At 32.2% G+C, this 72,089-nt stretch overlaps 2 protein-coding genes and 1 pseudogene across 2 annotated transcripts; all 3 read left to right on the forward strand.

Annotated features, from left to right (window-relative positions):
• The first annotated feature begins 17,130 nt into the window (after positions 1–17,130).
• Positions 17,131–19,930, forward strand: LOC149555744 (uncharacterized). The gene has a single exon (XM_089829896.1). It carries the CDS (start codon positions 17,193–17,195, stop codon positions 19,698–19,700), a length of 2,508 nt encoding a protein of 835 aa, XP_089686022.1. The 5' UTR covers positions 17,131–17,192; the 3' UTR covers positions 19,701–19,930.
• Positions 19,931–22,013: 2,083 nt separating this feature from the next.
• On the forward strand, positions 22,014–24,237 carry LOC149555745 (uncharacterized; annotated as a pseudogene).
• A 12,983-nt stretch (positions 24,238–37,220) lies between these two features.
• Positions 37,221–39,773, forward strand: LOC149555746 (receptor-like protein EIX1). The gene is made up of 2 exons (XM_089829897.1): positions 37,221–37,815; positions 39,298–39,773. The coding sequence occupies exons 1-2, from the start codon at positions 37,308–37,310 to the stop codon at positions 39,600–39,602; spliced, it is 813 nt and encodes a 270-aa protein (XP_089686023.1). The 5' UTR covers positions 37,221–37,307; the 3' UTR covers positions 39,603–39,773.
• Positions 39,774–72,089: the final 32,316 nt, after the last annotated feature.

The following is a 72,089-nucleotide window of genomic DNA, read 5'->3' on the forward strand; positions in this document are numbered from 1 at the left end:
TAAAAATAAGTGAAATGCATAACTTAAAAGCTTAAAAGTGAACATTTTATGTGCATATGCATGTAAACAACTATGAAAAACAGAAACTTTTCATGCTAATGCATATAAAAATTCACTTTGTGGATACTTTTCATGCCATTACATTAAAAGCTTGTAAAAGTGGACCTTTTTGATGCAATGATATGAAAAGTTGAGTTTTCATGTTTGTGCATGAAAAAGGTGAGATACATTTATAAAATATGTAAGTGACTCCAAAAAGTGAGAGTTTGGAGACTTGCACATTTTAAAATATGTAATGGGCTTCAAAAAATACATGCAATTGCATCAAAAAGGTCATATTTTGCCTTCCTACATGTTTTAAAATATGCAATGAACATAAAAATGTCCTATTATGTGAAAAAAACATGTTCTTGGGCCAAAAACTTCCTATTTTGATCATAACTTTTGATTTTTTCCATGGATTTGAATGAAATCAGTTGCATTCATCATGTTTTAGAGAGGTGATCATTTTGCCCTCATCAAAAATCAAGTTATTGCACCCAAAAATGTGTTTGAAACTCCCAAGCTAGGGCACATTTTTTGCATAAAACTCCATAAATCTTCAAGGTTTGATCACATTTTTGTATGGAATCAAATCGTTTTGGACCTGTTTGCTAATTAGATCACATAGTGATCACCATTTTTGTGTTTAAACATCAAATCATTTTGTTTGGAAGATCACGTTTTTTGTTTGGAGAAACACGTTTTTGCTTAAATTGCTCGGAAAATTAGGGTTTTAATCCATTGTTTTGCATTTTGAAGCCACTTTTTTGCACTTTGATCCATGTATATGCATTTGGAGAAGTCATTTTTGCATTCACAAGTCAAAAATGACTTTAAAACATGCATTTTTTAGTCACGTTTTTGCAAAAACGGCCCAAATTTTTAAATAAAAAAGTCTTTTTTTTGTTCAAAAAACTCAAAAAATGCATTTCTAGCCCATACCTTTGATCAAGAGGGATTTTTTTTAAGTTTTAAATGCATGATATTGTCTTTAGAGACTATTTATTTGGCACTTTCATGTCAAATCTGACCAATGAATGTCAATTACATACAAGTGCGAAAAAAGTCAAAAGATTGTTTGAAAATCTGGATTTAAGGGAGAATTTGTCTTAAGTCTACAAAACTTGCTATTTTGGCTCTTTCTCCTTCATTTTTGGCATTTAGTCTTCATACAAGTGGACTCTTTCTTTCTTGCTATTTAATTTGTGCTAATCTTGCTATTTCCATGCATATTTTAGTTTGAAATTGCCCATTTGTCCATATATATGCCATGAAAAGTGCATTTTGCCTCTAAAAAGGATGAAAACTCTCATTTTCACACTTTTGGAATTTTTCCAAACTCCAAATTCGAATTTGCATATTGAAGTGGTTTTCTTGTTGACATGTTTGAGTATTTTGCCAAAAGCATGTGTTTATTTTGGGTTTGTTTTTATGTTTTGCTTATTTGCATTTCGATTTTTTCTCCATTTGGAAGAAATTGCAAGTTCTTTCCCAAGAACTTGAGTACGTTTCACTTCACTCCACTTTCCATTTCCATGTCACAACACTTCATCTCTCACTCAATGAAATGTGATTACATGTTTTTCATCCCATTCGCCATCCGCATATGCATATAATCCTATTTTTCGTTTCCATTTTCATCCATCTCATTTTTCACTTCCATTTGCAAGACACGATTACACGAAATGTGTTACGTGTAATTGCATCCAAAAGGTCCAATTTTGACTAAAAGTCACTTTTTGAAAAGTCAAAAAGATGTCATTTTCTCCTCTCTATATGCATTCGTACCTCCATGAGAAAATACATGTTTATGTATCTTTCCATGCTTTTCATCTTAGCCTTCATCTGCATATGCATGTAAAGCGTATCTTTCACTCACACTTGCATCTCATTTCACTTTCCACCTTCTGTTACATGTTGCATTTACATGTAATCCATTTTCTATGCAGTGACATCTTGAAAGCCCAAGTCACTTTTTGAAAATTGACAATCTCCATTTACACGCATTCTCATGTGCCAACCACTTTACTTCAAAACAAAAACCAACGGTAGTTAAAAGTGCTGATGGAAAGTTGTTTCAAGTGTACATCTGAACATCATCAAAAAGGTTTCCAAAGTGTCAAAGACTCTAGTTTGTGCTGATCTACAAAGGAGAATTCACGACAACTTGAGCGAGAAAAGATCGATCACATCAAGTTTTCACATGATAATGGACAATTCATCAAAGAAAGCTAGAGGTTTTCAAAAGATGCAACACTATGGCTATCAACGTGAATGCAACAGTACAAGGCACAGGAACTCCCAATCCTGTTATCATCTAGGATTGCATCATCAAGTACAAGACCTTTCAAAATTGTTCTTTTCTCTTCTGTCTTCTTTCATCTTCATTCATGTTTGTAGTTGGAGAAGATGCATTACATAAAAAAGTGTAATTACATGTAATGCGAATTACATGTGTATTTAAACAATATCATGCGAGTTGCACGTGCAGTTGCATGTAATCTTTTAGTTTCTGTAGTTAGACTTGGTCAAAATTGGTTGAGTTGCTCCCACTTTTTCCTCTCCTTTTTTCTCAACTTCTTTGCCTATATAAAGGAGTGCCCCCTCATTGTAAAAATTATCTTTTTTTGTATGCAAGAAAGCTCTACCACATTTGTGCAAGCCTAACTTTGATTGTGTAGTACGAATTTGGGAGAAAAGTGAATAAAAGAAGCAATTGGATTTGAAGCTTTGACTAGAAGCAATAGTGATAGAACAAATTAGAAGCTTTGCCTATAATTTGTGCCTATTGTCTTGATTCATGTTATTATTGTGTGTTCAATAAAAGAGCATAGAGAGTTAAGAAACAATTGAAGCTCGAGCTTTGACCAGGAACAATTGTGAAAATCCATAATTAGAAGCTTTGTCTGTGGCTTGTATTTTCATCTTAATTCGCAAAATAGTTAGATTGTTCTTACTTTTAGGAGTCTTTGTGTCCTAATTGTAAAACTTTTACCATATAGAAGTACGATCGAACTTAGAGCCAAACCGGTATGTTTTAGCTAGCCTTTGAGTTAGTCAAGATTTATCAGTATCACTATTTTTAGCTCTTGATAGAAGTGTAGTTAGAGATTTACCTTTCCCATTATTCGTTCTACGAGTAAGTGGATCCTTTCTTGAAAATTAAGAAGAAAGGATATTAGTAACACCCTGTTTAAGATCTCTTGACTTCTTGCTTACCTTGAGTTGATCCAAGGAACGGTGAGAAGGGGGAGCCTTCCTTTTAAGGTAGGAGAGACTCTATCTCACACGTTGTGGCTGGTCATCCTATTTTGCGACTGAATTTTTACCCAAAACTGTTGGTTGCAAAATATCCACCCAACAATTTTTTGACAACTCTACTAGGGATACAACGCGCATTTGAGAGCCTCATGCTTTCATTTGAAGCATACCTGTGTCCTTTTTCATTGTAAATATTATTCATTGAAATTATTTCATGCATTTACCAAGGACATGTAAATGGCCCAAGGTCCTTGGGGAAATGCTTTTGGACCATTGAATCTAGCTCCACCTCTACATGATCTTCCTGATGGCTCACGAAAGAAATTTTCCAAATTCTTTGGTGATGATGAACAACATTCTGATGAGCATATTGCTTCTTTCTACATTGCATGTGGTGTTCATACTATTGAATATGAGGATGTGTCTGTTAGGTTGTTCGTAGAAACTCTACAAGGTGTGGCTGCTGATTGGTTTTACCATTTACCACCATGTACTATCACAAATTGGGCTACCCTTATAGCCATGTTTGAAGAAAGGTTCAAGCCTCCTGAAGATGCCTATGCATTATTGGCTCAACTTGCTTAGTTGAAGAAGTCATCTCACATGCCTATGCGCAAATTTGTTGCTCATTTCAACAAATTGACATGAAGAATTCCAGTTGCTGCTCAACCTACAATTGCCAATTTGAAGTGTTTCTTTATCAATGCTCAAATTCTTGAAGTCGGTTTTCTATTAAGGAGAGAGGCCTTGACTACTCTTGCAGCTGCACAGACATTGGCAATTGAAATTGAAGATGATCTTATTCTTGCTGCGAAGATAAGAATTGTAGCAAGTGGGTTTGAAGAAAGTTATTATTCTTACAATTCAGCTTCTTCTAGCACAAGAATAGATCCTACAGTGCAGATATTAGCAAATGAGATTCTTGCCCTAAAAAAGAAAATAGCTCAAAGCATGTTCTTTGTTCCTCATGAAGATGTACCAAGGAGGCCTCTTCAAACTTTTTTACAAAGTTCTCTTGTTGGGAATCAACAAAAGTTAGATTCACCATCCAAGAAGCTTGCAATTGAAGCACCATTAGCAAAGACAATAGTGAAGCATCCTAAATTTGAAGCTAGTGATCTTGCTATTCTCTTCCAAGAAAAGGAAGAAGACATAGTTGGCGACTCTCATAGCTAGTGTATGTAGTCTCAGAAGGCCTATGATGATGAAAAGATGAGGAAGGAAAAAATTTCTTCCAAGATTCAAGATGGTTATGTCATTAAAGTTGGCATGCAAGCAAGTTTGAATCAAGCTGAAAATGATATATTTGTGTCTCAAGGTCATGAACTTGGAAACACTTTGCAAAAATGTTCTACTCCGAAGCTTGAGAAAGAATTTTCTCATAAACAATAAAGACTTTCTCAAGTCAAAAAAATTTGAGCAGCATGTTGAGACAGGCAGTATAGGCATGTCATCACTGAAATCACATGAGCAAGGTTTTCTTGATCATCCAGAGGTGTTGGTGATTAATGAACCAATCAAGAAAATTGCGGTTGGCAAGAAAAATTTAGAATTTGTTCGATCAAGAGGATGTCCAATCCGACATCTTGCTTGGTTGGAGGCTAATAGAAAGCTAGAGATTCCACATGTACATGAACATGAAAATACTATCAAAGAAGATGTCAAAGAAGAATTTTCAGTTATGCAGGAGCAATTTCAACTCATGAAACTTTTTTGGAGCAGCAGTACATATGATTCATCTCAAAAGGGTGAATTCTTCCATCTCTTCCAGGAGGTGTTACATCAGTCTTTGACATCATTGCTTCAGTTGTTCATGTTCCATCTCTATGAAGTTGCATATGAACATGCAAGGTGCTGCAAGGTACTGAAAAAAGGTAGCTATTTTGTTGAACCTGTAAATGGTTTCATTTGAAATTTGCATTTTTTGCTAGTTTTAATTAGCTAGGTTTTCCTTTGTTTTCAATAAGTGCACTTGCACATTTTTATTTTATTAGATTTGTTGTGTTTTAGTCACTTTAGATTTCTTTTTATTTTTGGTCGCCTGACTCTATAGCCCAATGGAGTGGATAAAGACACTTAGAGAACTGGATTCTATGTCACTCTTTATTTCCAAGAATAAATGAGTAACATTCTCCAGACAGAGCCAGCTGTTGTCCTGCATTTTGACACCACAAAATGTAGGTAACAGTACAAAAAAATTTCAAATTAGTTTTGCATTTCTCTGAGTTTATTTCATTATTTAATTGGTTAGTATTGATCAACCAATCGGTACCAATTGATACAATGGATCTTTTTATTGAAGGCTTTCATCAAGTCATTTTCGTTTTGCTTTCTGTCAAGCCTTTGTTTGATTTTTGAAGCCTTCAGAGTCCGTTCTTTGCTTTTGAATTTGTGTTTTCTTATTTTTGATTCTTTGAATTCACTCATCTTATGCCTTTCATTTTCTCCTTCGATTTGGTCTAACCTAGAGGTCAATTGGAGTTGTCAGTCAAAAGATATGGTCATTTTAGTGCCTCAAAAGTGGACATTTTAGGTGCAACAGCATGAATTAAAAAAATGATGTTATATTTTCATTTTGACATTCACTTTTTGAAAATATAACATTTTACTCACTTTTTGTTATGTTTTGAAGTTACTTTTCATTTAAATTTATGACTTAAAGTGACTATAGTGCACTTTATGTTATAATTTTAAGTTGAGTTACTTTTTAATTTTTCACTTAAAGTGATTATAGAACTATATAGATACTTTTTAAACTTTTTATTTTTAAATCAAATACTTATATAAATGTCACTTTAACTTAATGTTTATGTATTATATTGATTAATATGATGCATAAATGTTATTTTTGACCCATATTGTTGACATTTTTATAAAAATAAGTGAAATGCATAACTTAAAAGCCTAAAAGTGGACATTTTATGTGCATATGCATGTAAAAAACTGTGAAAAGTAGAAACTTTTAATGCTAATGCATATAAAAATTCACTCTGTGGATACTTTTCATGTCATTACATCAAAAGCTTGTAAAAGTGGACCTTTTTGATGCAATGATATGAAAAGTTGAGTTTTCATGCTTATGCATGAAAAAAATGAGATACATTTATAAAATATGTAAGTGACTCCAAAAAGTGAGATTTTGGAGACTTGCACATTTTTAAATATGTAATGGGCTTCAAAAAGTGAGATTATATCTCAAGACATATTTTAAAATATGCAATTGCATCAAAAAGGTCATATTTTGCCTTTCTACATGTTTTAAAATATGCAATGAACATAAAAATGTCCTATTATGTGAAGAAAACATGTTCTTGCTCCAAAAATGTCCTATTTTGATCATAACTTTTAATTTTTTTCATGGATTTGAATGAAATTAGTTGCATTCATCATGTTTTAGAGAGGTGATCATTTTGCCCTCACCAAAAATCAAGTTATTGCACCCAAAAATGTGTTTGAAACTCCCAAGCTAGGGCACTTTTTTGCACAAAACTCCATAAATCTTCAAGGTTCGATCACATTTTTGTATGGAATCAAATCGTTTTGGCCCTATTTGTTGATTACATCACATAGTGATCACTATTTTTGTGTTTAAACATCAAATCGTTTTGTTTGGAAGATCACATTTTTTGTTTAGAGAAACACGTTTTTGCTTAAATTGCTCGAAAAATTGGGGTTTTAATCCACTATTTTGCATTTTGAAGCCATTTTTTTGCATTTTGATCCATGTATATGCATTTGGGGAAGTCATTTTTGCATTCACAAGTCAAAAATGACTTTAAAACATGCATTTTTTAGTCACGTTTTTGCAAAAACGGCCCAAATTTTTGAATTAAAAAGTCATTTTTTTGTTCAAAAAATTCAAAAAATGCATTTTTAGACCATACCTTTGATCAAGAGGGATTGCTTTTTAGTTTTAAATGCATGATATTGTCTTTAGAGACTATTTATTTGGCACTTTCATGTCAAATCCGACCATTAAATGTCCATTACATAGAAGTGCAGAAAAAGTCAAAAGATTGTTTAAAAATTTGGATTTAAGGGAGAATTTGTCTTAAGTCTACAAAACTTGCTATTTTGGCTCTTTCTCCTTCATTTTTGGCATTTAATCTTCATACAAGTGGACTCTTTCTTTCTTGCTATTTAATTTGTGCTAATCTTGCTATTTTCATGGATATTTTAGCTTGAAATTGCCCATTTGTCCATATATATGCCATGAAAACTGCATTTTACCTTTAAAAAGGATGAAAACTCGCATTTTCACACTTTTGAAATTTCTCCAAACTCCAAATTCGAATTTGCATATTGAAGTGGTTTCCTTGTTGACATGTTTGAGTATTTTGCCAAAAGCATGTGTTTATTTTGTGTTTGTTTTTATGTTTTGCTTGTTTGCATTTCCGTTTTTTCTCCATTTGGAAGAAATTGCAAGTTCTTTCCCAAGAACTTGAGTACGTTTCACTTCACTCCACTTTTCATTTCCATGTCACAACATTTCATCTCTCACTCAATGAAATGTGATTACATGTTTTTCATCCCATTCGCCATCCGCATATGCATATAATCCTATTTTTCGTTTTCATTTTCATCCATCTCATTTTTCACTTCCATTTGCAAGACACAATTACACGAAATGTCTTATGTGTAATTACATCCAAAAGGTCCAATTTTAACTAAAAGTCACTTTTTGAAAAGTCAAAAAGATGTCATTTTCTCCTCTCTATATGCATTCGCACCTCCATGAGCAAATACATGTTTATGTATCTTTCCATGCTTTTCATCTTAGCCTTCATCCGCATATGCATGTAAAGCGTATCTTTCACTCACACTTGCATCTCATTTCACTTTCCACCTTCCGTTACATGTTGCATTTACATGTAATTCATCTTCTGTGCAGTGACATCTTGAAAGCCCAAGTCACTTTTTGAAAATCGGTAATCTCCATTTACATGCATTCCCATGCGCCAAGCACTTTACTTCAAAAAAAAAAATAATGGGAGTTAAAAGTGTTGATGGAAAGTTGTTTCGAGTGTACATCTAAACATCGTCAAGAAGGTTTCCAAAGTATCAAAGACTCCAGTTTGTGCTGATCTACAAATCCCGACAACTTCAGTGAGAAAAGATGGATCACATCAAGTTTCCACATGATAATGGACAATTCATCAAAGAGAGCTAGAGGTTGTCAAAAGACGCAACACTATGGTTATCAATGTGAATGCAAGAGTACAAGGCACAAGAACTCCCAATCCTGTTATCATCTAGGATTGCATCGTCAAGTACAAGACCTTTCAGAATTATTCTTTTCTCTTTTGTCTTCTTTCTTCTTCTTTCATATTTGTAGTTGGAGAAGATGCATTACATAAAAAAGTGTAATTACATGTAATGCGAATTACATGTGTATTTAAACAATATCATGCGAGGTGCACGTGTAGTTGCATGTAATCTTTTAGTTTCTGTAGTTAGACTTGGTCAAAGTTGGTTGAGTTGCTCCCACTTTTTCCTCCCCTTTTTTCTCAACTTCTTTGCCTATATAAAGGAGTGCCCCCTCATTGTAAAAATTATCTTTTTTTGTATGCAAGAAAGCTCTGCCACATTTGTGCAAGAATAACTTTGATTGTGTAGTACGAATTTGGGAGAAAAGTGAATAAAAGAAGCAACTGGATTTGAAGCTTTGACTGGAAGCAATTGTGATAGAACAAATTAGAAGCTTTGACTATAACTTGTGCCTATTGTCTTGATTCATGTTATTATTGTGTGTTCAGTAAAAGAGCATAGAGAGTTAAGAAACAATTGAAGCCCGAGCTTTGACCAAGAACAATTGTGAAAATCCATAGTTAGAAGCTTTGTTTGTGGCTTGTATTTTCATCTTAATTCGCAAAATAGTTAGATTGTTCTTACTTTTAGGAGTCTTTGTGCCCTAATTGTAAAACTTTTACCATATAGAAGTACGACTGGACTTAGAGCCAAACCAGTATGTTTTAGCTAGCCTTTGAGTTAGTGAAGATTTATCAGTATCACTGTTTCCAGCTCTTGATAGAAGTGTAGTTAGAGATTTACCTTGCCCATTATTCGTTCTACGAGTAAGTGGATCCTTTCTTGAAAGTTAAGAAGAAAGGATATTAGTAACACCCTGTTTAAGATCTCTCGACTTCTTGCTTACCTTGAGTTGATCCAAGGAATGGTGAGAAGGGGGAGCCTTCCCTTTAAGGTAGGAGAGACTCTGTCTCACACGCTGTGGTTGGTCATCCTATTTTGCAACTAAATTTTTACCCAAAACTGTCGGTTGCAAAATATCCACCCAACATAATCTTCTTTCTTATCGACTGAATCTGGATTACTTTGCAAATTCATTTCATAAGTCTTTCAGACTCACCACATTTTTTACAAAACACATTTCATTATCTGATATGTGGTAACAAAATACAAACACATCTAGAAAATTAATATTGATAATCTTGAAATGATATTGAGCCACTTTTATTAATGTTGTTCGCACGGATCTATCATGCATTCATTTGAACCCATGTTGCTTTGGTTCTGTCAAACAACATATGCTAACCATCAAAGTCAACCCATCAACTGTCCCAAGATTTTAGCTACTAAAATTAGCTTAGCGCAAGTCTATATTAGAGGAAGTTTCCCTGCTTTTATTTCAACTCCATATGACACTAAATATTTAGATTTCTCAAAACAACTTTCTTAGGGGAGATATTTCAAATTGGCTTTGGGATATCTAGAGTCTTTATTATATAGATCTGTTCAATAATTTATTTGACAATCAATCTTTGAGTACATGTAATTGGCGTGGTAGGATTTCCCAATGTTCAAACTGCTTTTTCTTGTTAACATTAAATCTATAGAAGAATAATTTAAAAGGGATAATACCAAATATATGTCACACAATGAATAATCTTGAGGTATTGAGATTAGGAGAAAATGCACTTGAAGGGAAGGTTCCATCATCACTTGGAGTAAACAATTGTTTGAGAGGGAACACTTCTAATTGGGTTGAAAGATTGTATAATCTCTAGATCTTGATATTATAAAATATTTAAGGGTAAAATTCCATTGCAATTGACAAAATTACAAAATCTTTAAATTTTGGACATGTCAAGCAATATGTTTTTAGGAGTTATTCCAATTGGATTATGAAGTTGATTGCAATGGATAATCAAACATAAAACACAAAAACCCTTGAACAAGCATTTAGTAGTCCAATCTCTTTTAATCAAGACCCAGTTTATATTGATGTAAGTGATGATTAAGAATAAAGGACAAGATATGAAGTTTATGACCTTTTTGAGACTAGTAAAATGTCTTGACCTCTCCAGCAATAAGTTATCAGGTAACATTCCTTGGAATATTGGAAGTCTCAAAGGTTTGGTTATCCTCAATATTTCAAGAAATCATTTTAGTTGTGAGATTCCAAAATCCATTGGAGGTATGACATTGTTGGAATCACTTGATCTATCATTGAATAAACTATGAGGGACTATTCCTACTGAGTTGCAACTTCTCACATTCTTAAGTTACTTTGATGTGTCCTATAATAACCTATCAGGGATGATGCCACAAGGAGGACAATTGATGACATTCGATTCTACACACTTCTCCAACAATTTAGGCTTATGTGGCCTACAAATATACATGTCATGCATAAGTAGTTCTCCTCAGTCCTCAAAGGAACTTGATGCAAATAAAGAAGATTTAAAAGGTAATATGTGGTGGGATATTGGAATGACAATAGGGTGTGTAATTGGCTTATCTATTCTTGAAAACATTGATATAGTAGTTTTATTCTTGAAAATAGGACCATTTGTGTTCCACTTTATATTAACCTACACATGGAACATGTATTATGATATTTTCATGATGTAAATTTTCAATCCATGGAGTGAACATTATTTGTGTTGTAGAAGACAACAACATCTATTACCAAATTATGTGTCAAATTTTAGAAATCTTAATTTGAAGTTGTTCAAATATTTAATTCTTTTAACCAAAGATTTGTTAATATTTTTCCACCAAGACTAACTTGACATATGTCATCATCATGTATCATTTGTAGTATTGTCATTATTTTATAACTATACTAAATATTAAAAAGAAATAAATTAATAAATATTTATTTATGATGATTGTATATTAAGTAAAATTTTATTTGATTTTAGTACTTTCTCATTATTAATAATTAATAATAATGTTGAATGATTTCATATAAAAAATTTGATTAATCTATTGTTGGCAAATGATATTATTAGATGTCTAATTATACAAGAGAATGAGTTTTAGTAATATTTTAAGTATGTCAAAATGAAATCAATGACATACTTGAAGTATAAAGGTAATTGTTTTTGCTATGAAATCACTAGCTTGAACTATGAAGGATTCTCCTACCTTTGACTTATGAAGGACAATCTTGAACATTTTTATCCACATTTATGTTGAAACTAATCCTACTACATTGTTTAGTATATATGTCTACAGTAATCGTCTGCAATAACTTACCACAATCGAACACAACATATCTAATCTGCTCATTGTTTTCATTGAATCTTCAAAGTTTTATCGCTTACATCTGACATATGGTCTTGAAAAATACCAATTCTATTGGTGGGCTTAGTATGTCTCCATCAAAGGTTTCTATGCAGCAGTTATGCACTGTCATGATAGATGCTCGGTTAAGAGAGACATGTTTTTGAGGTACGTACTTTGGCATAGTCAACTAGGCAAATAAAACTATAGAAAGTATGAAGAAAACTACAGGTTGTGTGAGTGGTAATGGTGGTCGCCAAGTTTTGCCTGAAGGCTGATTGATCGTCATCGTTTGTCAAATTCGGGGATGCGACTGAGAGGAGAAACAAATTTGGTATTCCTCTCATATCACTTCTCACAAGGAAGAAACAAGTTGTTTCTTCTGATCAAGGTCTTCACTATCATTTTCTTATAAATGATTGATAGTACATTGCAAGGAATCACACCGAATAGATGTTTATACCCATCACAGTTGAGAATGCATAATAAATTTTCAATGGTGAATCCTTAAAGTGAGCTAAAGGACTAGAGAAAGAGAGTTTCATATATACTTGTTCAGAAGGAGTCTTGGTTGGGAAGAACAAGTGTTGATTGCTTTCAAAATATCCAAATTAAATAGGATTTGTGCCAGTGTTTATGAAGACATTATAGAGAAAGAGTCGAGAATGAACTAGAGGAGTATTGGGCACATTAAGAAAGTTCATCAACAAAAATGATAAATTGATATTTCATAGTTCAAAGGTAAATCTCATTTCTATACAATAACACATACTTTTGAATTTAAGGAAAATCGTTGCAAATGAGAATGTAGTTATCTAAATGCAGACTTTGTGTTTGAGCTTGTCATATAAAAAATGTAGTTATCTAAATGTAGACTTTGTGTTTGAGCTTGTCATATCAAGGTTAAGTATTGTTCATACGTTTATCTTGGTGTTCAAGTGTTTTACATGCTAGAGTGGTTTGATTATTCATAATGTATATCAGCAATACATTTCTTGATTGGTTTTGCTAAGACTTTATCTTGCTCTTCATCTTGTTCTAAAATGCGTAGTGAATGTAATTGATACATGAATTGAGGAGTAGAGTGACATCAAAATTTTTCTCCTTTATGGACGTGATAAATCGATTGCTTGACAATGATAGAGATTTGTTGCATCTCAAAGGAAACATTGTTGAATAATTCAAGACAATGTGATTTAAGAACAAGCTCAAAGCTACACTATTTTGAGGGACACAAGACAATTTGATGGAGCCTTGGTTGGTTCAAGTTTGTCTACTTCAAGAGAACATTTTCTCAAAACAAGTGTTCAAATTATGTAATTCTTAAATTTTCTTATGTAAACCTTAAAAGGTGGTCCCTATGAAAAAACATCATTGATGGTAGTGATATTGCTATTAAGATTTAACCATGTAGGTTTTTTTTTGAGTCAAACTTACTGACTCATGTTTCATGAGTAGTGATTTACACAAAAATCCATCTCTCATGAGAATAAATGGAGCACTTAGCACTCATTGGATCTAGGTAATGCCCACAAAGGTGTAGCATCGAGACTTCCTAGGAGGTCACCCATCCTAGTACTACTCTAGCTCATCCGCACTTAATTATGAAACTTCCTCCATAGTTAAACTCACTTTTCTTGCAACCCCATTTGCAAAATCTTCACCAAGTGTTGTGCCTTATGAACCATTCATTAGAAAGCCCCTTAAGCTCACCAAGTGATAAGTAGGAGATATTTCCACAGCAAGACAAATAGTAATATTGCTATCATGATTTAACTACATATAGTTTTTTTTTTTTTTAGTTAAACTCATTGACTCATGTTTCATGAGTAGTGATTCACATAGAAATCCATCTCTCATGAGAATAAATGGAACACTTAGCATTCATTGGATCTAGGTGATTCTGATAGAGGTGAAGCATTAGGACTTTCCAGGAGGTCACACATCCTAGTACTACTCCAACTCAAGCATGCTTAACTACAGAGTTTCCTCTATGGTTAAACCCACTCTTCTTGCAACCCCATTTGTAAAACCTTCACCAAGTTGTGTGCCTTATGTACCATTCATTAGAAAGCCCCTTAAGCTCATCAAGTGATAAGTAGGAGATATTTCCAGAACAAGTCAAATAGTGATATTACTATCAAGATTTAACTTTGTAGTTTTATTCTCGAGTCAAATTTATTGACTCATGTTTCATGAGTAGTGATTCATGTAGAGATCCATCTCTCATGAGAATAAATGTAACACTTAGCACTCATTGGATCTAGGTGATGCTCATAGAGGTGAAGCATTAAGACTTTCCAAGAGGTCACCCATCCCAATACAACTCCATCTCAAGCGTGCTTAAGTATGAAGTTTCCTCCATGGTTAAAACCACTCTACTTGCAAATGAGTGTTGTTCCTTATGAACTAGTCAATAAAAAGCCCCTTAAGCTCATCAAGTGATAAGTAGGAGATATTTCCACAACAAGTCAAATAGTGATATTGCACTATTAGGATTTAACTATGTTGTTTTTTATTTTTTGAGTCAAACTCATTGACTCATGTTTCATGAGTAGCAATTCACACATAAATCCATCTCTCATGAGAATAAATGGAACACTTAGCACTCGTTGGATCTAGGTGATGCTCACAGAGGTGAAGCATTGGAACTTCTTGGGAGGTCACCCATCCCAATACTACTATGTGTTTCATTAGTAGTGATTCACATAGAAATCCATTTCTCATGAGAATAAATGGAACACTTAGCACTAATTGGATCTAGGTGATGCTCACAAAGGTGAAGCATCAAGACTTACTAGAAGGCTTTATATTATAATTTGCTAATTTGAAATCTTATTAGACAAATTTAAAGTTAGAACTAGAATCCATTCAATATATTGAATTTTTTTTTTTTTATTATTCCTAGGTTGATTGTGCGTATAAGAAAGATACTTGGGGTATATCAAAAGAGAAATAGAGAAATATATATATATAAAGAGAGAGAGAGAGAGAGAGAGATAATAAGAGAGGTCTCAAATATGATAGAGATAGGGAGGGAGAAATGACTATATGTGTGTATAAGGAAGATACAAAGGAAATGATAAGAAGATAGATAAAGAGACTGTGTGGACTAAGAGATACATATGAATATAAAAATAAAGAGATGTCAAAATATGGAGTAATATTCAGAAAAAGAGATAAAGACAATTTTACATTATTGATTTCAATTATCTAGGTTGTCCATTGATGGGTGGAGTAACAAGATAAGGAGGTGAATTATGTTTTACTATGTAGAAGATAAAGATAAGTTATAAATGCAAAGTAGCAACATACAAGTGATGAAAGAATTAAATTTTTTTTTACCACAACAATGTAAAAGTGATAAAAAATATATATATCCTTTGAAAGTAGAAAGATTGGACAAAATTGGTAAATGTGTCTTCACACATGGATACGATTGGTCAATGTAAATGTATAAAATGATGGTCTCACGCAAATATTTGGTTAATTTTGAATGATATCTTACAAAAAAATAAATTACAATTTTAATTGATGAATAAAATTCAATTATTTTATTAATAATTAGTTATAATTTATTATAGCATGATATAATTAAATCAATTTTTAATAGAATTGGATGCATTTCAAATAAGAATAATGTATTATAAATTTATATATAAACTTTGATATAATCATATTATTCAATTATAAAATGTAATAGATACATGGGTATAATATTATTGATGATTGAATTATCCTTTTTAATACATATTAATTAGATTATCATCTATCTTATTTTGGATTTGAATTTGTTCATAAATTTGCAACTTGAAATATAATAAAATAATTTCCATCTTTGGTATTGGAACAATGCATTAAATACAATAGAATTGGCACAACGTTCTCTGAAAGAAAGAAAGAAAATCTTAAAAGGATCAATCTTGTATTATAGAGATGTGAGATGATACAGAGGGTATTTGCACTGTTAAGCATTTGATATCTATCAAAATTTAAAGTTATCAAATTGTCACACTAGCACACCTATCCTATATCCTACTATACATTTTAATTTAATGAATTAAAGAACATTTGTTAGAAAACATGAATCATAGTTATGACATTAGAATAGAAGTGAACAAATAAATGATAGTAAGGTAGATTTATTTAAAATAAAAGAATCTTCAAATTCAACTTATCAATTTGCTATGTGATCATAACTATCTTAGATTATATGCTTTTAGTTTTAATAATAATTTTATAAGAAGATGTTGAAAGTTTTGTTGTCACATAGCAATTTTATAGGGTTGGATTTAGATTTTTTAATTTTAAAGAATTCCCCCCTACTATCATTGATTTGTTCACAGTGATTAACAACTTACAATCATCACATTGGCTATGTCCGTACACAAATCCCATGAGATTATGTTACAACAAGAAATAGTAGATATGGGTAGAGGTGAGAATGTTTATAACTATGTCTATAATAAAATCAATAGATGAGCTTCATCTTTGACTTTCTTTCACTTTTGATAGACAATTTAAAATAAAAAGTATTACATAAATAGCTTGAAGGGAAATTGACCTAATTCATTTTACACTTCAAATAAAATATAATTATTCTAACAGTGTATTGAAGCTAAAGTTAAAATATTTAATTAATTTTTTAACTGAAATTACAAAATTTAATTTTTTTTATTGAAACCAAGCAAGTTTATAAAGAATAACAGCTACACGAAGTAGTTGGAAGAGAGATTCATCATATAAGACAAATCACTACAAAACAACTAATAGCTGACATTAGAAAATTTAATTATAAAAAAAAAAATGTAAAAATTATTAAATAAGACCATCACAAATATAAAGACTATTGACTTATACAAGACTATTGACTTACCCTTTGCTAGTAAAAAATAAGAAACAAGTGATCAGACTCTGTTGACTTCTACGAGCCAGTCTTTCTCACATTCATTTCACATCTCTTTCAATCCATCTAGTTTTACGATCTTATTCAGACGATTCTACGAATCGTTTTTCTATGTCGTACTTGACTGAACAGATATTAATTTATCTCTGTCTGTTCAGTATTTTCTACAAATCTTTTTCTCTCTTCCACAGATTTGTACCATCAATGGGCCATTGCCGTGCTTGACTGGACAAATATTAAATTCATCTCTCCTTCTCTGTTCGCTGTTTTCTACAAATATTTTTATCTCTTCCACAGATTTCCACTATCAGTGGGCCATTGACGTGCTTGACTTCACTTGATGCCGTGCCTGTGACTTCAAACAGATTTAACTCTTTCTTAACATCTTCTCTATTCTCCCTTTAAATCTGCCTCGCCTTCCAAACTCATCTCACAGAGATTCGCAAAGTGAGGGATGAAAATGGCGTTGGGTATTTGGGCGGTGTTCCTGTTGTTCCCCATTATCAGCTGCTCTGCGTGTTTGGAAGAGGAGAGAATCTCTCTCTTGGATTTCAAGCAAGGCCTCAATTTGACTTATTATAGAGAATCAGGTGATTATGTTCCGTTGGAATGGTGGAGAGGGCTGAACTGCTGCGCCTGGGAAGGAGTCGGCTGCCACCCACGCACTGGACACGTCATCACCTTGGATCTGAACGATGGACTCTATTGGAGTGAGATTCGAGGGGGGCTGTTCCAACTGCTGCATTTGCAGTACCTGAACCTCTCTGGCAATCACTTCGGCACTCTTTCCATCCCTCCACATGTTGGAGAGCTGAGCAGACTCAAGGACCTGAGTTTATATAAGTGTGGATTTATCGGCCAAATTCCGACAGAATTGAGTGAATTGCAGCGATTGGAACACTTGGACCTGGGTTGGAATGATCTCGAGGGTGTCATTCCAAGAGAGCTCGGTAACATCTCCGCCTTGAGATTCCTCGACCTCTCCTACAATGAAGTTTTGCAGAGCAGCAAGTCCAGTGACTGGATTAAACATTTGAGAGGGTTGGAGCATTTGGGCCTCTCTAGGAATAATCTCACTGTGGTGGGAGATACCTTTTTGCAGAGCATCGCCTCTCTCACCAATCTCACCACAATTGACATGGGGCGTTGTGGTGTGTCGGGAGAAATGCCTCCCTCCTTTGCGAATCTCTCACGGCTTCAACGGTTGGACCTTTCAAGCAACTCATTAAGAGGTAGCATCCCTGCCTTTCGTGGACCTCTTCCTTTGTTGCATCTTGATCTTTCCTCCAACAATTTGGATGGTTCCCTTCCCTCCTCTTTGTGTGGCCTCTCCAAGTTGCAGTTTCTCGACCTTCATTCAAATAAATTAAATGGCACCATTCCGTCTGATTTAGGCAATCTCTCATCGCTGAGTGTGCTCTCTCTAGATAGTAACAGTTTCAGTGGTCCAATACCTACATCCTTTGCTAAGTTGTCCAAATTGTCAAACCTTTTTCTGTCCAACAACAAGTTAAATGGAACTTTCTCGTTTTTTATTTTGAATAATTGCCCCAAACTTGTTTCTTTGGATCTCTCAAATAATAAGCTGACCGTCAAAGTCGACCAATCCACCATCCCCAAATTTCAGCTTTCCAATTTGGCTCTAGGCAAATGTAATATCACAGCAAATTTCCCTGATTTTATTTCAACTCAATATCACATTGTACATTTAGATTTGTCAAACAACTTTCTTAGAGGTTTTATTCCAAATTGGCTTTGGGACATATCAAATCTTCATTATATAGATCTGTCTAATAACTTATTTGATGGACCTATTCCTTCCTATACATATGCTATTATTCTTTCATTGGCCAAAAATAATCTTAGCGGCTCTATTTCAAATTCACTTTTTAAATATGAGTATTTGGATATTTTAGACCTCTCAAGTAATAGGTTAAGTGGCAGAATTCCCCAATGTCCAAACAACTGCTCATTCTTTTCAACCTTAAATCTGGAAAATAATAACTTAAAAGCGACAATACCAGATATATGTCAAACAATGAGTCAACTTGAGGTATTAAAATTAGGAGACAATGCACTTGAAGGTACAGCTCCTTCATCACTTGGAAAATGCCATAATCTAAAAATTCTTGATTTGAGAAATAGTAGTTTAGAAGGGAACATTTCAAATTGGGTTGAAAGATTACACAATCTTCAAATTTTAATTTTAAAAAATAATAATTTTAAGGGTGAAATTCCATTGGAATTGACAAAATTACAAAATCTTCAAATCTTGGACTTGTCAAGCAATAACTTCTCAGGGGCTATCCAAGATGAATTTTTGAAATTAAACGCAATGGAAAAACAGACAGAAAACACAAAAACCCTTAAAAAACAATATGAATATGGTGTACCCAACTATGAAATACAAATTGGTTATACTGATGAAGTGACAATTAAGAATAAAGGTCAAGATATGGAGTTTGTGACCTTCTTGAGACTGGTCAAATGTCTCGACCTCTCCAACAATAAGCTATCAGGCAACATCCCTCAGCTTATTGGAATTCTCAAAGGTTTGGTTATCCTCAACATTTCAAGAAATCATTTTAGTGGTGAGATTCCTAAATCCATTGGAGGTATGGTATTATTAGAATCACTTGATCTTTCACAAAATAAACTATCAGGGGCTATTCCTGCTGAGTTGCAACTTCTCACATCCTTAAGTTACTTAGATGTGTCCTTTAATAACCTATCAGGGATGATACCACAGGGAGGACAATTGATGACATTTGATTCTACAAGCTTCTCAAACAATTCAGCCTTATGTGGCCTACAAATCTATGTGACATGCATAAGCAGTGTTCCTCAATCTTCAAAAGAACATGATGCAAACAAGGAAGATTTACAAGATGCTAGACGGTGGGATATTGGAATGGCAATGGGGTGTGTAATTGGCTTCTCTATTGTAATGGGAATGTTGTGACTCAACAAATTATGTAGTGTCATGTGCTTCAAATTTATGGATGACACTATTGTTTCTCTAATTCAAACATTGAGAGAGTAGTTTTATTCTTCAAAGTAGGATTTCATGTATTCTACTTTTGACGAATAGATTAATTATAGAACATTTACTCTTATTTTCATGGTGTAAATTTTAAATGCATATAGTGAAAAAATTTTGTAATGTATAATAAAAACACATCTATCACCAAATTATGTGTCAAATCTCATAATTCTTAATTTGAACTTATTTAAATATTTTTTTGTTTAATCAAAGATTTTTTAATATTTTTCTATTGAGATTAAATTGATATGTAGTGGACCATCATGTATTTTCTGTCACATTATCATTATTTAGTACTGGCACTAAATTTAAAGGATGCTAATTTTATTTATTTATCATGAGTATATTTTGAGTATTTTTTATTTGATTTTATTGCATTCTCATTAATAATAATATTGAAGTTTATTAGATGTATAATTATTCTTTAGAATGAATTTTAATAATCTTTTAAATATATCGAACGAAATCAATGACACACTTAAATCATAAGGCAATTGTTTGTGCAAAGAAATGATTAGGTTGAATTATGAATGCCTCTCCTACTTTTAGACCTATGAAGAACAATCAAAATAACTTTTTTATCCACATTTAAACAACTTTTGTTAGTTAAAAAGAAATAAATTAGGATCTTTAAGATGATTTAAACTAGAGCTTTCTAATATTTAATGTTTAGATTCTAAATTATTTTTCTTTCATTGGTGATAAACTTAATTTTATTACTAAACTAAAAAAATTTAGTCTAGCTTAAACCAAGGGTGATTACAACTAGGGTACCACCTCCCCAAAGCCTAGCACCTTGTGCAAATACCTATTAACAAGTCAATGCCTAAGAACCCTAAGTAGTTCTACTCTTAGTTTAAAAGAAGAGATTGATGTCAAAGGCTCTTCTATTAGAATTTATAGTCCACCAATATAAAGAGGGATGGGGGGAGGGTTAATTAGTTATTCAACTTTTAAAACAATTATCAACCTTATTAAACCTTAACCATATCATCATAGAATCAGCAATCATAACAAGATACTCATGCACAATAACACCATATATGTTTAACACGAAAATTCTTGATCAGAGGGAAAACCCTGGTGGGGATGGTACCCACAAGATGATGTATTAATATTAATCTTCCTTGTTAGAGGAGGGACCCTGTTAGGAAATTCCAACCCTATTGGAGTTGTGTCAACTTTGTTAGGAGTTGTAGAAGGCAAATGGAACCACTGTCCAAATAGCTTCATGAACCCACTATCCAAATGATCTATGTATTATTCCTTGCAAAATAATAGAATAAACTTTACTTTGTTTCCTCTTCCTCTGTCCTATCAACCAAACTTCTGCTCCTTTTGATCTCGATACAAGATCACCAACTTTGCATCCAATAATCCCTTGAATCGATTACTCGCATTTATCAAATACTCTACTACTTGCTCGCACACTTTGTACTTGATTCACACCCACAACACTATTTTCAATCAAGGAAGATACTTTCCTTTCTACCATGTCCACCACTATAACTAAGAGGTGAGGGGGGATTAGTTATCTAACTATTAAAACAATTATCAACCTTATCAAACCTTAACCATATGAGCAATATAATCAGCAACCATAACAAGATACTCATAATCAATAACACCAGACATCTTTACTAGGGAAGCCCTAGATCAAAGGGAAAACCCTTGTGAGGATGGTACCCACAAGGTGATGTACTAACATAAATGTCCTTTGTTAGAGGATGGACTTTGTTAGGACTCTATGAAAACATTGAGATTCCAACCTTGTTAGGAGTTGTGCCAAACCTGTTAGGAGTTGTAGAAGGCAGATAGACCCACTTTCCAACCAACTTGAGGACAAGACAATGAACCCACTGTCCAAATGATCTCTGTATAATTCCTTGTAGAATAATAGAATGAAATCACTACTACATTTGAACTCAAATTGTGATGGCAGATCATTGCAATTGCAATGTCTACCCATCGCCCAAGTGACAGAACCACGAATTGGCTCTCGTCGGATGGCCATTGGATTTTTTCTGCCACAAATTAACGTCTAAAATTTGCCCTATCAGTGGGTCGTTACCGTGCTTGACTTTACATGATGCTGTGCCCGTGACTTCAAACAGATGCAACTTTCTCCGTAACATATTCCATCTTCTCTATTGATTTTTCCACTATGTTGCCCTTTAAATTTGCATCGCCTTGCAAACTCATCTCACATAAGCATTCGTGCCTCGCAAAGTGATGGATGAAAATGGCTCTGGGCATTTGGGCGGTGTTCCTGTTATTGCCCATAATGAGCTGCTCTGCATGTTTGGAAGAGGAGAGAATATCTCTGTTGGATTTCAGGCAAGGCATTAATTTTACTGTTTATAGAGAAGGAGATTATGTTCCATTAGAATCGTGGAGAGGGGTGAAGTGCTGCGCATGGGAAGGAGTCGGCTACAACACATGCACTGGACACTTCATCAACTTAGATCTGAATGATGGACTCTATTGAACTGAAATTCGAGGGGGGCTATTCCAACTGCTGTATTTGGAGCACCTGGACCTCTCTGCTAATATCTTCAACTCGCTTTCCATCCCTCCAAATGTTGGAGAGCTGAGGAGACTCAAGTATCTCAACTTGTCTTCTTGTGGATTTATCAGCCAAATTCTGACAGAATTGATTGAATTGCGACAATTGGTGCACTTAGACCTGATTATGAACGATTTGCAGGGTGTCATTCAAAGAGAGCTCGATGACATTTCCACCTTTAAATCCCTTGACCTCTCCGGGAATGAAGATTTGCAGAGCAGCAGATCCAGCGACTAGATAATACATTTGAGAGGGTTGGAGCGCTTGGGCCTCTCCTATAATAATCTCAGTGGTCCAATCCCTACATCCTTTGCTAAGTTGTCCAAATTGTCACACATTTTTCTGTCTAACAAGAAGTTAAATGGAACTTTCTTGGTTTTTATTTTGAATAATTGCCCCAAACTTGTTTCATTTATCTCTCAAATAATAAGTTGACCATCAAAGTCAACCTTGCCACCATCCCCAAATTTCAACTCTCTAATTTAGCTCTAGGCCAATGTAATATCACAACAAATTTTACTTATTTTATTTCAACTCAATATGATATTGAATATTTAGATTTGTTAAACAACTTTCTTAGAGGTTTTATCACAAATTAACTTTGGGACATATTGAATCTTCATTATATGGATCTGTCCAATAACTTACTAGATGAACATTTCTTTCTCTCTCTCTCTCTATATATATATATATGCTGATATTCTTTCATTGGCCAAAAATAATTTTAACCGCTCTATTTCAAATTCACTTTTTGAATATGAGTATTTGGATATTTTAGACTTGTCAAGTAATAGGTTAAGTGGAAGGATTCCCCAATGTCCAAACAAATGCTTGTTCTTGTCAACCTTAAATCTACAAAAGAATAACTTAAAAGGGACAATACCAGATATATGTCAAATAGTGAGTCATCTTGAAATATTTAAATTAGGAGACAATGCACTTGAAGGTAAAGCTCCTTCATCGTTTGGAAAATGTTAGAATCTAAAAATTAGTTTGGAAGGGAACATTTCAATTTGGGTTGAAAGATTGCACAATCTTCAAATTTTAATTTTAAAAATAAAAATTTCAAGGGTGAAATTCTATTGGAATTGATAAAATTACAAAATCTTCAAATCTTGGACTTGTCAAGCAATAACTTTTCAAGGGCTATCTTGGATGATTTTTGAAATTAAACACAATGGAAAATCAGATAGAAAACATAGAAACCCTTGAACAATGATATGAAGATTATGTATCCAATTTTGATGCACAAATTTTTTATATTGATGAAATGACAATTAAGAATAAAGGTCAAGATATGGAGTTTGTGACCTTTTTGAGACTAGTCAAATGTTTTGAACTCTCCAACAATAGGCTATCAGGTAACATTCCTTGGCATATTGAAAGTCTCAAAGGTTTGGTTATCCTCAACATTTCAATAAGTCATTTAGTGGCAAGATACCTAAATCCATTGGAGGTATGGTAGTATTGGAATCACTTGATCTTTCACAAAATAAACTATTAGGGGCTATTCCTACTGAGTTGCAATTTCTCACATCTTTAAGCTACTTTGATGTGTCCTATAATAACCTATCAGGGATGATACCACAAGGAGTACAATTGATGACATTTGATTCTACACAATTCTCCAACAATTTAGCCTTATGTGACCTACAAATCTATGTGGCATGCATTAGTAGCTTTCCTCAATCTTCAAAAGAACGTGATGCAAACAAGGAAGATTTGCAAGATGATATATGGTGGGATATTGGAATGGCAATGGGGTGTGTAATTGACTTCTCTATTGTAAAAGGAATGTTGTGGCTCAACAAAATATGTAGTCTCACATACTTCAAATTTATGGATGACACTATTGTTTCTCTTGTAGTCTCACATACTTCAAATTTATAGATGACACTATTGTTTCTCTTATTCTAACATTGATAGAGTAGTTTTATTCTTCAAAGTAGGACTACATGTATTCTACTCTTGATAAATAGACTAATTATAAAACATTTACTCTCATATTTTGACAATTTTCTCCCCTTAAGGATTGGAGATATATAGTTATCCATCCATTCACAGCTTTATTGTCAGTTAATAAAGGTGTGGATAAATGCAATATCGAATGGCTGCAGGCCTCCTGGTATTGTTAAGTTTATTTTTGATTCATCATCTAAAGGCAGTCTTGAGAAATCAGGGTGTGGTATTTACTTAAGAAATTACTTGGCGGAAGTAGTAGATTTTAAGTGCCTTCCATTACCTTCAGATACTAACAACTTAGCAGAGGCTTATCCATTACTTATGTACTTGTATTAGCAAAGAAACTGAACATTCAGGAGCTGCATGTGGAGGGTGACTCCGCGATTATCACTAATTTATGCATAAACAGAAATACTGTTAGTAGAAACTTGGATATGTGTTAACCAATATTTGGCGATTTTGGACTTGTTTGAAATTTTTCACGTATCTCGTGTCCTGAGAGAAGGGAATGCACTTGCAGATCTACTAGTAAACTCAGGAGAGGTAAGCTATTATGTTGGAGCAGAGGTAATCTTCATTATGAGGATGGATTTTCCCATATTGATGATTTGCAGTTTCGTATAAGTTAGGATTGAATTGCAGTTAAATTCATTGATCTGGAGTCCAATTCTCGTCAGAGTCCAATTCTCGTCAGATTTAGAAGTTAAAACGCATAGCAATATCATTCACTAACTACAATTCATCCTTGAAACGGACTCATTGGGAAGATATCTATAAAACAGATTTGTGGTGAGTATCAAGCTTCAACTCAAACAAATAATGTACCTCATTCAGCTTGTCAATCCGAATTTCTCTCATCTTGTCAATATTCTCCAATAGTGAACGGCATATATAGTCATGGTGTTATTATAGAAATCCTTACCATAGTTAACATATATCACTTGACTAGCACAATTCCCAATATCAGTATTGGGCAAAAGATCATCCGCCCTAGCCATTTCAGCATGAAATATGAAAAATAATTTAGAATGTAAAAATTACATCATGAAAATATGAAGATACATGTTCTCTAATTATACTAATTCAAATTAGAACAAACATGGTCCTACTTTGAAGAATAAAATCACTCTCTCACTATTTGAAATAGAGAAATAATAATGTCATCCATAAATTTAAATTACATGACACTGTATAGTTTGTTGAGGCACAACATTCTTATTAGGATAGAGAAGCCAATTACACACCCTATTGCCATTCCAATATACCACCACATATCATCTTGTAAATCTTCATTATTTGTGCCATGTTCTTTTGAAGAATGAGGAGAGTTGCTTGTGCATGACATGTAGATTTGTAGGCCACATAAGTCTGAATTGTTGAAGTGTGTAGAATCAAATGTCATCATCTATCCTCCTTGTGGTATCATTCGTGATAGGTTATTATAGGACACAGCAAAGTAACTTAAGGATGTGAGAAGTTGTAACTTGGTAGGAATAGTCCCTGGTAGTTTATTTTGTGAAAGATCAAGTGATTCCAATAATGCCATACCTCCAATTTAGGAACCTCACCAATGAAATAATTTCTTCAAATATTGAGGACAACCAAACCTTTTATGCTTCCAATATTCCAAGGAATGTTACTTGATAGCTTATTGGTTGAGAAATCAAGACATTTTACTAGCCTCAAAAAGGTCACAAACTCCATGTTTTGACCTTTATTCTTAATTGTCACTTCATCAATATAAAAAGGTTGCCAATCATAATAGGATGGAATCACTACATGCTTGTTCAAGTATTTTTGTATTTTATGTCTGATTTCCCATTCCAGTTGACTTCGTAAAATCATTTGGAATAACCCCAAAGAAATTATTGTTTGACAGGTACAATATTTGAAGAATTTGTAATTCTGTCAATAGCAATGGAATTTCACCCTCAAAACTCTTTTTTTCTTAATATCGAAATCCAGAGATTGTCCAATCTTTCAATCCAGTTTGAAATTCCCCATGCAAACTATTGCTTCTCAAATCAAGAATTTGAAGATTCTAACATTATCCAAGTGATGATGAAACTTCCCCTTCAAGTGCATTGTCTCCTAATTTCAGTACCTCAAAATGATTCATTGTTTGACACATATTTGGTATGATCCCTTTTAAATTCTTCTTCTCTAGATTTAAGATTGACAAGAAAGATAAATTTTATAAAAATTGGAAGATCCTACCACTTAACCTATTACTTAACAACTCTAAATAACTCCAATACTCATACTATTACTTGACAAGTCTAAAATACTCAAATTGTTAATTTTTCCTACAAATTGACGAAAATGTGAGACGACAAATTATCAACCACAGGTCACTAGCTACTAGCTGTTGCTAAATTGTCCTTGAAGAAAATAGTGCAGTAACATATGTGATAGCTTTGCCAGCTATACTCAATATGATCATTTATTATTATTATTGTGGTACCGCAACCTTTGGTTTCAAATAAAGCAAACAGTTGGACTGCATGAGTCTATGTGTCAGCAGAAAATGGTGGATCAAATTCCTGATTACTTATTCCTATGTTACAAAACAAAAGGCTTTTCTTCCATAGAAAATGTTCCTATTTTGAATCTCTTTCCATCAATACTTGTGCGCTAGTTATCTTCAATAGAAAATGATCAGGTATATAAAAGTTGAAGCATATACCAGATGATTTAATTCATCTGCTACATTGTGTCGTCGGCTATATTTAGCTGATCTAAGTTAATATTATAATCAATATTAATGTGCATTGTGCAAATGTATAAGTGACAAATCTATGTCATCAAGATTTTTGAAAAAACTGAACTTATTTTTGGTCGTTGCAGATATTCTATTTTTAATAATTTTAATTAGATATAATTACTTTTACTTTTCTACGTAATTACTAACTAAATATAAAATATTTTTAATTAATTTTTAAACTATTATTTAAATTTTAGTAAATTCTATTATTCTTATAACTTAGTTATAATTTACTAAAGGATACACTAATTTACAATAAACTTATTTACTTTAAATTTATATTTTCAATAATAATGAATAACTGTTAAATTCAATACTTTATTCTTAATATCTTTCTATATATCTTTATATTTCTTTTAACTAATGTTCTTTATTTTCTTTTATTTTTTACTTCCATTTCCATCTATACATTGCACCTTATTATTAATTTTTACTATCAAGTTTCATAGTGTCACTAAAATGTCTAATTTTGGTGAATGTTTTGTGAGATGTTTTGTTATACATATAGTGGTTGTACATTCTCCTCATTTGGTATTCTAAAGTCATTTTGGTTCAATTTAATAAAATATGTCACTAGAAACATTAATTGCATTGGAAAGCATAGCATCACAATTTCTTAGCAAAATTATAACCTACCAGAAGAAAATTAAATGCAATAATCATCTATTGTGAATTAAGAGACCTTCTATTATAATTGCCACAATTTTCTAAAAGTCATAGTCTTATCATATTAAAAGTATTTTTTAATTGACTTATATAAAATTAGGCTTTTGCCTTGAATTGTTTCTCATTTTTGGCTTCAGCCATTTGTATTTTATATGATCTCAAAACTTTAACTAAACAGTGAGTATTTTTGTTCAAGTTGTTCAAGAAGCAATGTAATCAAAGTTTCATCTTTCCTTCTTCTTTTTTTGAAAAAATTTGTGTATTGTAAAGATTGCTTGAATGAATTACTTTACTACATACAAATTTATTTAGATACCTACTTTCAAACTTTGATTCTTTTTGAAGTGGTAATTGCATTATTTTTTTCTCCATTATCTATATATCATTTGAAAGGATTTTATTGTTTTAGTTTAAAATGAAAATCTATAAAAAATTATTTTACTTGTACAATATGTTATTTGTCTAATTAATTTTCATGCTTCAAGAAATCAAGGGGAATTGGATGCTTCAAAAATGAAATAATAGAGAGCCATGCATGTTTTCCATTTTTTCTTTTGTACATTTCGATTACTTGCAATTTTTGGCATTGATTGAATTCATGTTTTATTTTCTTTGCATGTTGCTTACATTTCTTAAGGTTACTACAAAAATTATATCCTATTTAATATAACTATATGACTTCATAAGTAATTCATGTTAAGAATTTGTTCCTTTGTATTATGTACAATTTCATCTCACTATATCTTATCCCAAAACCATTACATTATATGCAGGAACTTCGACACTTGCATCTCTTGTATCTTTATGCTATATATTAAATGATATTTATGCTTAAATTTAAGCGATATTTTAGAATGTTTTCCCATTTTTTGCTAGAATCTAAACACACATAAAACAAAACCTCTATTCATAATTTTCTTCTAAAAAATATTTCACGATCATGGCTTGCATATAGAAATGGTTCTAGATTTTTATGGCAATATTTATTTGAGTTCAACTTTATCATTTGAGAATTCAGTCTATGTTTGAATGTATTAGGTTAGAAATAGGAAAATATTATATTTAATAGAATATGCCCAAATGAGAGACACTAGATATAGCTAAAAGCACATTAACAACTAGTGGCCAACATCAAGTAAAAATAACATCTTAGATCTATCTCTTTTAATAAAAGGTTTGGATGTGACTCAAACACCAACTATAGTCAATATTGTCAAAGATTATCATGGGACAAGACCCTACAAAAGATGCAAGCTTTAACCAAAAATAATAATAAAGGGCCCGAGTGAGCCCTTTAAAACTACCAACAAACACCCGGTCATAGGAAGAAAATAATCAAGGGGGGGTGGGGGTGGTAATCATTCACAAATGACCCAATGCCCAAGCTTAGGCATCAAATAGCTTGTCCCCCTTCTTTTGTCATAACCAAAGGTCCAAAAGTAGCTAGACCACTAGTTTAGGCCAAGATTCTCAAAGATCTTCCAACTTGTCACACACTACCTTCCCACCTCTATAGAAAAAGGATCCACCTTAATAGAAGTAGGAAAAATAAATATCACCATATTAAGGCCTAGGAAATGACACTTCTAGCCATCAAAACCATCACTAGTGGTCTCCCAATTACCATCTCCCTCAATTGGGATATCCTTCAGCTCCCAAATCATGAACTTGAACCCCAAATTTATAGGAGTCAACTCGATCATCAAAGAAGTGGGGGTGTTAGGGCCCTACCATGCCCTACTCAACTATAGCCCTATCGAGGGATGGTGCAGAATGGTGAATGGAATTCAGGATTTGACCCGAACTATTTGGCAAATTCCCACGTCATGATAGAAGAAAACAAAAATATTGAAGCCCACCTCTTGGTAAAAAAAACTTTTTTCATAGCCAAAGGGCATAGGAGAGCCCAAGACATAAGCTAAGAGGCACATTACCACCCATCAAACAAGTTAGCACTCATCCTTAGCAAGAAGTTGGCCTTCTCCACATAAGTAGACCACTTGTCTTGAATGCATAGCCTAGAGCTACAACTCCTAGTAAAATCATCCTAAGAGGGCTTCAGCCCAACCCAAAGGAGTGAAAAGCACTAGGGACCAACACCACTCTCATGTGCACATGAAGAAGAAAGGACACCAACCATTTTTTTCCACCCAGCTTCTTCAAAAACAACACCCACATAGAGATTATCCAAATAATCTTAGGTCCTCCAATACCTCATTCTACCATCCACAATCATAATAGAAATGAAAACAAAATATAGTTGCACCATTTCCTAAGAAGTGAGAAAAACTCAATATGATTCACATCAACAACATACAAAGAAAACCCTTTGGCAGACTTCCATCTTGGTCCACCCCAAGAAACATGAGTTACCCAAAAAAAGGAATGCAATAGCCTTCCAAAGAGAAAGACACCACTTAGTTTGCACTAGCGAATAGTCCAACATCATAGCTTGAACATGAATCATTGGGGATCTAAAATCTAAGACTCCAAACCTTCTTTAAAAATTAGCATCTAAGCAACTCACCACAACCTTCTCAATAACCCACAACAACTAAACATTACCCTAGGGAAGTATAGAGCCACGGGCATAAATCTAGGTCAAATCCCTAATGCACACACCAAGAAAAACATTTGTTAATAGTTTCCTAAGCAATCTCAAACCACCAGAAAAAAGCATGTAACCTTGGACTAATAAAGGTAGTAAGTGTAGAAAATACAGTCATAAGCCCAAGTAAATATACTCCACAACTATCACTCGCATAGGGGAGAACAAATGTGAGCACCCACACACGGTAGTACAAAAACTAATCAAGGCCATAGAAAAAGGAGATCAAGAGCCACCTCTAAAAACCTCATCCAAAATCTTGCATGTCACTCACCAAAAACCCACCCAATAGGATTGTGGAAATCATATGTGAGAAATAGAAAGTCTCAGTTCAATAGAAGCCTATTTGCTAAAAATCCCACGAAGCCAGCAAAAACTAGAAGCTCCCATAATATCATTGATAAAAGACATAACATAGGACCAAAACTCTTTGAAAGCAAGTCTCTACATGAGGAAGATGTCTACATATGGGTTCAGACTAAACCTTCCCCATTATGAGTATGCAACCAAAGAGAAGGGGAACCCATAGAGAAGGGTGCACAACCAAAGAAATGCATTAAGAAAGGAGAATATTCATTCAAACAAGGAATAAAGTAGCCCAAATATATGAGAAAATAAATATCCACCTATAGGAAGCTTTATATATAGGCCAAAAGGGCCTCATAAACACAAATCCCAACCTCCAAATGCAACAAATAAGTTGTAGCAAGAATCCCTTGATGCAAAAAATCCTTCCCAAATCCTCCTGGATCATCCTCCTCATCAGCATATTCCTCCCCAGAGAACTTGGAAATTGGAATTCCGTCCTTGCTTCTCTTCCTTCTCAAATCCATTGCTCTTTTGGTGGACTCTAAAAATTTAATTTGTTTTGATATACTTTACTATATATATTATCTAGAAATGTGTTTTGATACGTCTAGTTTTAAGATCATTACATGCCACTATATTTGGTACATTTTCTTGCACTTATTGACATGTCTCTTAGTTCTATGACATTTACCACTTTGTCCCTTGGAGGTAATATTATGCATTGATGTTCATTTCACACTATCCCAAAAATAATAGGTTGGCATTTGACTTTAACAAGGGAAATTTAATTGGTTAATAAAGCAATATTTTTGATGGGTTGTAATTCATAGAAACTAAGATTGGTGAGGTTGGAAACCTAGTGGTAGAAGGAACTAGATAAATTAGTGACACTAAGTCAAGATTGGTATGGTAATAAAACGTAACAAGTTAGATGAAGATTTTGGCAATAGTTGCAAGGAAGTATGAATTGAGTGGGAAGATCACTAGAGGAGATGATATGATGAGTAATCTTGTGATAGAGTCTAAAAATGGTGAATAGTAAACAATTATATACATGTTAGAACATGATTATATAATAGGTTCATATGTTACAAGATAACAAAAGCATGATCAAATGATTAGTACAATCAATGTAATCCAAGACAAAGAATTAATGATGAGTTTTCTTGACAAATGACCTAACTGCAATGGTTAAAAGATGCAAGTAAGATAGGTGAGAAGATTCAAGAAGAAACTTCAGCAAGTCAAACATGTTTTAACTAATCTAAGGAATTGCACAAAAAAACTATGATGGTCAAGATGGTGAATAAGTTGAGGACATAGCAATATGTGAATTGAACAAGGCAAGAGTGAAGGAAGTTCATAATTTGAATCAAGGTATGAAATTAAGTAACAAAAGAGGTTAATCTACAAAAAGAGAGATAGCAGGTGAAAGAAGAGGGAATATGAGCACAAAGACATAGAAAGGTGAATGCAGAGTAAGTGATTACAACAAGTGAAGGCATAAAGATTAAGAAGAGGAAGGTTATAGAGTGAGAAGAGCAAAAGGGATTTGACAATAATTTTTCTTTTTAATTTAATAAATTAAAGAACATTTGTTAGAAAACATGAATCATAGTTGTGACATTAGAATAGAAGTGAACAAATAAATGATAGTAGGGTAGATTTATTTAAAATAAAAGAATCTTAGAATTAAACTTATCAATTTTCCATGTCATCACAACTATCTTAGATTACACACTTTGAGTTTTAATTATAATTTTACAATAAGAAGTTGAGAGTTTTTGTTGAAAGTGTGTAATCTAACATAGTTGTTGTCACATAGCATTTTGATAGGGTTGCATTTAGATTTTTTAATTTTAAAGAATTCCCCCATGCTATCATTGATTTTCTCAGAGTGAGAGACAACTTACAATCATCATCTCATGGGCTATGGATGTACACAAATCCCACAAGTTCGTGTTATAGCAAGAAACATTGGATATTTGTGTAGGTGAGAATGTTTAAAACTATCTCTAGAATAAAATCAATAGATGGGCTTCATCTTTGACTTTCTTTCACCTTTGATAGATAGTTGAAAATAAAAAGTATTACATAAATAGCTATGCAAAAAGCTTAAAAAAAACTGACCTAATTCATTTTACACTTCAAATAAAATATAATTATTCTAACCGTGTAAAGAAGTAAAAGTTGAAATATTCTATTAATTTTTTAACTAGAATCAGAAAATTTAATTATAGCTAGAAACAATGTAATAATTATTCAAGGAGATCATCACAAATATACAAGACTGTCGGCTTACCCCTTGCACCCTTCAAAGATACAAATGCTAATTAAAAATAAGAAACATAAGCTCATTCTAGACAAGGGCATTGATGCAACTTATTTGCACCATAGAAAATGATGTACTTTACTTTCATTTTTAAATACATCATCTATAATATGTGTTTTTAATGATTTCAACTTTTTTATACTATATTTAATAAACAAAATAGTATTTGGATTTATGTATTTAGTTGGTAAAATTTTGCATTTATTTTTATATCTGATTTCATATTTTAAAAATATATAAAATAATTTTATTTAAATGTAATTTTTCTATTATATGATATAAAATGTAATAAAAGTTATTAAATATTAAAATTAATTTTAAATGTATAAATCTAATTAATTTAATAATTAGAAAACATTTTAATCATAATAAACAATTGTTTCATTTTTCATTTTTTATTGGACTACAGGAATTGGGTGCAGCATGCCCCTCCCTATAAACTGCAGTGTGCTAGGTAAACTTTTTAACGTGACCAGTAGCACTGGCATGACATGCCCACTGGTACCACGGGGACAGGGGAGACTAGAACCCGTGACCAACCCCCTGCAACAAGGAAGATTTTAGCCAACCGAGCTAGGACCTCTACCCAACAATTGTTTTATTTTTCATTAATAATTAAAGGATTTAATAAAAATAAAATAAAAAAATGAATGTATTTATAAATTTGATCCTATTATAAAATTAAAAATATTTTAAATAAAAATTAAATTTTAAAAAGATAGAGAATTTTAAATATAACTAAAAGTTATATTTCAAATAGATAAATTGCTATTAACAATTTGGGGAAATAAAAATTAAAATCAAGTTTTTTTTTTTTTTTTTTTTTTTTTTTAATGTAGAGGTATCCTCACGACCTAGCCTAGTGCTCAGATGATGTGAGCTGAGGCGAGACTAATCCTCTATGGGTGGGGCCATAGGCTCGTTTGATGGCCCCATTGATTAATTGTGGAGAGAGTTTTGAATTCGAGACCATGGGGGTAACCCACAGCCTTAGGCCTCCGCTCTCAACCAGACGAGCTAGCACCTTTTAGAAAAATATTTTGAGGCAAAGTCCACACCTATACCCCGGGCTAGCGGTGGCACGCAAGTCTCATAAGGGAAACTGGCCCAAAGCCATTCTCCACTACGAAGGAGAGTTGAACCTGTGACCTCAAGAAAGTGAACTCAAGGCACAAACCAACTTACCTAAAAATCAAGCTTATTATTGTTTATTTGAATACACTTATTAATTAAGGATGTTATGTTTTAAATATTTTTTTGTTTTGGCTCACTTCTCCCAAAAAAATATCATTTAAACTTTTGTTGAATTATTCTTGTTAATAATTGTTCTTGTTGAATTATATAACAACAATTTAAGTAAAAAATTCCACTTTAATTATTGTAATAAACTTGTTGTCTCTTAAGTTGAATTAACATAAAAGTTTGTTTAACAATTACTTTACTTTTTAAAAAATTGATATAGTAGTTTTTTATTTGATGAATTTAATTTTTTTAACAAATTTTTATTTTTTTAAAAATGGAAATACATAGCAATAGAAAAGATTTTTTCAGGCACGAGTGAGTCCGTATTGGGTTCCTAAACGTCTATGGTGGGCTTCACTGGTTGGTAGCTCGCAGGCTTCGTGCCTCACTAGGCTGCCTCGCAGGTCGGAGCCCTCCATAAAAAAATATAGAAAAGATTTGATAAATACATGCAATTTTTTAATAATACAAATATAAAATAGTCCTAAGTATTATAAAATGAGATAAACAAAATTTAACACTTTTACATTAATAATAGTACTTACAATTCAAAATATAAAATATAATATAATTTTTTATATTAAATTATGAACTTGATATTAAATTATATGATGTATTGACCCGGTTTTTACGGTTAGACAAGTGATCAGTCTGTGTTGACTTGTTCGAGCCGGTCTTTCATATATTCATTTCACATCTCTTTCAATTCTTTTTTGCGGTGTTATTCAGACGATTCTACGAAACGTTTTCTATGTCGTGCTTTACTGAACAGATATTAATTTATCTCTTTCTCTGTTCACCTTTTTATCTCTTCCACTACCAGTGGGCCATTGCCGTGCTTGACTTCACTCGATGCCGTGCGCGTGACTTCAAACAGATTTAACTCTTTCTTAACATCTTCTCTACCTTTTCCAGTGCACTTCTCCCTTTAAATCTGCCTCGCCTCCCAAACTCATCTCACAGAAGCATTCGCGATTCGCAGAGTGAGGGATGAAAATGGCTTTGGACATTTGGGCGGTGTTCCTGTTGTTAAGAATGCCCATTGTAAGCTGCTCTGCATGTTTGGAAGAGGAGAGAATATCTCTCTTGGATTTCGAGCAAGGCCTCAATTTGACTTATCATAGAGGATTTGAAGAGCATTATTTTCCGCTGGAATCGTGGATTGTCGGTGTATATAAATGTAAGAGAGTAAAGATTATAATAGAAGTGTATTTAGATGTATATTTGATGTAATATTTATAACATAATATATATTTATACTATAATATTTGATGTATCTAATATTATTATAATTTTTTACAAATATATTAGTTCAGTACTTAATATTGATTATTTATTGTTAATTATTTTAAATTTTAATTTGTATTTATTATTAATATACATGTTTAATAATACAAATGTCATAATTAGTATCTTAACTAAGGAGTATGACAAAGGTCAGAAATAAAAATTGAGAACTCTCCATTTTGGCAACCCACTTTGACAAGTTCAATCGAACTTGAAGGCATTTTGTTCAAGGTGGTCCCGAACAATCTCCCTCCATCTTTTTGTTCTCACTTGAACGTCCCATTCAGGACATTCGATGGCTCCTCGAGAACCCCTTTGCACGAACCAGAAACTACAGTCGAGGAAAGTGGGACCACAACCTTAGACGCTCTAGTCGAAGTCACCACAACACCAATTTCCAAGGTAGAATCAGAGGAAACTCCCAGTGATTCTAGGAACACAATACTGTAAGGAACAAAGCCTGTTGCAGGGAAAGACGCCCCTATTGTTCCCTTCGGACATCCAACATCCTGCATACCACCACCATTTTTGCTGCTTGGTAATTTCAAATTCAAACCAGTATTAGCATCTTGTCCTTCCACCGACCCCTTCGAGCTCACCATTACTTCAAACTCTTTGGGATAATGTTCAAAAAGCCTTAGAACTGTATGGTCATGCATTGAGATCCATATTCATTACGTGTTTGATTTGATATAAAGAAAGGCGATAATTTAATTTGGTTTAAGTCTACTTTATATTTTCAGTTTAATCTTATTTGTATTTACAATTTTATTTTATTTTAATATAAATTTATTTATTTTAGTCTTTATTTAGTTGTCATAATAATACAAAAAGAACATAAGCTCACTCTTGACTTGTTTGAGCTGGTCTTTCACACATTCATTTCACATCTCTTTCAATTCATTGGGTCCATTTGGTTGGTGGAATTGTAGAAATCGAAATTTGTACAAATCTCGATTTAGCCAAATCAAGATTCTGCAAATCTTCATTCCTATTTTTAGGATTTTACTTGAATAGTTTGTTTCACTCGGAAGATGAGTGAGAAGACACATGAGGCAGATTTCAAAAAGTATTCTAATCTATTGTTTTTACACTCCTTAAAAAGTATAACCAGGTTTTGATTTTCAATTCCTACTTGATAGTAGGAAATCTGAAAAGGTGGTTTTGAGACAAAATTAGGACTCTAGAATTTTATTTCCATTATGCCAATTGCAAAACAAAAGCAAATATTTTCAAATCCAGATTTTGAAAAGCCAATTCCTGTCATCTTCCACCAACTAAACAGATCCTTAATTTTCAAAGTTCTATGCTTAAACTGAACAAATATTAATTTCATCGCTTTCTCTGTTCACTTTTTTCTACCAATCTTTTTCTCTCTTCCACAGTTTTGTACCATCAATGGGCCATTGCCGTGCTTGACTGAACATATGTTAATTCATCTGTCATCCTCCGTTCACTTTTTTCTACGAATCTTTTTATGTCTTCCACAGACTGTACCATCAATGGGCCACTTGCGTGTTTGACTGGATATATATTAATTTCGTCTCTCCTTCTCTGTTCACTGTTTTCTACAAATCTTTTTATCTCTTCCACAGATTTCCAGTATCAGTGGGCCATTGCCGTGCTTAACTTAAACCTGTTGCCGTGCTTGTGACTTCAAACATTTTTAACTCTTTCTTAACATCTTCTCTACCTACTCTCCGTTGAATTTCCAGTGCACTTCTCCCTTTAAATCTGCGTCGCCTTCCAAACTCATCAAACAGAAGCATTCGGGACTCGCAAAGTGAGGGATGAAAATGGCTTTAGGTTTTTTGGCTGTGTTCCTGTTGTTCCCCATTATGAGCCGCTCTGCCTGTTTGGAAGAGGAGAGAATCTGCCGCGCTGCCTGTTTGGAAGAGGAGAGAATCTCTCTCTTGGATTTCAAGAAAGGCATTAATTTGACTTATTATAGAGAAGGTGGATTTGCTGTTCCGCTGGAATCGTGGAGAGGGGTGAACTGCTGCGCCTGGGAAGGAGTCGGCTGCCACCCACGCACTGGACACGTCATCACCTTGGATCTGAACTCTCGATTCTATTGGAGTGAGATTCGACGGGGGCTATTCCAACTGCTGCATTTGGAGCGCCTGGACTTCTCTTCTAATCGGTTCGACACTCTTTCCATCCCTCCACATGTTGGAGAGCTGAGGAGACTCAAGTATCTGAGTTTCTTTGATTGTGGATTTATCGGCCAAATCCCCCCTTCCTTTGCGAATCTCTCACGGCTTCAACGGTTGGACCTTTCAAGCAACTCATTGACAGGTAACATCCCTGCCTTTGGTGGACCTCTTCCTTTGTCATATCTTAATCTTTCCTTCAACAATTTGGATGGTTCCCTTCCCTCCTCTTTGTGTGGCCTCTCCAAGTTGCAGCATCTCGATCTTCGTTCAAATAAATTAAATGGCAGCATTCCGTCTGATTTAGGCAATCTCTCAGCCCTGACCGTGCTCTCTCTACGGAACAACAGTTTCAGTGGTCCAATCCCCACTTCTTTTGCTATGTTGTCCAAATTGTCGCACCTTTATTTGTCCAACAACAAGTTAAATGGAACTTTCTCGTTTTTTACTTTGAATAATTGCCCCAAACTTGTTTCTTTGGATCTCTCAAATAATAAGCTGACCATCAAAGTCGACCCATCCACCATCCCCAAATTTCAGCTTTCTAATTTAGCTCTAGACCAATGTAATATCACAGGAAATTTCCCTGATTTTATTTCAACTCAATATGGTATTGGCCTCTTAGCTTTGTCAAACAACTTTCTTAGAGGTTTTATTCCAAATTGGCTTTGGAACATATCAAGTCTTCATTATATAGATCTGTCCAATAATTTATTTGATGGATCAATTCCTTCGAATGTATATGCTGATTTTCTTTCATTGGCCAAAAATAATCTTAGTGGCTCTATTTCAAATTCAATTTTTGACTATAATCATTTGACTGTTTTAGACTTGTCAAGCAATAGGTTAAGTGGTAGGATTCCCCAATGTCTAAACTGCTCTTTCTTGTTAACATTAAATTTAGAGAAGAATAATTTAAAAGGGACAATACCAGATATATGTCAAACAATGAATCGTCTTGAGGTATTAAAATTAGGAGACAATGCACTTGAAGGGAAAGTTCCTTCATCACTTGGAAAATGTCAGAATCTAAAAATTCTTGATTTGAGAAATAGTAGTTTGGAAGGGAACATTTCAAATTGGGTTGAAAGATTGCACAATCTTCAGATTTTAATTTTAAAAAATAATAATTTTAAGGGTGAAATTCCATTGGCATTGACAAAATTACAAAATCTTCAAATCTTGGACTTGTCAAGCAATAACTTTTCAGGGGCTATCCAGGATGAATTTTTGAAATTAAATGCAATGAAAAGTCAAATGGAAAACATAGAAACCTTTAAACAACAAGATGTAGATGGAAAAGTTTTTTATATTGATGAAGTGACAATTAAGAATAAAGGTCAAGATATGGAATTTGAAACATTTTTGAGACTAGTCAAATGTCTCGACCTCTCTAACAATAAGCTATCAGGTAACATTCCTCAACATATTGGAAGTCTCAAAGGTTTGGTTATCCTCAACATTTCAAAAAATCATTTTAGTGGTGAGATTCCTAAATCCATTGGAGGTATGGTATTATTAGAATCACTTGATCTTTCAAAAAATAAACTATCAGGGGCTATTCCTATTGAGTTGCAACTTCTCACATCCTTAAGTTACTTTGATGTGTCCTATAATAACCTATTAGGGATGATACCACAAGGAGGACAATTGATGACATTTGATTCTACACACTTCAACAATTCAGCCTTATGTGGCCTACAAATCTATGTATCATGCATAATTAGTGTTCCCCATTCTTCAAAAGAACTTGATGCAAACAAGGAAGATTTACAAGATGATATATGGTGGGATATTGGAATGGCAATGGGGTGTGTAATCGGCTTCTCTATTGTAATGGGAATGTTGTGGCTCAACAAAATATGTAGCGTCACGTGCTTCAAACTTATGGATGATACTATTGTTTCTCTAATTCAAACACTGAGAGAGTAGTTTTATTCTTTAGAGAGTAGTTTTATTCTTGAAAGTAGGACTACTTGTGTTCCACTTTTGATGAATAGACTTATTATAGAACATGTACTCTCATATTTTCACGATGTAAATTTTACATTTATAGAGTGAAAAGTATTTGTAATGTACAATAAAAATACATCTATCACCAAATTATGTGTCATATTTCATAAATCTTACTTCAAGAAGTTGTTAAAATATTTGATTTTTTTAATCAAATATTTTTCTAGTGAGATTAAATTGACATGTAGTGGATCATCATGTATTGTTTATAACATTGTCATTATTTAGTAGTGATATTGAATTTAAAGAACACCAATTATTTAATATTTATTTATCATGACTATATATTGAGTGTTTTTTATTTGATTTTACTATGTTCTTATTAATAATAATATTGAAGGTTATTAGATGTGTAATTGTAAATGAGAATGAAGTTTAATAATGTTTAAAATATATCAAATAGAAATCAACAACACACTTAAATTATAAGGTAATTTTTTGTGGTAAGAAATCATTAGGTTGAACTATGAATACCTCTCCTACTTTTTGACCTAAGAAGCACAATCAAAAATTTTTTTTTGTCCACATTTAAACAACTTGTGTTAGTTAAAAAGAAAACATTTAGGATATTTCATATTATTTAAACTAGAACTTTATGATATTTCATGTTTAGATTCTAAATTTTTTTTCTTTCATTGGTGAAAGACTTAATTTTATTACCAAACTAACATTCTTTAGTCTAGCTTAAACCAAAGGTGATTACAACCAGGGTACCACCTACCTAAAGGGTGTTTTCTATTTTTACTCTTTGTCACTTGTAAACCTTACTTTTTGTCATAGATATTTTCATTATATAGATTTGATATCCTCCCCTCCTTGATTACAATGTACTTTGTGAATTAAAAGTTAGTGTCGTGATTAAAAATATTAGTAATGTGACTAAAAATGATCAAATTATACCAATATTTATAATCCATAAGTATAAAAGTAGACTAAATAAATAAATAAAATGGTTGTCAACTAAAAATAGAACTAAATAATTGGTCAAACAAATAATAATGACTAGATAAATAACTAATTAAAAGAATATTATTCTTCGATTCAATTTTAATTTTAATTTGATCATTATTTAGAGATCTTAGTTGTCCCCCACATAGGAACCTACCTAAGAGACCCATTTGGTTGTCAGGTTGTTTGGTGCACCAAATATGCCTATAGGATCAAAGATATTGCCTCTAAGTACAATCTTAAGGCTTTCATATATTTTATAAAAAAATTAATATTTACATTGTTTAACAAATATTACTCATTATATTCATGAATTATTAATATTTTTAACTATGATTTGAAGCTATTTAATTTTTTCTATTGTATTAGAATGTCATAGATAGATAAATAGATAGATAGATAACTATTATTTCTTATATAATAAAATCTATATAAATAAGTATTGAAAAAAATGTAACAAAAAATGTACATAGATTAACAATTATCAATAAGCATGATCTTTATTAAGAGGAAACCAAAACATTTATATTTTAATATTGTTTGGAGTCAAAAGATGAATTCCTTCAATTGTGTGTGTGTGTGTGTGTGTGTGTATGTATGTGTGTGTGTGTGTATATATATATATATATATATATATATATATATATATATATATATATATATATATATATATATATATATATATATATATATATATATATATATATTTATTTATTTATATATATGTATATATGTATATATCTGTATATATATATATATATATGTATGTACATATATATATATATATGTATATATATGTATATATATATATATATATATATATGTATATATATGTATGTACATATATATATATATATATATATATATATGTATGTACATATATATATATATATATATATGTACATACATATATATATATATATACAGATATATACATATATATATATATACATATATATATATATACATATGTATATATATATATATGTATATGTATATACATATGTATATATATATATACGTATATATATATACATATATATACATATATATATATATATATATATATATATATATATATATATATATATATGTATATAGATATATATGTATATGTATATATGTATATATATGTATATGTGTATGTGTATGTGTATGTGTATGTGTATGTGTATGTGTATGTGTATGTGTGTATATATATATGATTTTAGAGAAAATATATAAAATTTTAGAGAAAATGTCTTTGATGTTCTTTTCCTATGGAAGAAATTGAAATATTACAAAATAATGATTAAGAGTTGTGGAATTGAGAAATAGTTGCATTATGTTATGAATTGAATATACATGAGTGTGTACTAGCAAGAAAAGGGAAAAAGGGAGACATGAAGATGCAAGTTGTAACCCTAGACAAGTCACGAAAGTAGGCAATGTCTTAACAACCAATTACAACACATATCTTACCATGGGGGATACTAAGTTTTTTTATCAATTGTCTTTATATTTAGTTCTTTTTTCAATCATTTTTACACTTAATTTTTTTCCAATTATCTTTGTACATTTTTTTAATTTCATCTTTTTATTTTTTATGCTTTTGTTGGCTATTTAGCCAATACCATAGAACTTAGATTTTTTTCAATCATATTTTTATATTTTTATATTTTAATTGACTATTTAGTCATTACCATGAAACTATTTCCTACTAGTACCCGTCTCAATATCTTTTCCCAATAAAACCAAAATACACAAAACTCATTAAGATAAAAAAAATTACTTTTTCCTTGTATATATATGAAGGCCAGCTAATATTATTAAGGGAAATTTTAAGATTTTCATAAATAAAGAACACATTAGAAAGAGATAACATATGAAAAAAAAAAAATCTTTTCTCTATTGGGGAAAATAATGAGTACCACTTTGGCATCAGAGAGCATGAACAATCCACTCATGTTTTTCTTAGTACATTTCATCATTTTAAAAATGTAATTAGAGTTTAAGGGAAAGGTCTCATAAGATAATAGAATTTGGGGGCTTTGAGAATGGGGCCTTTTCTCACTAAAATTCTAAAGTTGTGGACAACTAAGTTATGGCTAAGTAGGGGGAAGTAGTATTGATGAAGAAGAATGATGGTTTTAATAGGTAGTTTTGGGAAATATTAACAATTTTCATCTGCAAAGACTAATCGAAAGATTAAAAATCATGACAAAAACATAGGCATATAATCCTCCAACAGACCTTGTTGGTACAAAGAGAGGGGTTGAATTAGTATTGTTAATAAAAATGGTTATTTTTCTAATTCTTCCTACTAACCTTAACACAACCCACTTTACACCTAGGAAGATGATAATCGTAGTAATATAAAAATAAGCTAACTCACACACAAAAACATTCAACAAGTGGGGATATTCTATACATGGAAACACTCTATGTGTGGATGAAAACCATAGTGGGGATGATTTACCCACTATATAATACATGTAAAGGGTTTCCTTGTTAAGAGCTACAAATGCTTCTTCTAGAAACACATTTTGTTAGGAATGTCTGCAACTTGTTAAGGTTATTCAAAATATATGTTCAGGCTACCTAGTTAGAGGATTTACAAGCTTCTCCTTCTGAGAGACACCTTATTGGAGGATTTTGCAATAATATTTCTAATGAAGCTTGCCTTGTTAGAAGCTTATAGATAGATACAATGATAAGAAAGCATACTAAATGTTCAACGTGGATGTGGCACTAGTTTTCCATGTAGATCTTTGCTATGTTTCCTCTAAAGATGCACAGATCTTCCTTCTCGCTTGGTGAGTGCTCTATTGTCACCTCTTCTTTGGTTTCCTACAATAGTTTGTCACTATTCTCTTCTCTTTGTACTGTACTCACTTCATCTTCACTTAGGTTTTTTTTCTCTCCTTCCTTGTATTTTTTGTCATTGACTCACTCCTTATATTTTTTATACTTGTTGTACATATCTTCCATTTGAAGTTAGGTCATATTTTTTCATACTTAGTTTATCCTGCTCATTCTTGAATTCAAAATTCAAATTCCAAGCTTACTCCATTCATAAAGGATGCATGAACCCTACACCTAGGTTCTAGGCTAGTAGTGTTTTGAAATCTCTTTGTGAGTCAATGGTGGCGTCCTTGCTTGCTTGTGTCATTTATCTTTTTATATTTTTTCACATTGTGAGTGACTCATCACGTTAATGACTTGGTTCAGTTGTAGTCCATATCTATTTTCTTATGCCAATGTAGGTGTGCCACAGTGTATGTTGGTGTATTTCTTGACTAGTAACTCTAGAATACTTTCTTCTACTACTTCCTCTAACTGGTCAAATTAAATATTTTTCCAAATAGATATTCTTGTCGATCAATGAAAATACTCAACACTTCTCTTAGTATTTTTTTTGAAGATTCATGTGAGGTCGACAATCTCCCCCTTTGGCATTGATGGAAAATCATTATTTACCAACATGCCTACTCTTTGAAAAGTTAGTTATCATGCATTTGCTTGTACCGGTAGATAATATTGATAGATGGATGTGGTCACATTTATTAGAAGCTCCCCTTAACAATTTTTGTCCTTTTATGTGTCATTCCATGTGGTTATTGTGTTCTTGTCCCTGGGATTAGGGGTGAAGCTTATAGGATTTGACTCTACCCTTTCTCCAATGATAAACGAATGGAGCCATGATATTGCATTTCCTCTTCTCTCATTTTAAACACATATTTTCTAGTGGGGAAGTGTGCATCGAAACACCATTAAGAAAACCTCCTTAATAACATTTCATTATATTTTTTCCCTTTTGCTTCTTGTTTTTTGAAGTTTTAAACATTTAGGGTTTTTTTATGATCATTTTATCTATTAGGGTATTCTATTTTTCGTGGGCATGAGAAAGGTAAGTATTTGTGGGAGAAATTTTGCATTTTACAAATAAAAGGTGTGTAGAAATAAGATTCGATAGGGGAAGGTTCATTATCTAAAGAGGATTCAACTTCTATTTCTTCCATTTACAATTCCCAAGTTATCATTTTCTAATAAATTTAGTATTGTGGAAATTTACAATGAAGGTTATGCCTTGAAAGTTTTAGGATTTAATTTTTCAAATTTAACATCCTTCTATCAAATTAAATAAAATCTAACAAATATTTTTATTATAATTTTGGTTTTGAATTTGTGTTTATGTCTCTTCTTTTAATTTTTTTATTATTCAATGCGTATATGGGTAAAAGCACAAACTTGTGTCACCCTTTTACAAAGGAAAAGGCTTTAACAAAAGTATAGTTGTTCACCTTCAATGACATAAAACTAGTAGTATTACTTAGAATTTGTAAATGAAGTAAACTAATGAAATGTGTAGAAATGATCAAGTTTAGGAATATAATTTTTAATAATTATTTGGAATAACAAATTATGTATTTTCCTTTTTTTAAAGATAACTTTTAGTTGCTATAAAATGCTAGAAATTAGGGGTCTAGTTCCCACCACAAAACTACATGAAAATAAACTTATTTCCCTTTGATCTCATATTATGTTATAGATAACATATGTAGCTAGAATAATCAAAAATAAAAATTGGCTTTAGACCTATATTTTCTCTTTTATAATGATTCAAATTTCAACTTATTGAAATCGATAGTTTTCATCTCCCACCACATTTTAAAAAATAATTCTATTCAAACCAAAAGAAAAATTATAGATTCTAGAAGAGGACTCTCTCCTCTAGAATGCCATATAATTTTTAAATTTTTTAAATATGATTTAGTATTTTTTTTCTTTCTCAAAATTGACATCTTCTCGAGTGTTAAAATACATACTTGTAGAATTTTTAAATTATAATATACTATATCTAATTAAAATAGTATGAACTCTATATGAGAATATTCTTGAGTTTGAGCTCTATAAAATGGTGTTTGTATGTTATTAAAAAAATATCATAACAAATAGTAAGAGTTATTGAAACATTAGTTTTCTGAAATAATTCTATTTCTTTAGTAATTGGATACTAACTAGTATAAAACATGCATTTAACAGACATTTCCAATTGGAAAACTGTGAGACCATATATAACTTAGCTAGAATAAATTTATCAAGATCATATGTTTGAACAAAATTATTTTTTAGATAGAAATACTCAAATTCAATCATTCTAATAAGTCAACCTGAAAGGTGACACAACTTTTTACTTTTACCCATCCATTAACCTCACACCTACAATGGATGATTCTTAATGCACAATGGCGTGAGGAAAGTCCCATGCTTATTAAAGCTCGGACTGTTCTACTTTAGTTGTGACCTTTTGACCCATTGGATGCCAATGTACCTATTGATTTTTTGGAATGAGTCCTTCACACACTAGCTTTTTTCCATCTTGAATCATTTTATATTTGGGGTGTTATTGAAATGAAAACACCAACTACTTTTGTGTTTTCATGCTTGATTGAATAGATGAGATGAGATGAGCTCATATGCACCACTTTGATTAATGTAAACATGTTTAGTGAAGTTCTAGACTATAAGCCTATGTGGACTTATTCCTTCATGCTCTAGGTCGACAATGACTACACTAACCTTTGTTGTCTAGTCGCGCTTGACCAAACAAATGAAGCTTTCCTATTTTTCCCCTCCTGCGTTGACATTTTATTCTTCGTAGATTTTTCCACTACATTCCCCTATAAATTTTCCTTTAGATATGTCAAGAAACTTTATGAGTTTCTTATTTCCAAATTGGTTTTGGAAATCTAAATACCTTCATCATGTAGATCTATCCAACAATTTATTTGATGGATCAATCCCAAAATACACATACCTTAAAATCCTTTCATTAGCCAACAATAATCTTCACTATTGTATTTCAAATTCTACTTTTGAATGGGAGGATTTGATCATCTTCGACTTATCAAATAACATGTTAAGTGGTAGATTTCCTCAATGCCTAAAGAGCTACTGAAACTTGTATTTATTAAATTTAGAAAACAATGGATTAATTGGTACAATACAAAATGTATGTAAGAAAATAAATTCTCTTAAGGTATTGAAATTAGAACACAATTCACTTAAAGGACAAGTTCCATCATCACTTAGAAAATGCAAGAATCTAACCTTTCATGCCATGCTCTAGGGGCTTGCTTCAAACCATATAAAACTTTGTGTGGTTTGCAAACCATATTAGTCTTTCTAGGATCAAAAACTCCTTGAGGTTGTTTAATGTAAACTTATTCCTCTAAGATTCCATTCAAAAATGTAGATTCCACACCCATTTGGTACACTTTGAATCCTTTGTAAGAAACATATGCCAAAAAAGTTCTCATTCCTTCCAACCTTTCAACCGGGGAATTTTTTTTCTCTTTAATCAACTCCTTCTTGTGCATATCCCTTAAAAATTATTCTTACCTTGTTCCTTGTGACTTCACTTTTCTTGTTCATATTGTTTCTGAAAACCTACTTAGTTCCACTCACATTCTTATCCTTTAGTTTGGGCATCAATGTCTGTGTTTTCTTTTTCTCAATTTATTTAATATATTCTTTCATTTCCTTGATCCAATATTCATTCTCCAAAGTATCTTTGACTAATCTAGGCTCAAACTCCCATAGTAAGCATGCATCATTCTCAATTTTCTTCTTGTCACAACTCCTAAATATTTATCTTCTATGATTTGATGTGGTGCATGGTGTCTTCTTACATACTTTTCCAATTTAGGCTCTAGTTTACTCACTTCTTATAGGAGTTCACTTGATTCAGCTTGTTCAACTTCTCCAATTATCTATGAATGCAACTTGGTATTGTAAGTCTCGTGTTTGGCAGCCTTTCTTTGTGACTCAACTTTTATAGACTGATCAATGCTTGATAATATTCTGATGATCAAAAGAAATTTTCTACAAAACCTCAATAGTTTCTAGTTACTGATGCTTGATAGCCTCCTTCTTTGGTTTAGGTAAGGTGCTAGTTTCACCTTCATACATATAAACAAAACTTGTGTAATCTGGAAGTTGTTTCTTGCATTCCTTTTCATTCTTTTCTACAAATTCATCAACTCTAACATTTTCACTTTCCTCAACTTTTTTAGTGTTAGAATTCAAACACTTGCAAGCCTTTCTTTTAGTGGAATATCCAAGATATAAAAAGCACAAACCTATGTCACCCTTTTCTAAAGGAAAAGGCTAACAAAAGTATAACTATCCATCTTTAATGTCATAAAATTGGCAATTATTATTTTGAATTCAAAATAAAATACACTAATGAAATCTATAGAAATGGATGAAGTTTATGATTATAATTTTTTATAATTATTTTGAATAAGAATTGATATAGTTTCCTAATTTTTATAGACATTTTTTTAGCTACTAGAAAATGCTAAAAATTAGGGGTCTAGTTCCCACCACAAAACTATATGGAAATAAACTTATTTCCCTTTGATCTCAAACAATATTATAGATAACATATATAGCTAGAAAAATAAAAAACAACAATTAGCTTTAGACCTATATTTTCTCTTTTGTAATGATTCAAATTTCAACTTACCTGAAATTGATAGTTTTCATCTCCCACCAAATTTTTCAAAAAAAATCTATTCTAACCAAGAGTATAATTATACATTCTAGAAGAGGACTCTCTCTCTCTCTCTAGAATGTCATATATATATGATTTAATATTTTTTCCTTTCTCAAAACTGACAACTTTTTGAGTGTTAAAATATGTACTTATGATTTTTTTAATAATAATATGCTATATCTAATTAAAACACTATAAACTATATATGAGAATATTCTTGACTCTGAGCTCTATAAAATGGTTTTTATATGTTATTAAAAAATATTATAAAAATGAATAAGAGTTATTGAAACACCACTTTTCTAAATCTCATTTCTTTAGTAATTGGATACAAACTAGTATAAAACATGCATTTAATAGACATTTATAATTGGAAAATTGTGAAACCATATATAACTTAGCTAGAATGAATTTATTTAGATCTTATGTTTGAGCAAAATTGACTTTTAGATAGAAATACTCAAATTCAGTCATTTTGATAAGTAATTGCGAAAGGTGACATAGTTTTGTACTTTTACCCTCATCACTTTTTCCATCTTTTAGTATGTAACACTTGCTTCCAAAAACTTTGAAATAATTCACATTAGGTGCATTATCATACCAAAGTTCAAAAAGTATTTTGTTTGTGTTTTTCTTCAATTGAACTCAATTCAGTGTATAGACTACAGTACTCATAGATTGTCTCTTATATTTCTTTGAAACATTCTTCTCTATCATCAGTGTTCTTGCGCAATCCATGATTGATCTATTCTTTCTTTCCGTTATTCTATTTTGGGGTGGTGTCCTTGGTGCAATAATTTGTCTCTTGATTCTTTTATCATTGCAAAATATGTTGAACTCATCTAATGGGAATTCACCTCATCTATTTGATCTCAAGCACTTTAGACTCTTCCCTAGTTTTTCTCAACTCTAAACAAATACCACTTAAACATTTGAAATGCATCAAATTATTCTTTAAGAAATATTAAAGTCATCATTCTAGAGAAGTCATCAAAAAATAGAATGAAGTAATTTTCACCATAATAGCTTTGCACTCCAATAGGACCACATGAATCAGTATGAACCAATTATAAAATATCATCAAAAGAGTAGGTCTTTCTCTTGAAACTAAAATTTGTCATTTTACCCATTTGACATTTTTTCCACATCACTTTTTCAAGTTTGTTCAATCTTGGTAATTCTCTAACTCTTTTCATCTTACTAATTCTTACAAAATTATTCTAGTTCACATGAAATATCCTCTTATATCATAACCAAATATTTGAATTATGCAAATACACAAGTATCTTCAAACAAGTCTAGATAGAATAAGTTACCTCTTATTTGTTCTCCACTTCTAACTAGTTCTCTAGTAGCATCATAGATCTTTTCCTTCTTTCTTTAGAATTCAACTTAGTAGCCTAAACTAACCAACTGTGCCACACCACTCAAAAAATTGTACTTTATTCTATCAACCCAATATGTATTTTCACATCTAATCTTATCATTAGATACAATTGATCCTTTACCTTTAACATAACACAGTGTATCATTTCCAAACTTAACACTATTCTCATTATAATGTTCTAGCTTCCTGAACTTGCTTTATCACCAGTCATATGATATAAGAAACCACTATCAAATATTGATAAATCATTCCCACTCATATGTGAGATCAATGCATTTTTCTCATCTTCATCAGAATCATCTTTCATTGCAACATAAACAACTTCTTCATCATGATTATTAGAATCACTATCAGAACCATCCTCTTTGGCAATATAGAAATATTTCTTACCTTTTTCTTTGTAGTATTTGTTACCTTAGCTATCATTGTTGTCTTTCCTTCCCATGTACTTGAAATATTTCATTTCATCCTTGTCATCCTTGTCAGGGAACATTGCTACAATATGACCAAAATTTTTACCTATAAAATAGATTATAGAAATTTTACCTTTGTATTTACATTTTCCTCTTGATAGGCTTCTAGCCAATAACACTTCAAGCTCATCAAGATCATCATTTGATTCATTGTCAGTGTCCACATGTCTACTCTTCTTCTTTCACTTAGATCTATGAAGGGCTAGCTGAGCTTTAAATGCAAATTCAACACTAGTAGGTGAATAATTTTCAAAATTTGACATTTCAAGTGCAGTAAGACTACCAATCAAAATATCCAAGGTTAGATCTTTACTAGGTGTACACCTCAATTCTTGAATTATAAATACTCTAGTTGCATAAATCATAAGTACATTCATCAATAGCTTACTTATCATAGTCTCATCAGATATAATGCCTCTAGCTCCTTTAAAAAAATTCACAAATTTCTTTATTTGGCCACAATACTATGCAATAGCATAAAAACATAAACTTGTGTCACCTTTTATAAAGAAAAAGGATCTCGGAACTTAAATTGTTCAACTTTAACGACATAAAAGTGGCATTTTTGTTTAGAATTTGAAGATGATGTAAACTAATGAAATGTGTAAAATTGGATGAAGTTTATGTCTACAATTTTTTGAAAAATAATTGAGAAATAATTTTTTTATTTTTAAAGCTCTTTAAAAAAAAAAATTAAACTTATAGAGTTTCGTTTCTACCAAACAAATATATTCAAATGATCATATTTTGTTCTGATTTTGTAATATGTTATAGTTGACACGTATATCTAGTGGAAAAAAAATTTAATTTTTAATGTATATATTTTGATGTAGCTATATTCCTATAATCACTAGTGAGATTTACTCACCCAATATAACTCTTCACTATCATACACCCACTCGGGTGAATCAAGAGGTTTTCTATAATTACAATACTATAGTACCCTGGTGCAACATTTGTGTCATAGCTTATAGTTAATGTAAGGCTAACCTATATATGTCCTAACTCATGCCTTATATAGTTATGTTTAAAATATTGTGACAATATATGTGGCCATGCTACCTGTTGAGTGAGTTTTATTATTTTTTTGTTGTGCCAAGATCTCTCTGTTTATATGCATACATACATACATACATATATATATATACGTATACGTATACATATACATATCTATAACATATGTATATGTATATACATACATACATACATACATACATAGATCAGAAGAGCATGACAATGGAATCCTAGATCTCCACTAATCTCCACAATCCACAAGACCTCTCCATACATACATATTCATAGATACATATGCATACACACATATATATAGACATACATACATACATACATCCACATATGCAATTTTTTCACCTTGGAAAATTGTATTTGATCTTGCCAGTTGGGAATAGTTGATTGTGCATTTTATTGTACCTAATCTGATGATAGTTCTACAAGAATTTGTAATTAGCCCAGCTAATCAACAACTAAACCAATTTAACTAGGTTATGGCTTGCTTCTTTCTAAAAATATCTTCTATGATATTTTTTCTAAAATTTCTTGCAAACACTGCCCATTTTTCATAGTCAACATTATTTTTGTGTAGGATCTTGAGCAAAGTCACTTAGCATGGGTTGAGTGAGTTTTAATGTTTTATTTTTTGGATTCTAGAATATGGGCTTTGTATTATCATTGGATTTGTTCAAGTCTTGATTTTAATGAAGTAGCAAAGTGGTTTTTAGGGTGGAAAGGACTATATAATGAAGAGGAAACTTGAAAACTTGAATGTTGAAATGCTGTAATGAAAGCTATCGAGTATCAAATGCCTATGTCAAAGTTACAACACAATGTGAATTTGATTTTAGATATATGAAAAAAAACATGACATAAATCATTCTCCTTTTGTTTTGATTGTGGACAGTTGCGTGCAAAAGAGGGTAGAGAGCTTTGAACATTGGTGGATATTTTATTGCCATGCTCTTGGTGGAGATCAATGGAGATCTAGGATTTCATTACGCTTCCCTTGTGATATCTATATTTTTTTGTCATGCCCTTGTGATCTCCTTTCCCTTGATCTACTATTTGGTTGTCATGTCGTACCCTTGTGATCTTTGTGCCCTTTGTAGTACTACAACATTTGGGGTCAAATTGTAATGATAATTTGTGATGTAAGTGTAATTTGTAGTGTTTGGCCCCAAATGTAGTAGTGCTTTCTCTGCAATTTTCTTCAAGGGGAGAAGAGGTACCTATGTAAATGTTCTATTCTTTTCCTTTCCTTCTAAACATGTATCTCTTTATATTTACCCTAGTAGGTGATCGTAAGGGCACGACAAAAAGATGTAGAGATACATACATACATACATCCACATATACAATTTTATCACCTTGGAAAGTTGTATTTGATGTTTATTCAATCACCAAGAGATAATATACTTTGTACGTACAAATTTCAATATACTTAGTTTGGTATGAATAGTTTTGATTGAATTTGTTCAAGAAGCGTGAGTCTACTCATGATCATAATGGCTCCATGTATTGTGTCTTTAGAGGAGAGAGACTTACAAAATATTAGATGGTGGGGTAGGAAGAAGATGGCTGTGTGAATGGTTGGTTGGGCAAGTTGCAAAAAATTAGGGTGTCAATTGCAATTAGTTTCATTAATTTGATAGGGAATCAACTTTGGAAGTGGAATATCAAAATTGGCATGTCCATCCTAATGATAGATGTCTCTATCTCATAATAGAAATTCACCTCAAACAACAAGTGAAAAATTATTAAATATATGGAAAATTAGAAGAAAATTCAACTATAATATTTTTGAAGGAAAAAAATATAATTTGGTGGAAAAGGTCGTGAGTTATGTGGCTCCACATTGTGGCTATTCCATTGTCCAATAGTGGGAACTCTTCATGTTAAATATGAAGATCTTGCAATAGAAAAAGATAACTATCAGAGATCTATATTTGTGTTTTAGTGATAACAAATATACAATCTAATTTTAAGAAAAACAAACTTCTTAAATGTATATGATTAAATAAAATAAATAGGAGTACTAGTTGTAGCTATATAATTCTAGTATTACTGATTATTTTAAACAAAATGTTCAATAAAACATGTATGAAGTAACATAAATGGATCATCTGCTTCATCCTATTATGACTTAATTTGCATGTATTTTATCATTACCTAGATGATATTATGCACGAGATCTTTACTCAATCACCAAGAGATATTATAATCTATAAGTACATATTTCTACATACTTAGTTTGGTATGAATAAATTTGATTGAATACAAGGATAATTTCTTGTGTGAATTAAGGACATGATTGATTAATTTAATTTAGCACAAGTACTATGCAAGTGTGTATTTATGGATGTAAAGTAGTTCACATAGTGAACTGATTTACATACATACATGCACATATGCATACAATCATCATAATCTATTATCCTTGAATCTAACCAAAGCTATTATATATAAACAAGAGATACACGTTTAGAAGAAAATGAAAAGAATATTTACATAGGTACCTCTTCTCCCCTTGAATAAAATTGTAGAGAAAGGGCACAAAGATCACAAAGGAACTACAACAAAATCCTAGATCTCCACTAATCCCCACCAACATTCAGAGCTCTCCACCTTCATTTGGAGCTTTCCATCCTCTTTCATGCACAACTCTCCACAAGAAATCAAAAAAAATGGGGAATGATTAATGTCATTTTTTCTTTTCTTTTTTATTTATAATATATAATCCACAATCTACAAGATCTCTTTGTATACATACATACATATGGGTGACCGCAAGAAGTTGGGTCGCAATTCCGCGGAAGTCAGATTCTCAAAATTGTACTTCTTAGAAACGGGTACCCAATTTTTTAAAAATCAAGTACCCATTTCTAAAATTAGGCTTCGGGCACCCGACCCAAATTTTAAAAATCGGGCACCCGATATTTAAAAAGGATCAGGTGCCCGAGCCGCTTACTAGCGGGCACCTGCCTTTTTAAGAATCGGGTATTCGATTGCTTAAAAATCAGGTACCCGATTTGTAAAACTATTATAAGCTGCTTTTTTGGCATTTTAGAGGTCATTTTCATGACCTCAAAAATGGGAGCCCGCTTAGAGACGCATACGGGAGCTTGTTTCTCAGCCCTACCGACTACCCTCTTCTTGCTAGTTTTTGATACACAGGTATTTTAATATGTTTTATACTATTTTACTTTATTTTTTTCAATTTTCAATTTAATATGTATGTTAATTTATTATTTTTTCACTTTTCATATGTACGTAAAATTGTAAATTTACATTGTTAATGAACGTAAATGTTTAAATTTTTGTATTTGTTAATTAAAATATAGTTTCGTAAATGTTTATTTAAAAAAATATTATTTTAGATGTTTTGAAATGTATTTAATTTATGTATTTATTACAATGTTGAATGATTAGATTAGATGTAAATTTATTGTTTAAACATGTAATTTTACAAATAAACATAACCTTGACCTAAAACCATATAACCTCGACCTTGTTTAAACTATTTAACCTCGACCTAAAACCATATAACCTCGACCTTGTTTTAACTATAACTTCAACTTAAATTTATTGTTTAAACTATAATCTCGACCTAACCATATAAATAAAACCCTAAACATATTATAAAATACTTAATCACATAACAACCGACCAAGGGATCCAAACAAAAAACTTATAGTATTTAAAATGATTTTACTTAAATTGTATTGGACTTTGTTTCATGGATCAAAAATGGATGATGTAAACTATTTTATAAATGTATATTCTTTCAGCCTTTCATACCCTGTGACATGTACAGTGGATGATTGTGCATTCCAAATTAATTTGCCAAGTGGCATTCGAAACAAATGTATATAAATTATTTAAATGGATTGAATAGAAGTAATTAATATGAACTTTCATGTGGAAACGTTATTTATTTTACTTTTAGTAGTTTATAATTATTTAAAAATGAAATGTAAATGTGCTCATTAAGGAATGCAATCTCTTATGTTTTTTATAAATGTAAATTATTGTGTGTATGTTATTGCTTGCTTGGTAAAACTTTTGATTAGTTCTTTGGATCCCTTGGCTGGGCATCATTTAGGATTAAAGTTCTATAATGTCAATTTGTATCGAATTTAACTCTAATCATAACCCTTGCTATCATCTTAACCTAAGTAATCTTAATTTGCTAAAACCTACACTAGGTAATATATAAATAATTAAATAACTTTCCTATCTTACCTTGAATACTAATTTTATAAATGTCAAACCCTAAGATTGAAAGGTAACCCTGGTCCTTAACTAATTAATATTATACTTATAAACCAAATTGAATTAAACCATGATCATAAACCTAATTATATATCCCAACTTAAGAGTAGAAACCTTGAATTTAACCTTAAAAATCCTTTCCCCAACCATTAACCAAATTGAACCATTACCCTAGAAGATTGAACTAACTTAATTCAATTTATTAACTCTTGTCCTAATTGAAACCTAAGCATGTAAGCCTAATCAAACAGTACAAACCAAATTGAACCCTAATCCTAAAACTAATTAAACATTGATATCAAGGTCTCAAAATGATACATCATAAAAAAATTAGAAGAGACTTGAATGAATCAGGCATCTAATTAAGTAACCCTCCCTGACCATCAAGAGGTGGAGGTGTCCACATCAGTGCGAGTACGAGCCCAGACTAGACCCTTAGATGGGTAGCCTAAATGTTTATTACCTTTGCAGAATGGAAGGCCACATAACAAAATATTGCCTTATTCTATAAAAAGAAATACCCACCCCCTAGTGATATATATAGTAAGATATTTTTCCTAATTTTACTATCAATCTTTTTGGTTAGAAGACGATGATAGTTCAAAATGATTTAGAAGATAGGGATAAAATGAGAACCATCATTCCTAGAATGAAGATGCATTATTCCAAGTGATAAACCCATTTCTATCATAAATCAACTCCTCCATCCAAAAAATTAGTAATGAGAAATCCCTATGTCAAGTAATCAATGGAGGGCTCATAAAATTGATCAAGTGATCAACAGAGGGCTCATAAAATCCCTAGGTCAAGTAATCAATTGATCCCCAAGGGGAGATAAGAATCTCATTAAAAATTAGAGACAGGACACTCCTAAATGCGTATCATACAAAATAATTATTGCCAAGGTCTTAGCCTCTAGATTAGAAGATATCATACCCAAGATCATGAACCCTACACAAAAGTGTTTTGTTAAGGATATTTATGCATATTGGAGAACTTGATAACCTATTGGAAGACTTTGGATTGAGAAACATTTCTAGGATAGAGTGTAGGCATGCTCAAGTAATTGATTATGAAAATGTCTACAAAAAGGTGGAATGGAGTTTCACTATGATGATGTTGCAAGCCCTCCATCCAATATTAAATGTCAAATGGTGTCCTCTCTTATGATTGGTGTCAAGGTTTTAGTAAAGAAATTAATGGGGTTAGATCATAATTTTTAGGACTCTCTGTAGATCAATTATGAAAGGGTGTCCTCTTGCATCCTCTTTATTTTTTATTGTTGAACATTGACTCATTACATTATCTCCTTAGAGATAACCAGTTGTCTCTAAAATTTAGAGGATCTACTCTCCAAATAATTAATAAGTATCTAATGTACATAGTTTGTTGATAATATATTTGTATTCTTTTTAAGCTAGAAGAGTGCAACACGAGTCATTTAATGATTAAATTGAACCTCTTTTCTTTGTATCTGGCAATAAGATTTATGTCTCTACATCTATCTTATTGGGACTAAATATTGAGTCCCCTACCTTGTGTAGTACATATGGTATTGGATGGAGATTTCATAATTAAATGGTTAGGTACCTAGGGATTCCATCTGTAGTAAACCCTAACATATAAATGAAATTTGTCTTTATATCAACAAGAAAATGTTTGGAAAACTCAACAACTAGAACTCTAATTATCTCACTTTGGTTGGTAGAATTCAAGTATGTTAAAAGATTCTCTCCTTGAATATTGGGTGTAAGTTTGTCTTCTTCCTGCTCATTTTATTTAAATCTATTTGGTCTTCCATATAAATCTATTAGGACCATTTCATGGATAGCCAAGGGATTACTTTAATTATGGATTATGATTAGAATTAGGATTATTATACATGGTTAGGGATAGCGTTCACATGTAAATTAGTTCATTACCTGACATGATCTACACTTATAGTTTGCAAGAAGGTTTTCAACTTGGTGCCATACTCTATTTTTGAGATCTTCTGAAATTTCTTTTGTAAGAGATGCTTATCTCAATACTTGTATATGTACATAATATGATGGTGCTTCCCCATACATATATACTCAATATACTTTACACATTATATGAAACTTCTTATATTTTCACCTTTACATCTTTTCCCCCTTTCTAATGTAAATGCCAAAGGTGAATTTTACATGGTTATTCCAAAATGTGACAAGAAGTCAGAACATACCTTTAGAATTAGTGTCATTGTCTTGTCCCAATTTTCTTGTAACATCTCAAGTGTTTGTGTGCAATGTAATCTAAACTTCTGCTGATAATTCTATCATCTGATCAACAATGGAGAAATTGTTAGCATGTGCTCTATGACATGAGTGTTTTTGACACCTTTCTAGAGAATACTTTTTATTAGCCAACTACTTTTTGTAGAACTAAGCGGATAATAGTTAGGATTCAAACTACAATCATAAATATTTTTTAATCAATTCATAATTCTATCTCTAAGCTTTCATTAGATAATTGTAACCTTAACTCTCATCTTAGGACCATAATAAATTTCTGATACAGGTAAATATAATTGTAACTAAAACCATAATCCTAGGTAAGTTCCCTAACATTAAAGGATCGCAATCATTATAATAATCTTAAGCTTAGCCATCATGAAAATTGTTAACATAACAAAATTGTAAACCATAACCTTGTCATAATCTTAACTTTGTTTCATCCTGAGACATGAACATGTATAATCCATAATGAGTTCATACTTAAAAATTTATTATTTAATGTTTAATTTGACTTAAGTGTTTAACTTTATTTATAATTTAATTGATATAATTTTAATAAAGATATGCGCATTTATATAGATCTAGTTGATAAATTTTAGATTTAAATTTTATTAAATAGTAATTTTGTCATACATGTATTATGTTGTGATGTATTTTTGATGTGTTTTATGTTTTATGTTGTTTAAATATATATGCAGATTATATTTGATGGACCCACCACCACCCCCTCCCCCTCCCATACCCCCACCTCCGCCACCTCCATCTCCACCTCCACCTCCACCTCCACCTCCACCCCCACCCACACCTCCACCACCCACCGCAGATGAGCTCCGTGAGACCATGAGGCATAACCTCAACGACCTCATGAGTGATATAGAGGCTATACGACGTGAGAGGCATGCCCCCCCTCCCCCCCCCCCCCTCACCTATTATGTCTTGCAGATAGCATGCAAGGCATGGTTGATTCCATCCATCATTTTGATGTAGACATCGATTCATTTAGATCATGGAGGGAAAGCATGCGTGCCTTCTACTCTAATGGCTTATCATATAGAGAGGTTTATAACCTACATATAGGTAAAGGAAATTTTCAACATTATTTTGTAAACCCTAAGATGGGTGAACCAATTAGTGACAAGAAGCCTTGCATTTCTATTAGGTGGTGTACACATCCGCGCATAGCAGCACATTTTTGGGAGCGGTGGTGGATGGTATTTAACCATCCATCACACACTAATCATGAGGTTCTCATGTACTTTCTTAGGAATTTATGGGCTGAGTTTGAGTTGGTTTTGAAACCCAACTATTTTGATATGAAAGCATTTTAGGGGGTTGGTAGAGGGATGCCTCAGGATAGGCCTAGGGCAAAGCTGAGTGACAGAACGAGAAATCGCAGGCGAGCTGAGCTCCTTGTACCTCTTCCTGTGCCTGTTGTCCCTGCTCCTCACCATCATCATGCGATTTCATCTGCTTTTACCGATTTGAGTGCCCTTTCGGGCAATTTAGTACAGCAGTGGACGCAAGCGGTACATGCTCCTCCACTTGGACATGTTTGTACTAGTTGTGGAGGCATATGCACAAGCCCCTAGAGCGATCCTGATGCAGCACATGATGGCCATTATGCTAAGGGTGTAGATTTTGATGATGATGTATACACTGCCCATGGTGATGGTAGTGATGAGATAGACGTGTCATCATTTGTTGACCTCATGTAGCAGGGAGAGCCTAGAGAGAGTCAAGAGCAGTAGGTAAAATTTTAATTTCAATATAAATATAAAGTTCACATAATTATTTACTTTCTACATATATGTGTAATTGTATTAACTATATTAATTTGTACTTTTCAAATAACAGAGGATGGATGACACTATTCCTCCTAGGAGGCAATATAGTCTTTTTTCGAGACCTACAAATGTTGGCGTCCCTTATACGGTATGCACTTCGAATTACACTGTAAAAATGTACATTCAAATTTGAATTTAATAACATGTGTTCATATGTTATTTTTATTTGATTTTGTAGGGATTGTCTGCATCTACACATACTGATGTTAGTACAAGTCCTACTCCAGCTACCATTGAGGCACAGCCTCAAATACATGCGGTATGAACTTTTGACTGAAGACAAATAATTTGTATTATTTTTATTTATGTACATTATTATTAACTTATAATCTGAACAATTTTGACTCACATGTATATATATTTTATGTGTTTTGATTTTACAAATAGGAGCATGGATATCATACTCATCCATACATGCCTCGGTATACTCTATTTTCGACTCCATCTTATGACTATCATGCTAGCATACCTGTAGACACATCTGTGACATTGGCTACCACTTAGGTATGATATATACATTATATATACATGTTTAATTTATAGTGTATAAAAAATGTAGTGTGCAAATTATGTACTTTGTAATTATATTCATGTATATTTAATTTTGACTAAATGTTTATGTATCCATAATTTTAGGAGTACGTCACCATGAGTGTTGCTGAGAGCACAGGAATTAGCCAGATGGAGGTACCTACATCGTCATTTGAGGTTAGTATTGTGATTTATGTACATAATGTATAGTTCATTATGCTCTAAAATCAAACTAAAAAAATGTATGTATTGTAAATTACAAGACCTCACCACTGCTGCATTTGGTAGTTTTGACAGTGTACCTCCTCCCATTACTGAGGGACACCCATCTCATGTGGTATAATTTATTTTATTATGTAGTGAATATTTAATTTATTTTCAAGCTAGATTTTGAGACCCATTTCAATTAAGCAAGTACATGATGAGACGTGCCTCCTATTACACAGGGTGATAAATCTACCTCACAGGGTGTCCGACATGACGAGACGACTCATATTACACATGATGATCCATCTGAGTCCTCTTCGCGTGGAGCAAAGAGGACATTTGATCAGATAGATTAGGTCTTGTTGGCACCTATAGATTGTGTTTTTATGATGTATATATATATATATATATATATATATATATATATATATATATAGTTAAAACTATATGTTAGGCCATGTATTTTTTCACTTCATAGATCATGTTATGATGTACGTTAGACCATGTACTCTTTTTTTAACAATTCTTATCATGCTTGTGTATGTAGTACATATATTACTATGTTTCACCATGTTTTAAGTATATTCAAACCATTTTCTTTATTCTGACATATTTTATTCATGAACATATGACACATTTTGTAAGTATATATGCAAGATGAACAATAATTTTAACTATCTATAGAGCATTATTGGATAAATATCACATCGAATTTATGCATTGAGATAATTCATACAAATAAAATTGACCTACTCGATTAAAAAATGTATTGATAACGTACCTAACAATGTATCATAAGTGATCTTAATGTGTTGTTTGGTAATGTAAGACTCATTATCACCTAATAAGACCTATTATGTGGTAACTTAAACATATGAATACCTATCATAACCTATAACAGACATAATGACTTATTAGGACTCCCATGTCCCCTTAAGACACACATGTATGGATAACATACCTAACAATGTACATCATGTAAGTGATCTTAATGTGTTGTTTGGTAATGAAAGATATAATCAATACAATGAATACAATGAGTAATGATCTTTAAATTATCATGTGCAAGTCACTTGTTTTTAATATTACAATCAATAGTAATTTGAAACTTCAAACAAACATTAATTTAAACATGCTTGAATGTAAAAGTAATAGAACAAAATAGGAGGTCATTACTTAAATTGACAATTAATTTATAATAATTTATCAAGTGCACATACCTTTAACTTTCAAATAGAAGTAAACCCTCATTTTTGAATTAGTTTGTACAACATATTTCACAATATATGTAAGACAATGTGAATGATATATATATAGTTCACTGAACTCATTTGAAACATAAAATTGGTTGAACGCATCTCTTCAAATGAGGTCCTATAAAACAAAAATGTAAAACAAAAACACACATGTTAATAAACACATAAATTAATATTCAAGGTATCTGAACTATGTAAATATATATGTGTAATTTGTATGTACTTACTATGTGAAATTGCACAAGATGTTGATGTTCGATCCACTTTAACACTTAAATTTTCATAAATTGTAATTGAGACCTGAATAAGACGTATATAAGTTCTCTAAATTGGTATTGACAACACAAACATACATGTAATTAAATTATATAAGTACATATATATAAAAGTAATACAATAATGAAAAAACTTACACGTGTTTGATTTAAATGTAGTCATCCCATTGTACCATCTGCATCCTCTTTCTTTTGCAATGCATCTATGATTGTCTTGTGCTCGTCCATTGAAATTGTCCATAATATCTTATTGGCGGGTCTCCCTTTGTACCTTTCTAATTTGATATTTGTTGCCACAACCAAATGAGAATAGTGTAAAATCTTCTTTTCGGTTTGGTAGTCTTCAAATGTTGGCAAACCATTTCTTCTTGTTAGGTATCTACATAGCCAGGTGCCAGCTACAACAACATACCCGATTGGATACTCAAAACCATCATCATCCACTTGATGACATGTCATTTTTTTCTTAGGTTCCACACATCTAGCTAGCCAATACTCAGTCTGTTCATCATTATCACTAGGTGCAATAACAGCATAAACATGTCCTACAAGATAAGATAAAGTATAGAAACACTTTAATCACTCATGTACATATGCAAATTATATAAATTGAAGCATGAGATTGCAAAAAATCCTAATTAAATTGTGAATACTAGGTTCTATGAGGTCTAAAATATGATCATAGTCTTCTGATGCAAAAGTAACATTCTAGCCTTCATTTACTATATCATCTTCAAAATGCATGTCAGTAGGTGCTAATGATCTTTGTTGCCAATCTTCAACCCATTCTGTATTCTCACATTCTTCCCATTCACCTGCAAGACAAAATTGACAAAAACAAGCAAGCTCCCTAGTCCATATAGTCCAAGTGTTAGAATCTAAACTCCTAAATGAATGCCATTTAGCTGAACCACTAATTGTATCACAATCATATCTTGAAGGGATATTATTTTCATCAACTAGGTAGAAGAAATGTTTGATTGTAGAGTTTTGACTTGATCCCGTGTATAAATATTTGTTACACCATTCAACAATCTCATGTGCATTTTTGAATTTAGCTCTTTCCTCAAATTTTAATTTCTCTTTACTAAGGGCTCTCTTCACACATGCACCAGCACCATCATGTTCTCCTTTACCATTTCCAGCCTCAAAAAAACTCCACACATGTTGGATGCTAGTTTGCTTATGTGTCCTACTCAACCAATAGAACATTCTAGCATTCTTGAATTGTCCTGTACAATTATCTGACCATATCCAATGTTGTGTCATTTGAATTTGTCTCTCTTTTAAATTATCATAAAAGACCTTGAAACAATATTGGACAAACTCAGATGAATGGAGTTTATTATCACTTAAATAAAAATGGTACTCTCTCAATATTTTTTGATCCTCCTCTGTACTATCAGGTGCATGCCTATAAACTATATGAACATAAATTGTTACTTGCACTGAATTGTAATATTGTGGTTGTACCTCTTCTTGCGGTGCAAGCGTGTAGTTCTCTGCAAAGTCAACAACTGAAAGTATAGTACCAATTGGAAATGTATTCTTACATATGCGAAATTGTCCATCAAGCCATCTAGAATATTGAGAGTGTTTAACATATTTTGGTATGATCACACTCTTAAACTCATCCATAAATGCATGACAACTAACTTTATCTGTAACTAGATCACACCTTCTTCCAAACTTCCCATCCTTCAATGGATATTCAATAGTTTTGAATCTTTTTACCTCAACTAATTGTTGTCCAAAATTAGTCAAAGCATTTTCATGCAAACATTCATCTAACAAAGAAAGATTGCCGCACATATCACATGTACTAGAAAGACATGCATTGAAAAGAAAGTATTGATCATTAGGTGGCTTACAAAACAAACCTGATATGAAATCTTTTATAGTTTGAGGTGGTCTTTTTATACCACATTCTTGCAACATTTCTTTACTATGCATGGTACCATGTATAAATTGAAATACATCATAATGGTAACGAAATTGAATATGAGTTTTACAACAACATGTGATTCTTTCCTTGTTAATCCTTACATACCATGGTTTACACTTTTCAAAAGATCTTTGACTAATGGTAATATTTAATACCTTACCATCTACAAATTTTTTAAACAATTCAGTTTGAGTCATGTCCAAAAGGTGTTTAGGATGTGGATCACGTATTTTTGACCCAATTCTCAATTTAAGAACATCTCTTGAATTAGGTGATACTCTTGTATTATCATGCCAAAAATTTTCAATCAAACTTTTGATTTCACTTGTAAGTTTCATATCACATCTCGGGAGTCTACCACTAGAAGTCCATAAAATATTTGCTGGATCACATTCAAAGTTAACCCTTCTCTTTACAGCTCTTTCTAAAGTCTTACGATTTACATTAAGATATCCACTTATGTTGGTAATCAATCTTTTGTCAGATGTTGATTTGTTAACTAAAGCTGTTGTTATTGCTCATCTTGCTGCATTCTTATCTTTAGATCGACTTCTCTTTCCGATAACATCAAAGGCACTAGCAATAGTGGATACAACTTGTTTTAAAGACTCATTTTTATTCTTGGGTTTTGCATACATTCCCAACCTTCTCATTACTTTTCGCATTTTAGACATTTTAATTAGTTGCAACATTAGCTGACATTGAAACCCAAATTTCTTATTATAAAAAAAATGCCTATACAATCTATTAGCATGTGTCCTAATTTGTCTCCATGAAACCAATCCCTCAAGATTATCTAACACATCATTACGAATATGAAAATTATGTTCAGACACTTTACTATCATCCTGACATGTTTGTTCAGTAGTTGGTGTTTCTATGTCTACATTCATGCAATTTTTATTTTCAGACACTTTACTATTTTCACTGTTATTTGGGATTTGAATATCATTTTCAAATTTTCTTGGCATTTCTTTTGGGGCAGGCATTTCAATTGGAGTGTTTTGTGCATGATCATTTGACAATTGCTTCTCATGAAGAAAATCTAAATCGTTTAAATCGTAACCTGCTTCTAAAAAATCACTAATTTCATCACGAGAGAAAATTTGAGGGTTTGGAGACACACCTGTATTGAACACATAATTAGAATGTGCACCTGAATTTTCTTGTATTGGGTTCTCTTCTTTGACTTCTTCATCCATTGTGGTATCTTCAATGTCTTTCTCCTTTGAAACATTGTTCAAGTCTCTAATTCTCTGTCTTCTCTCTCGTTGACGTTGTGCTTCATTCTCTTTATTTGCTACAATCTCCTCATCTGTCAGAACTCTTGCTTTCTTCTTTCTTCATTGTTTTGATCCCATGTTTGCAACAGTTTTGAATTTGAATTAGTAGCCTGCAAATTGTATAAGAGGACAAGAAAATAGAATAAGCGTGACGAAATCCGGTGTTGCAGGTCGAAACTGTTGTTCAATCATTTCAATCATTGAAATTGGGTTGGTGGGGCAGCTTTTGAGACCCAACGGGTACATCAAAAATGGGTACCCGATTTCTTAAAAATCGGGCACCCGATTTTTTAAAACTCGGGTACCCATTTACAAATCGGGGACCCGATTTTTAAAAAATTGGGTGCCCGATTCGTGAGACATGAGCAGGAATTTGGCATGGCTCCCAACTTTTGCATGGGGTTTTGCCTTGGGGAAAGGCATGGCATAGGTTGGTCCCACCAAGCTATGCCTTTGTACTTTTTTTTTTTGAAGGCATTTAATCGACAATTTTTGATATTGTCATAATTTTTTTATAGTCATTCCTATTGAATTTTTTGACGAGACAAAAACCCATTGTAGGTCTTGTTGTTCTGATTTCAAAAATGTAAATTTTATAGTGTTATTAGTTTATTTTCTATTTTTCCATTATTTATTAATCAAAACTATCTCCTAAGCGTTAAAAAGTGACATTCACTAAAACTTTAATAACTTTTTTATTTTATAATTTTTCTTAAATTAATTTATATGTCATCAATATACATACAATTCTTTTGATGTTAAAAAAAAAAATTGAAAAAAGTGAGATTTTGATCAAATTATGTGGTCCGTACACGAGAGGTTTTAAAATTTACCTTTATAGCCAATTAATAATTAATAATAAAAAAATTATTCAATAAAAAATTAAGAAAAAATATTGTCATCAATCTTAGGTGTATTAGGTAACTCCCTTTAAAAGGATTTGCAAAAATTCATTTATTTGTGTCAAATTATGGTGTCCGTACATGAGCATGGTATGGTCCTGAAATAGGCATTTTGAAAAAGTGGTTTTTAAAGATCCATACCAAAAAAATAATCTATCATATGGGTGCACAAATAAATTAAATATTCAAAAACTAGATTCCGAACACTAAAAATTTTATTTCTGGAGATTTTTAATATTCAATCTCTAAATACCTCAAACTTTGACATCAATTGACAAAAAATTTCAAAAACAGGAAAAACACTTCCACTTTTTGGCCAAAAGTGAGACCCAACTTCTTGCACTAACCCATATACAAACATGAAATCAACAATGCACTTTCTAAGAGTTTACAATTGTTCAAAAAAATTAATGTTCTACAAAAAAATGCATCTAAAGGTACTATGACATTGGAAACAACAATTGAATTAGTGTAGCGGTTGATTAACTGGGTTGATTACTTCATTATTATATAATCCAATGGTAATGTTATTTATTATTTTGACATACATGAAAAAAATATTATTGTTCAATATTATATATACATACATACATGAAAAAAACAATGCACTTTCTAAGAGTTTACAATTGTTCAACAAAATTAATATTTTACAAGAAAGTACACATGAAGAACTATTAGGTTAGAAGCAAGAACATGGTGTTGAAATAGTACAAAAAGTGCTTGACATGAGAAGTTCGCAAGTGAGGGTGTTGACCAATCATGAAAACTTGAATGGTAAAATGAAACCTATTAATGATAAAAGACCTATGCTAGAGTTACAACACAATGTGAAGTTGATTTTAGATAAGGTACAGGTAGATATTCAAAAATTTGATAATCAAATTTTAAGGCACGAGAGTGAAGGAGAAGGAGTGGCTTTAGAAAGAGAAGGAGAAGGAGCAGCTTTAGAAAGAGACTGCTTGGAAGAAACAACAACTAGACAACATAGAGGATATTATGGGAGCCACTGGATAGAATCTAGGAAAGTGTTGTGGTATACTATGGTATTGGAATCACTTGCAAGTGTTTTTGAGAATTTACAATCCAAATATCAAATTCTTATAAGAGTGTTTCAAGTATTGGCACAATCTCCCCACAATGATCCCAAGTATCAAATGCTTATAAGAGTGTTTCAATGTTGGGAACCACTTCAACATCCTTTGTATGGTTTAGAGGTAATTTCATTGTGGCAAAGTCTTCTACAAGTGAATGAGCCTCATGATTATGGAATTTATATAGAAGTAGAACTTCCTTCTTCAGCTTCTTACACTCAACTCTTAACTAAAGTTATTCTTCAATTCCTTGCATATGCAATTTTATCACCTTGGAAAATTGTATTTAATCCTACTAGCTTGGAACAACAAATTGTTAATTTTATTATACCTAATCTAATGACAGTTCTATAGGAATTTTTAATTAACCCAACTAATCAATAGTTAGATCCATTTAATTGGTGACGACTAGTTTCTTTCTAAAAATACTTGCTATGGTATTTTTTGTAAAATTTCTTGTGAACTCTACCCATTTTTCATGGTCTACATTATTTTTGTGGAGGATCTTGAGGTAAGTCACTTAGCACAGGTTGAGTGAGTTTTATTTCATTATTATTTGGTTTCTGGAATACATGTGCACCTGGATCAATTTTTCTATTGTGCTAAGATGTAATAAGAACCTTAAAAAAGATCTCTAAATATACATGTTCAGAAGGAGATATAAAGAGATACATGTTTAGAAGGAAAACAAAACAACATTTACATACCCTTGAAGAAAATTTTAGAGCTAGGACACAACATGACAACAAAATCGTAGAGCAAGGGCATGACACGACAACAAAATCATAGAGAAAAGGAATGACACCAAAATCACAGAGCAAGGGCATGACAATGAAACACAAAGATGACAAGGGCACAGAAACCAAATCGCAAAGTAAGGGTGCAGTAAGAAAACATAGATATCACAAGGGTATGACAACCAAATCACAGAGCAAATGTTAAAAAAAATATAGAGATCACAATAGTGAAATCATAGGGAAAGAGCATGGCAATGAAATATAAAGATATATATCACAGGAATTAAATGCACCAAGCACAAGGATATGACGATATTTAGAGCTCTCCACCTTCTTTCGCACACAACTCTCCATAAACAAAACAAATAGGGAATAATTTATGTCATTTTTTTATTTTTATTTTGTTTATACTTATGCTAGCATTGCAACTATGATACTTACATCAATAGTGTGATGGCATCGGGCAAAATTTCAAAAAACCATGAAAATCACCACAAATTAGATCGTGGTCACAAAATGCCATCGCAATTTGACCCCAAATATTGTAGTGAGGTTTTTTATCGTCAACTTACTCATTTTTTTTAATACTTGTACATATCTTCCATTCAAAGTTAGGGCACATTTTTTCATACTCAAATTATCTTGCTTAGTCTTGAATTCAAAATTTGAATTCTAAGATTGCTTTATCCACAGAGGACCTATGAACCCTACATCTAGGCTCTAGGTTGGTAGTGCTAGCAATCTCTTTGCGAGTTAATGGTGGTATGTCATCCTTTCTTACTTTAACTATTTTTCTTTTTATCTTTTGTCATATCACTGGTGAGTCATCATGTTGATGACTTGGATTAGCTATAGTCTATATCTAATTTCTTAGGCCAACATGGATGTGCCGGAGTGTATATGTTGGTTTGTTTCTCGACCGATAACTATAGACTTCTTTCTTTTGCTACTTCCTCTAATTGATTGTTGAATATTTTCCCAAATAGATGTTCTTGGCCATCAATGACAACACTTAACACTTATCTTATTCTTTTTGGTGAAGATGCATGTGAGGTCAACAATCTCCCCCTTTGACATTGATGGAAAAACATTACTTACCAACATACCCACTCTTTGCAAAGTTAGTTACCATTCCTTGTTCCATTCTTCTTATGCGTCCATGTTGAATGGACATGTAGACCAAAGCTGATGATTTCAACGATGATATTGAAAAACCTTTTGCTTGACATTTCTAGAACATGACTTAAAATTATACCATCCCAAACTCCGCTCTCCTAATACTTCATAGATTTATTCCATATTAGCACAAATTTTTTACCACTAGATGGATCAGTCTACAAGGAGAAAAGCCTAGGAGAAAGATCCAATGAGCTTTTCTAAGAGACCAACTTTTGATGTTCCCCTAGTCTCATTGCAAGAAACTTGGTATCTATCAGATTGTCTAAACTTTGCCACATAGTTGGATAATATTCTTCTTACCAAGAACTCTCGAGCCTCCCTTTTATTCTTCTTAGGAAGACCTAATTTGTTTCCTCCCACATCCAATTTGATAATATTCCATGTCACTTTACTAAAAAAAGAAGGCATTTTCTACTTAACTTTTCTCCTATAATTCATAAACTACCAAGGTTTCTTAGAAGAAGAATCCATAGAGTTTAGATTAACCAACACTTTTGACTCTTGACCCTTTAGAGAACAACAAGTATCTAGGACCTAAAAAGGTATCTTCATCAAATCAAAGAACTTCCAGGGCAGAACTCCTAGCTCTAAAAAGTTTACAACTACCTTTGAGCTAGTAGAAGGTCTAGATAGCATTACACAAAAATTTTGCATCAGCCATTAGAAGAAGGAGAACCCACTTTTACACCCATAACAAACCAATTAGGACTTGAAACTTTTCTTAATTTCCCACCAACTTCTACCTTAGAATCTCCATCCTTCAAACCATCATCAAGAGGAACCCGTTCCTCTAGAAGATCAACCCTCTGAGAAGGCAACAACTTTGACTACATCTCTATATCAAAAGTTTCAACCACAACTTCAGAGGACAAGTTACCAACTTCCTAATGGGTCTAATGCAACATTCCAATAGCAACACTTGAGACCTCAACAAGAGAATCCTCCACATCTACTACCTTTGAAGAGACAAGAATACTTTGATTCACCTGACTTAAAATCTCCACCTCAGAATACTTCATGGGGTGAGGACCCTTCTTATAAACCATTCAGTTTTTTGCTTAGGGGGAGAAGTTGAGGATGAGGAGCCTTCTTAACTTTTTAGGACAATTTTTATCTTAGTGACCTATCTTATTGTAAATAAAATATGCAATGGGAAGGGTTTCAAATTCCACCTCATTTTTAAGAAACTCCTACTTTGAATTTATCATTATAATAGACAACAAGTTTTCCATTCTACAAAAATGACACAAATAGGAGTAAAAACTATCATAGATCTAGCCACCATACATTGATCAACAACCAACAGTTGATTGAAATAAGCAACAATGCCTTTAAAAATTTCTTCATATCAAAACTCGAATGGTAACCAAGGGAGTTAGACCCAAATCAGATAAAGGAAAAACAATTCCTTGAAACTCCATTTGGGAGCCCATTTTCAAAAAGATAGGACCATTTTTCCAATAATCCAAGGCAGTTACAATCCTCTTTATTAGAGAATTTAAAGGACATGAAACCCTTGGGAAGGCCTGCAATCTCAACTTGGCCTTTTAGATATCATTTTCTTTTAACATGGAAATGGACTTCCTCAATGTTTGGATGAGATCCAAGAAACTTACCTATAAGCATCAACTCCATAGATGAAATAGAAGAACCCAGAACAGGTTCAAGAATAAAAATTGAGAACTCCCCATTTTGGAACCCCTCTTTGATAGGTTTGGCCAAAATTGAAGACATTTTGTTTAAGGTGGCTCCAAACAATCTTGGCCAATATTTTTGTTTGCACTTGAATGTCCCATTCATAGGGCCACTAGAACCCATATTTGAAGCCTCTACAAGACACCCTTTGCCAAAACCTAAAAAAACACTCGAGGAAAGTGGGATCACAATCTTAGACACTCTAGTTGGAGTCACCACAACACCAATTTTCAAGGCAAAATCAAAGGAAACTCATTGAGATTTTGGGAACACACCACTGTTACGAATAAAGTCTAATGCAAGGGAAAATGCCCCTACGGTTCCTTTCGAACATCCAACATGCTACACTCCATTGCCATTTTTCCTGTGTAGTAACTTTAATTCTAACCAACATCACCATCATGCCCTTCCACTTACCCCTCCAAGCTTTTCGTTACTTCAAACTCTTCGACATAATGTTGAAAAAGCCATAGAAGTGTATAGTCATGCATTGATATCCATACTCAATATGTGTTTGATTTGATATAAAGAAAGACAATGATTTAAATTGATTTAAGTCTACTTTATAGTTTTAGTTTAAACTGATTTATTTAAATATAAATTCATTTATTTTAATCTTTATTTAACTTTCATAATAATAAAAAAGAACATAAGCTCACTCTAAAAAATAACTTAGAATAACTTGAGCTAAATTTTTTGTGTTTAGGTCACCTTCCATTTTGACTATTTTTTATATATAAAAACATAAAGATCACTCTAGACAAGTGATCAGTCCATGTTGACTTGTTCGAACCGGTCTTCCACACATTCATTTCATGTCTCTTTCAATTTATTTAATTTTGTAGTGTTACAAAAAAATTTCTATGTCATGTTTGACTGAACATTATTAAATCCTGTCTTTGGCACAATACTATTGGATTCATTGAATGCAATTTTTTAATTAGATTAACCAATCAAACCAAATAATTTAAAATTTTATATGGAACTTATAACATGTGCATATCTATTTTCATTTTTTCCTTATTTTATAAATGACATTTTGTGTTCATTCTATTGGACCATACTACTTTTGGTAGGGAGAAAAAACATTTTTCCTTAAAAAAAACACACATATTTTTCTAACAACAATGATGTCATGCATTAATCATAGTTTTATCTCTTTCACAATTGTGACAAATTAAATTAATCTCTTTCTCTCTTCACTTTTTTCTACCAATCTTTTTATGTCTTCCATAGATTTGTACCATCAATGGGTCATTGTCATGCTTGAATGAACATATGTTAATTAATTTGTCCTCCTATGTCCACCTTTTTCTACCAATATTTTGGCACTAGCTATCCTCCAACAAAATCCCCATGCCTAAGTCTTACATACCATCCATATCCATAAGGTCCCATAACACAACTAGGACAACATGACAACAAGAATACTAGTAGTTGTGGGATGTAGATGCTTTGATGTGGCACCTCCACTTTTCTTGATATCATTTTTTATGGCTTCCTAGACCGTAGGCATGCTGAGTTCAAACTGTGTCAAATTGGGCATTGGCTAACTAGCCAAAAATT

This window comes from Cupressus sempervirens, chromosome 5 (genome assembly GCF_028749045.1).
Source record: "Cupressus sempervirens isolate cs-2001-9-10 chromosome 5, ASM2874904v1, whole genome shotgun sequence".
Lineage (NCBI taxonomy): Eukaryota > Viridiplantae > Streptophyta > Pinopsida > Cupressales > Cupressaceae > Cupressus > Cupressus sempervirens.

Bases quoted from the DNA above. Each gene is read 5' to 3' on its own strand.
- LOC149555744 (XM_089829896.1), top strand. From the start codon at position 17,193: ATGAAAATGGCGTTGGGTATTTGGGCGGTGTTCCTGTTGTTCCCCATT.
- LOC149555746 (XM_089829897.1), top strand. From the start codon at position 37,308: ATGAAAATGGCTTTAGGTTTTTTGGCTGTGTTCCTGTTGTTCCCCATT. The intron at 37,816-39,297 runs GTAACATCCCTG...ATAACCTATTAG, and splicing joins TTCAAGCAACTCATTGACAG to GGATGATACCACAAGGAGGA.